At 42.3% G+C, this 60,948-nt stretch overlaps 1 protein-coding gene across 7 annotated transcripts; it reads right to left on the reverse strand.

Annotated features, from left to right (window-relative positions):
* Positions 1–16,476: 16,476 nt before the first annotated feature.
* On the reverse strand, positions 16,477–60,732 carry tfec (transcription factor EC). 7 transcript variants are annotated; one of them, XM_076722378.1, is made up of 9 exons: positions 60,663–60,732; positions 52,621–52,858; positions 24,497–24,751; positions 23,662–23,763; positions 21,385–21,430; positions 20,275–20,331; positions 20,083–20,158; positions 18,999–19,146; positions 16,477–17,597 (listed from the first exon to the last, which is right to left on the reverse strand). In XM_076722378.1, the coding sequence occupies exons 2-9, from the start codon at positions 52,834–52,836 to the stop codon at positions 17,130–17,132; spliced, it is 1,368 nt and encodes a 455-aa protein (XP_076578493.1). In that variant the 5' UTR covers positions 52,837–52,858; positions 60,663–60,732; the 3' UTR covers positions 16,477–17,129. The 7 variants fall into 7 exon arrangements, with proteins under 7 accessions (XP_076578493.1, XP_076578492.1, XP_076578496.1 ...); XM_076722377.1 differs by having other exon boundaries at positions 21,310–21,430; XM_076722381.1 differs by lacking the exon at positions 23,662–23,763.
* Between the last annotated feature and the right edge of the window lie 216 nt (positions 60,733–60,948).

A 60,948-nucleotide genomic window follows, 5' to 3' on the forward strand; every position in this document is an offset into this window, starting at 1 on the left:
TTGGTGTTGGTTTTGAAAGTGACCACAGTGACCCAAAAGAAGAGAGTCTAACCTGTTCATACATGTATCACATGATCACATTAGTGTTACTTTCCAGAGTGCCAGCAGGCTGTGAAAGTTGTACATAATGTTAGCATCCCGCAGGCTGAACAGCGGGTGGTTAATCAAAGGTTATTCAAATTCTGAATCAACCGTTTAATCTGAAAACGATCACTTAAAGATGCTCTCATAATGAGATAAATGAAGTTGCTCCAGTGTTATAACTTCTATTTCCTACAATGACTGCATACAATAGATTTTTTTTTTTTCCCTGCTTTTTCCAGCAAGAAAATGATAATTTTCGGCCTCGGTGTGTTTTGCTCTGCACAGCTCTTCACTCTGCCCGAGGCACTGCCTCTCCTCGGGGAAGGTTTTTATGCAGTGGTTGGCCCTCTGCTTATTGATCACTCCTAATGTCTCAATGATCTCCGCCTCATGTTATTGGTAGGCATCTGTTGGGTCCACATGCTTACTGATTGGTCAGATAACGCGTGATTATGTGGAGAGCGGCATGATTGTGTGTGTGTGTGTGGGTGGCGGATTTGTGTGGATGGGTGCTGTAAATCTCCATGTATCTCTCTCTTTTTGATCTACAACCACTCGTTAATTAGCAGTGATGTTAATTAAAAACCCACTTCCTTTACATTCAGTCTGGTAATAGAGGTTTTATTCACTTACATCTCATGTACGTCTCTCCTCCCCGCCCACCCTCTCTTTTCTTCAAAATCAAACTTTTTTTCCCTTATTTCTCTCTCCCCCCCCCCCCCCCCCTCTTCTCCTTTCTTGATATTAAAACATGTTAGATTGAATTAGGGGTTTTTGATATGACAACTGACAAAGCGTCAGATATCAGATTCATAATCACTGTAATTTCAAACCCGCTCTTGCAGACACACAAATGTAGCACAGGGAGCTAAAGAAAGACAACTGGATGTAGTGTATATGCGGCTACAAAGGCAACACTTTCTTCTCCTCTTCTTCACTTTCCCCGTGCCTATGTATGTTGTAGCATTAATCATTTTCTCCAAGCTGAATGTCAGAGTCTGCCTGCTAGCCCTGAATAAACACCGTCATCCCTCTGCAGGAATAACCTTCACATATTGCTACTGCCATGTGAATGTGTGTGTGTGTGTGCGTGTTTGTGTGTGTGTTTGCCTGTGTATGTACAGAACAGGATGTGTGTGAGCGTGCGTCCTCATGTCTCACTAAAGGTTAGGAGGGCAAGTAAATAAGAGAACAGTACATGGCAGGCTGTGAGAGTTCGCCTCTGTATCTGTACATTCTCACCAGCCTTTTATAGCACCGTGTTGTGTTTGATTAGTCTGAGGCGAGGCAGACTATCACTCGTCACACACACACACACACACACACACACACACACACACACACACACACTACCATTCTCTTTTTTTGGTCTCTCTGCCTGTGTCCCTTCCTCTCTTTCTGCCTCTCCCTCTGACTGTATCCCTCGTTTGTTTTCATTAGTGTGATTGCCCCAATGTCTCCCTGACCTTCAGCCATCTTCAGCGCTCACACACACACACACACACACACACACACACACATACACACACACACAAACATTCCTCTGCATGATCACTTCTGATTTTAGGGCTCATATTTTCTTGCCGTCTCTCATTCGTTCTTTTTTTTTTTTTTTGTCTCGAAGACAGCATGCTGGCATTAGCAAGGCAGTAGATGTTTCCAAGCTGATAACTCTTCCTCTCTTATACGTTCTTGTGGAACAAAGGTCCTAATTATGCCTTCAATCGTTTTTTTTTTTTTTTTACATTAATTTTGATGATTTGTACTGGACAGTTGATTTCAGTGTCTTCCTCTGTGAAGGTAATGTGGCTGCTGAGGAAAGGAGGGGCTGGAGAAGGGAAAAGAGGAGAGATGAGAAGGACAGGGCAGAGGAAGAGAGATGTACTGCTGAGTAGACATGACCTTCAGCAGTGATTAGGGACAATTAAGTCGTGAACGCCAGTTTGAACCATGAAGCTGCTGGGACCGAAAAGATGTAGAGGGAAAGAGAGAGAGGAGCTTTTACCCGTTGCTAAGGTGTGGACATTGACATACATCAGTATACGTCTGTAGTGTTTCTTCGCCGCTTCTCTCTGCATCAGTATTTATCAGCGGCAGCGTGGAGACGAAAGGGTTGTTGTGCGGGGGATGAGGGAGGGGTGATTAATATTAATTCGAGGGCTGATTGAAGGCAGCACTTGAGTGAAGTGGCTCATGATGATGTCTCCTGAGCAACTCCCACGCACCGCTCCCGCCATGTGTGGAGAGGAGGAGAGGAGACTGGAGAGGAGAGAAGAAGACAGGAGAGGAGAGGATGCTAGAAGTGACAGCGCGAGGAAGACGCGAGACGTGCCGCCTTCCTCCCTCTGCCCACCCACTCTCCCTTCACCATTTCGCAAAGACAGATGCGCAGACAATCCAGAGAAAAATGGATCCTCCTAAGCATTCAAAGAGCTTTCAGGTGGAATAATTCATCCTCTGTCTTGTAAGCACTTCTGATTAGCACACTGGCTGTATCAAATTGAAGCTACGGTAATATTGATTGTGGCGAGGCATTGGTGTTCTTGTTTGCTAATGAGACAGTAATAAAAGCATTTTTTCAAGCTGGAACTTTGCATCTGAAGCCAGGTTAAATAGAAAAGAAGGGGAGTTTAAATTAGCAGGTAAGTATTTGAAAGGAGTGCTGACAAAAGTTGATCTGAGTATACGAGTTGATAGCAAGTGTTCAAAACTGAAAGCAGGACCAAAGGCAGGCCTGGTGTGTCCTTCCCTACAGGGACATTTAAGAGGGAGAAATAAGATCCACAAAGTCCAGTTTGAGTAATAGATTTGTACATTTGTAGGCTTATTTTTTTGTCGGCGCCCTCTGCATCTGGACAGGCAGCGATGGAGCGCTCTGGAGAGAAAACTGAACCAAACTCAACATTTGCCGACACGCAGTGTGATGCCAGCTGGCACGGCACCGTGTTGACCAATCATGCACACCGTATTTCTACTGTTTACCTGATTATTTCCACAAAGGAAGATTAAATATTGTCGTTGTTGTAAATTGTTGAATCCAGTCTGATCTTATTATAAACTGCTGTTTTTGGTCTGAATGCCTGATTAGTCTGAAGCTGGTTAAGGTAATTAAATATCAAACGTTCATGTTTTCCTCTAAGCTTTTTTTCATATGTTTATCTGTTGTGACCCTGTGGTCGAGTGCATTACACAACTCATTCTCTCTCTCTGTGGTGACTTCTAAAAGCTGACCAGAGGTGCTGGCTTAAGTTATGCTAATGTTGCAGGGATCATCAGAGTGTACCGAGAGATAACATGTTTTAAACTCCACTTTGCTTAGAGGTTGAATTGGCGTGGAGGCTCGGGGTTGGATTGGTACCAACGGCCTTTCGGGGCATGTGAGTAGCTGTGGCTCAATGATGTCTGAGGGGAGGCCAGGGGGGCTGGATTGGAAGGAAGGGCACCCGTAGGTGCTATGTGAAATTAAGAATGATTAAGAAGCAAGAAGACTGGGGGGCAGTGCTTTGGTACAAGACTTGCTTAATGAGCATAGGTAGGGGAAAGTGAGCGTGGTGGAGACTCAGAGAAACAGATGCAGACGAATTAGCAGGGAGGTGGACAAAAACAGTCAGGAATGTAGACATTTGCAAAGTGGAAATGAGGTTTCTACTTCACGAAGGCCTCCAGAAATAACCCAAAAAATGTGTTCGGCCAATGTTGAAGAACGAAGCAGAAGCAGAGCAACATGCTTATTTTTTCTATCCGGGTCATTGGCACACAGATATCTAAGTTAGAGCTGGTGAAGTGCCTGCTGAGAGGTAAGCGAGAGGCGACGAGGTGTTGCAGCGTCCATCAGGGCCTGACATTTATTTTGGCTCGGACAGCTGATGTTATTAACTTTTAGACCTTCCTGTTCGTGGCTGCTTCTCCAGGCAGGTGCGCCAAGGAAAACAAGCCAAAACTGCCCAGCCTCCCTTTCACCCCTTCAAACACATCCACATTAAGTTGCGCGCACACACACACACACACACACACACACACACACTTGTTCCGTCTCCAGCTCCTATGTTGCTCCTCTTTCCCCTCATTCTTTACCTTCCAGTCTGCCCTTATTCTCTCTTTCTTGTTCTCTCTTGCTTCCTGCCTCCCTCACAGTGCAGCGGGGTGTCTTCAAGCTTCAAGTCCTTGTAACCAACTACAGTGGCTTTCAGTTTCCCTCCATCAACACAAAAGCGCTTCCTTACTTTGTAACAAGTTTGTACTCCAGGGAGAAGTGCTCAGTAGGCCTACAAGTTAACTTCAACCACTGTGACACTCCAAACTTGCTTAACGCAGCACTTTTTTTTCATCAGCCTGGCAGTTTTGCGTCGGAATGACTGACAACATACACCCATTGGCTGCATGTTTGTACGTTGTTATGTGTCAGGGAGACTACAAGAGTTTTCCATAAGTTGGAGTTTTCACAGGTTGTGCTCTTCGTAGACTAACTTTGGCTTTTGTGTTTGAAGACGAGCTGAATAATGGATAAAAATGAATGAATTCCATACGATGTAATTGCATATCTTAAAAACATTTTACCTAATCGCCTTGTCAGTTGCGGCGTGCGGAACCCACCACACCTGCGAGTACTGCTGGGAATCTTCGGGTATGCAGCCTGGGGTCACTGTGGGCGTTGCAGGTGTACTTTGTAAACTGCCCCTGCCTCAGCTATATCATCTTTAATAATGAATAATGATGCCGGATGCCTGTTTTGTTTATTTGCTGGCCTGGAAACAGGGTCTGGCTTATTTTGCAAAGAGGCTGATAGGAGACAGATATTTCAGATATAATGGTTGGCAGATGCACCGGCCTGTGCCGGCTTATGGAGCGAGCGAGGTGTTTGTTTGTACAAGCTGATTTCTCAGACTAAACGGGTATCACGTCCTACCAGCTGCTTTGGATCAAAACAGCCAGCCGGCGGAGGAGGGCGGGAAGGGCCCCCGTCCACCTGGCAAAACAAGATGGGACCTCGGCGTGACAGCGAGCATTAACATCTCCGCTAACAAATGAGCAGTTTACTGAGATGACACATCTGAAAGGCCCACGTTCTGTTGTCTTAGCTGTAAATTTAGGCACAATTCAGTCAGTGGTGGGGAGGGGAGGGGTCACGGAGTTAAAAAAAAGAGACAAGAGGAGAAACAGTGAGCTCCTGCTTTGTCTTCAGATCAGGGTCAGGCTGAAATATGGGATCTAACGGAGGCTACAAAAGCCAGACGCTATATTTAGTCTTTGGGAGTCATGAGCAGAGAGAAAGTGTCTTCACCTCCTCTTCTCTTTACTCTCTGTCTGTCTTTTCCGATACACACACACTAGGTGGTTATGATGACAGCCGCCTTGCCTCACAAATCTACTTTGCAGGGAGATATTTTGTTCAGTTTGAGCTCTCGTGGAGGCATTTGGTTTACATTAAACCATGCTTTCATTGCGCACGTGAATGCATCGCTGTTTTTGCTGTCATGCACTGTTGGTCGCAGTCAGACGCCATCAATTCGGTGTCGCTGGGTCTGAAAGAAACAGTAAATCACATTAGTTATTCAGGTAAACAACGCAGGAATGGCACCCCAGAGAACTGTTGAGTTCACTCAGCAGTTTGCTTGCAATGGCACAACGAGAAAGAAAAACACGGCAAATGTGCTCATTTAATGGCAAGTCATATGTTAATTTTAATGACGGGTTTACCCGGCGCACAGGTGCGTCAAGGCTGGGGTTGCGGTGAGGAGGTTAATGCTCTCAGTCACTCTCACAAACTGTAAGCACAGAGAGCAGGAAAGGGAGGAGAGGAAAGAGAGGAGAAGGGGAAGCGAGGAAGAGGACAGGCAGAAGAGTTTGAATGAGTTCTGTGTTCCAACAGGTTTCTGCATCTCGAGGAAACCTGCTGGTCTCATTGGCCTGCAGGCCGCTGCCTTGGGGAATACTGAGGAAATGTCCTCATTTTCTGTTTTTCGAGGCACACCTTTGTCTATGTGTGAGCATGTGCAAAGTACCCCAGGTGCAGGTGGGGCTTTTCTAGAAAATCGCTCCTTCACGAGAACGTTTTTTGGATCGTCTTGATTAAGTGAGAACAGTAGGGATTTTTATATAGTCTGGCATTTATCGCCTTGTTTTCTGGTAAACATAATTACAATGCCTTTACTCGAATTATTTGGCAGTCAGTAGTGTCAATAACATTACAGCTGATGCCTTCATGAACAAAGCATGCATTAATTACTGCTGTGAAACATGCTGAAGTCTCCTGCTGTTCATTTTATGCGCCCTGCCTTTTCGAGGCATGTTTTGGTCAGCTCATTAGCTCAAACTCCAGACTGTCTCTAAGTTTGAAGAAATCTACAACCGTCTTTTACTGTATGTTGAAACAATTAGTGGATCAAACTAACAACAGAAGAGACTCTTTCAAAAGCCGTGATTTAAGTCCAGAGAGCAAAATTGAAGTTATCAGTAACATTTTACAGCCTTTAAGAACACGAATGCCGTGAAACAATTTACTCTGAAAACTCACAGTAGGTCAACAAATTTCTGCAGAGTGAATTATCACCTCCTCTCCTCCCGGGCAGCAGTGTTTACTTCATCTCTCCTGCCTCCTCACTCACATGGTGAGCTCAGAAACGTCAAATGGTATCAATCCTTTAAAAGCCATCAGGATAGTATGGCTGCAGGCCACGACATGGCACGCAGCTTTGCTCCACTATCCTCCTCCTTTATCGCCTGCCTGTTACTGCTGGTGCCACTTCATAAATAAAGCCATAACACTGGAGAGAGGCGGGGGGACAGGACTGTGTGTTTCACATAGACAGACAACATAAACAGGCTGACACACACTCACACACACACGCACTCTCTGGGCAGGTACTCAGTCTCCCGTCGCTGGGGAGCTTTAACCCTGACCAGCTTAGTTCAGAGGCGAGGGGCTTTATGGGACATTGGGGAGCAGCTTGCATGGAGTAAATAGACTATCCAGTGGTGTCTGTCCCAATCTCAGATTAAGCCACCAAAATCTCAGTGGTTTTTCACTCTGACAGAGGTGTGTGAAGACACATGAATGCGTACGTACGCCTCCACCACACACTTTCAGCAAAAAAGAAAAAACACATACACAGAACAGTGTCTGTGAGTGGGTCCCAGCGCAGCTCAGGGTTTTATGCTGACACTGAAGAATGTGTTCATCTAGGAGTGAAGGGCCCCTCTCTCCCTGTCTGTTACCTGCCTCTGCCTCGCAGACGGACTGAGTTACTGACTGACTGAAGTGTAGTGGAGTGGGGATCTGACAGGGATCTCCATGTGATCCACAGCAGCTCCCAAAGGGTCCGAAGTTAAAACCCAGCTTCTAGGGTGGGCCCTGAGTTTAGAGAGCTTTGTCCCCTACCAGAAAAGTCCAAAGACCGTGTGTGTTTTGTCAAAATGTGCTTCAGCAAAGAAACACCACTTCCCCGACTGTTTCAGTTGTTGGAGGTTGCTCTGGTTGCTGCCCTTTCCTCTGTTTCTGAGCCAACCAGGAGGTGAATGATTCAAAGCCAAAGTTAGGGATCGTTTGACGAAGACTGGCCTTCTACAGATCTGTGGTCGACGCAAAGAATTGGACTTTGTAAGAGATGGAGGGAAAATGAGAGAAATGGAGCGCACCTGATGGTGTCAGAGCAAGCACAAGATTAAATCTGTGCCACTCTCTCTGTGTTTTCTACTGCCCTGTCCTGGAGACAGCAAAGCAGAGAGCGCAAGGCGGAGGAACATAATTCATAATGATTTAACGCAGGCGAAGGGAGTTCATGAAGCGATCTTGCTCGAGAGCGAAAGAATCGCCCACGAGCCACGAGGAGAAGGAGTTCAGAAAAGAGTGGAAAGTTCGGGACAGACGAAGAGCAGTGGTGGTGTTGGGGAGAGGGGAGATGACAGGTGGAGGAGAGGTGGTGTACGTGCACCCCGTGAAAGCTGATTTGGAAAAATTTCAATTTTGTTTGACGCAGTTTAAGATCTAAATATTTATTCTTCTGTCTCTTTGTTAGCTCAGACAGCTCTGGAAATACTTTCACGAGTCACTGATAATATTTACAGTTTTTACATATGGGCTCGCAGCACGTTCAGAAGCGCTTTAGCTTTCTCCGTGACGTGGGTTTTCACACAGCCCGGGCATGATTGAATTCCAGCCTTGCACATAAGTGTTTTTTGATCTACTAGGCTTGATCCTTGCACACCAAAGCACCACCACACACACGCTACACTGTATGCACACACGTGTACACACACACACACACACACACAAGCACACACATCACATTATACGGCATCAGCCCAGGCTCAAAGTGGATCATTATTTACTAAACAGGTTGCCTAACAAGAAAAGACTGATTCCCCTGCAGGCTTGTATAAAAACCCTGGAAGCATGGCAGCGGAGCAATATCCATCATAATTGATGTGTTGCAAAGCAGATTACACACATTAGCGCACACTGTTCTAGCTATGACAGCTCCAACTGAACATGACAAATTCCATAATGTGGAAAAAAAAGCTATTTTACTCTCTCTGGGTATTAAAAGGCACGACAACTAACAAAGAGGCATTTGCATTTGCAGGAGTAAATGTGAGAGTACGTGTTTGTGCGCGCATTTGTTAGTGTGTGTGTGCATCCCTGTCGAGCTACACCTCCTCCACGCTCTCATCTCTCCTTAATTACATTCTATTTGTTCCACTTGGGGCGGAGGGTCCTGTAAACTGTTTGGAGCTTGGCACAGCTTCCCCCTGCTCAGTGACAAGACTTCATTCAACGCGGCTAATCCGAATGTAGCTTTAGCAACGTGGATGATGCGTTCGAGGCCACTGACAGCTGCGGCATTATTTACTGAGCACAGCACAACAGATAAACCCATTGAAATTGCAGCAGGTCGTTCATTGTGGGGAGGCATTAAGAGTGTCTGTAGCTGCCTAATCAGTGGGCTGGATGCTGGAGGAATAAATAAGCTTTGGGAAGAGGGGCGGCTTGACTCGCTCACTCACTCCCTCCTCTCCTCTTACTCGCTCACTCCCTCTCTCAGTCACTCTCCTCTCACTCTTCTAATCAACTCAACAGCATTACGGCAAATCTGCTACTGGAATTCCTGCTGGCTGCCTCTATTTCTGCACGAGTGCTATTAAATTAGAAAAGGCTGTAAATAATGCATCATTGATTTGCACTTGATGCTGTTCTCAAAGACTATCTCTTATTTTCTTTAATTTTCATTGTTGTTGTTATTATTATTATCGTGTTTAAGTTGTTAAAATTTGGTCGTTTTTTCTGGTCCACTCAGTACGAAACTACATTGACATTTCCTATTATTTTGACCAGTAATTTGAATTAACAACACACGTGCTTGATGTTCATTTTTTTGTCAGTAAATAACACTTAATGGAGGCTGAAAAAATAGTGTGTTTCACAAATTTCTTCTTTACATCCATAGCTCCATTTTTATTGATCTGAGCCTGTTCTGTGTGAGATGCTCAAAAGACATAAAAAGGAGGTGATTTCAAATAGAGTCTGAAATGACTATTGTTTTTAAACCTTAATTATTGATAAAAGTAATAATCTAGTAATAAGTTATAGTATCTACAAGTAATAATTTAGATATTATTCCTATAGTGTTCTTTGAACATATCCCCTGATTCTCTGTTTCTGCAGGAATTATTTAATTTTCAGTATCTTCTCTCTTTTTTTTTTTTTTTTTTTTTTTGCCTTTGATTTAACTGAACATATTAAGAGATCACTAATTATACAATTTATGTTAATTGTAAAAGAAGGCCTGGGCTGTGCTGTGTGTGTTTCTGTTTGACCGAGCTGTTCGGAGCCGTGTCGTTAGCCACACACCCACTCCTGCCGACCCACTAATTAACACCCCATGTTAATCACTCTCTGCCCAGCCAATAACCAGTGACATGCCATCATGCAGATCACTACATCATACCACAGCACAGCAGTACACCCAAGCCGAGCGATATTTTCCCTTTCTCCTTGGTGTTGTGTTGTAGAGACACATCAGTGTGTATTTTGACTTATTTGACAGTATGAGAGGGAACAGTTTGAGCTGTTTTCCTGAACAGGAAGTTGCTGTTCAGCAGGGCTGTCATTCACAAAGTGATGCTGAGGTGACACTAATACTTGAATGATGACAAAGAAACCATCACCCTCATGCATCCTCCAAACCTGTGGCTTCAAATTGACCCTGTATGTTTCATCTAGCACTATAATTTCTGATAGCACATTTATTTTTCTCACCATACCGAGTGCCACATGTATTAGATCTAATCCATTAGCCTGATCCTACTTTACATACACTGGTTTAAGTACATGTTGGCTAAATATCTTCCCAGTGAATCTGCCGTTCTGGCTGAAATAATGATTTTGATATAAGTTAAGCTGATTTGCCTAAGCTACCGAGTAATTAACTCAACTTAATCATTTCATTTCAATTCATTTCCATTACCTGAATTATTTTGCAGTCTCTCCTATCTTCTGTAATGTCTGTGTCTGCTTTAAGCTCACTGTTGTCTGGGAGTGAAACAGAGGGGCATCTGAACTCTGTTGCAATACTGACCTCTAGTGTCAGTTTGGCCTGGCTCTGGCTGCTGTGTGAGTTTTAAATGTGACATTTTAGCAGGCTCATTGGTAGTCCTATCTAAGGTAATGAATCCGCTTTGGACAAACTGCCTGGTTTGAAGCTTTAGCCTCCGAACGCCTGGAGCAGGGATTGCCCAGGATAGGGCAGAGGTAGATTAGGAGTCAGTGTAATGAGAGGCAAAGCATCTCTTTAGCTCACCCTTTGTCTTTTCCTCTATCCACCAAGCCTTGGAGGAGAAGGAGAGAGATACTTCTTTGGCCAGTGGCAGCCACACGGGCATTGGCTTTATTTTTCATCATCCTCTTCTCGTCTCCTCCCTGCCGGCTTCCTCCTCTTTTCCTATCGAAACCTATTTTTGCCTTCCTTTTCTCCGTCCTCAGCCGTGGATGCTGACACTTGCTCATGCCAAAGCGGCCTCACGTCCTCAGCGGGGGATTGTCAGATCTTCTAGAATATGGATAAACACAGACGCTTGCCAGCCACACTGGTGTGCAGCACATGGGTAATAGGCATAATAGGGTCAGGCCTGCATTTAATAAACAATTACCCATCTATAATAGATGAGTTCGGCTCCTAAGGCCCAGCGCCTGGCCTGGGTCGAGAGAGGGAACAGGAGAGTGAGAGAGAGGGAAGATGAATGAATAATGCAGACAAGATGCCCATCAGAGCAACCAAACGCAGGGGCCCATGCAGCGCCAATTATCTTCCACTGCTAATGATGATCATCTTGATGCTCTCCCCCAACACCCTCGTCGACACCGCCACCCTACACCCCCATGCCTAAATCTGACATTTACCCAGCTGCCCCTGCACCTCACCAAAGTGTCCCCAACAGGCCAAAACAGAAGCAAGAAGAGCCAAGCTTAAGTAGCGACTTTTTAAATGTGGTTCCTCATTTTGATGCATTTATTTTATTTCGGAGGAGCGGCAGAGGGGTTTCCTGATGGTGGGCTGGCAGGAGCACAGTGGCCATCGCTCCTCTTTTGAATTACAAATCAATCAGGTACCTCTCTCCGGCAGCTTCCATTCAGTCCAAGGTCACCCAGATTACACAAGGTTAAAGTGTGTGTTTGAGTGCGTGTGCATGCAGAGAGACCTGAGGTGGCATAGGGGTGGGCGGGGGGGGGGGGGGGGGGGGGGGGGCTGTCGCTAGTTGGATTAGCATACAACTCTGACAGAGCAAGGGAATTAAAGGCAGCACAGAGGTACGATGGCCAAACCAAGTGGTCCCCGCTCTCTGCTGTATTTGAATAGACAGCCTAAGATACGTGAAAACAGAGAGGCAGCGAGGAGAAGCTCTTTGGCCCCCAGGATCACAGGGGGAGGGGGGGGGGGGTCCGCTAGTTAAGTAGATAGGGCCTCAGTAGACTGCTTCAGTATGGGCTCTGGGAAAAATACACAGCCATTTTGGCTCCCTCAGGGCCAAAGTCTCTGGTAATAATGGAATCAGAGCCATGACCCTCCCAGGACACCGTACCACTGTTGGATATTCTATTAGTTTCCTCTGCAGTGAAAAGAAGTCCGTGCTCAGCTACTTTTCTCACTCAGAATCACATTTGTTTTACTTTTATGTAGCTTTAACAGTGACTAATCAAATTATTTAAAGTTTCCAGGAAGAGACTTCATTAACAATTGAACAGAGTGCGGTGCTTCTTATGACTACTGTAAAACCTTCCAGTATATGAAGCTGTGTGTTGTGGATATCTTCTAATCATATCTAATGTACTTAATGCATGCAAGGATATTGTAAGCTATTAACATATGCACAAAAAAAGCGAGCCCCATAATTGTTCCTTTTTACCATTTAATCCCAGCACTGGAAGATACAGCAGAGATCACATTAACATTTACATTTCTGAATCCTCCACCTCCTTGATACAGCTCCAGCTTTCAGCCCCAGCATCTCATCTGCCTTTACATAATATCAGGCTGTATTAATGCTACATATGGAGCTCCACTGTCTGGTGCTGTGTAGATTTACATTTTCCTAATGATGTGCTTTCATTTTTCCTCCGCTATCCCCCTTGTCCTTCCCTTCACCTCCAGCCCACAGCCCAGGGTGATTTAAAACACATACAACTGTACTGCCGTTTTACTGCAGAATAACACAAAGCGCGGGTTGAGACACCTTTGGTCGCCCCGGCCCCATCTGTTGCACATCTGGAAGTGGTGCGCCGCACCAATAATTGGAAGTCAATTTGTTTGAAGTTATGTATTTGGCATCTGGCTCGATTCATAAAAACTCTGGAAATCGCATTAATTTTATAGCATCTCGAGAAGGCCCAGCCACTTTTTTTTTTTTCATCTCTCTTGCGTTCCATCGTTAATGCACGCGGGGCCTTGCTAGTCTAGTGACGTGGGAGTTTGCAGAGCACTGGTCAGGGTGTGGTCCTTAATAAAAGCAGCATGAAGGCTAATGCCCTAAAGACTCATGGGATGAATTGCTACAGTGCACTGGAGAGACAACATTAAACTTAATGCTTGAATTTTGGCGAACTTTTATAATTTTGCCTTTAACTCTGACCTTAATCTCAGATCATTTCTTATTTTTCCTGAAGGGAAAAACTCATCCAGGGCCTAGTTTGCCACATTTCAAGTCGACGGGGTGACTGATTGAGAAGCAGCATGGTATTGTTTGTCACACAGCTCTGAGTCATGGCTGAAAATAGATATGACACTTGATGTTTGGTGCCTCTCTGCCGGCTGTCATATTGTTATTCCCACTCAAATTTCACCTAATTTGTGCACAAGTCTTGTCACAGTCCAGATCCTGATGAGGGCTTTTAGGTGGTTATTTTTTTCCCCCCTAGCTTCCTCGTACGTGTGGCAACGAGGTGCAATGAGATACACACCTGTGCGTGTGTGTGTAGTATGCATATCTGTGTGTGTTTGTGCCTGCGTGTGCACATTTGTGTTTGCACACAAGCACGTTTGATTAGGCTTGTTTGTGAGCGCGAGTGTGTGCGGGCCTGTGCTGGTGCTTGTGTACGTGTGTATGTGTGTGTGCATTGCAGTGCTCCAAAGTGAGTCTCCTCAGCGGGAGGTGATTAAGAGTTGCCAATGGCAGGCTCGACAGGTGAGTGCATTGTAGCACGCTGGCAGCTGTGGCATCTGCACAGGTGACAGCTTCTCCTGCTCAGTGGTGGTGTCAGTGTTGGTGGGTGGCAGGAGGTCTGACAACGTTGTTTTGGTGACAGAACGACTCCGCTGTGAGGTTCACGACATCACTTGCCTTCTTTAGATTTGTCAGTTTATACTGGGAAGTATAGGTAGTACCAGGGACTTAAGCATATACTGCCAAGGCCCTATTCCATATGTGAAAGCACTGTTAACCAACTATGTTTATCTGCTAAAAGGCATTTTACTTCATTGCCTTTTTAAAATAATTCACTACAAATGTGCTCTGTTGTACCACACTCCAGCCTTGGTGTCTTTTTATTAACATGCCGCACAGTGTCAGGACAAAACGCAGCCCACTGCTGCCACCTGCTGTTGGAAATACAGCACAGCAGCAGCCCTTTCATCCCCACGGTGAGGTAATTCTTTGAGGGAGGCCACTTTGCTGTGCATGCAGTAGTAACACAAAAAAAAAGGAATGGAAAGATTATTTTACAAGGTGTGCAGCTTTTGGCAGATATTGTAACTAGCTAGAAATCTGTTTCTTATGAGGGAGATTAGGAAGAGGAAATGAGAGAGCGATGGGGAGGTGTGTGGGATCACAAACTTTCTCAAATTAGTTTTACATGTTCAGATTCATGCTCCCTTCTTGACATGTGCGGCTAATGTTTCTAACATGACGGCGTTATCGGACGCCTGCGCTGTTCTGTCGGTCCGCCGTAGACACTTTCGGTTCCTGTGAGTTTCCAAACCGTGGGTTGATGAGCTGTGATATTCCAAATAAAAAGTCGCTTGTTCTGATGTCACCGTTGCCTCATCCGACCACGTTTCCTTTTGAAGCCTGTGCATAACTGGCCTTGAACTTTGTCCATGATAGCCTTTGATATGGAGAGAAATGAATTAATTAGGAAGTTTAATCTGACTTTCTTTTCCTTGCTTGAATGCTTTGTCTCTTGAGGTAGCCTCAAAAGAGTGGTATGTGAATGTGTATCTGTATTATTTTTTTCTTTTTTTATGTTCTGTCAATACTTTCATTAAGGTAAAGGGTATTATTCTGCCCCTGACTTTGGCTTTCATCAATTCCTGTGCTACACTAATTAGATTTGTGCATTTTTCCCAAGTTTGGTAAGACCAGAAAGGAGAAAAAAAAATCATTGAAAATCAAAATGTAAATTGAGCCTTTTGAAATTTCAGTCATGCTGACTTTTTCTTAGAAACTCTTCATGTTTTTTTAGCATAGTGAAAATCTATATTTACCTTCCATAACTGCTTTGGCCAATTACCCATAAACATCACTCACCACTTTGTAGTTGGAGTGACTGTACTCCGAAATGATTGATTGGTTCAGTCTTGTTTGCGGCCAAAGAGGAGATGCGAGCGAGGGACGTTTCGATTTCATTACAGAGAAACACGCGCCAATAACACTCTGAAACATTAATTGAGAGAGGCTTTGATGAGAGATCCATTTGGGAAGTATTGGTATGTTTTTTTAGACTGCTCTGTTTGCTCTATTATTAATGCATGACTTCAAGATGAGCAAACTACATGTAAATGATTTTTGAATGATACAGCTGTAGAAAACAGCAAGTTTGTGCTCATAATGAGGTCAAAGTTTTCGATGACTGTGTTCCAAACAAACTTTCCTCAGCAGTACTTCATCGTCGTGTTCCTACAGTATGAAAGGGTGCGTCTTCTCATCATGCTTACCTCAGAGAGAACTTTCTTAGCTCTCAGCTAACAGCTCTGATAGCAACTCCTTATCCCTCGCCATTACTCATCCTCAAGGGCTCATCAGCTCACAGTAGGCTCATCAGAATTATTACTCCTCCTCTACTTGTCTTTATTATCCAATTTCCCTCCTCTCTCCTCCTTTCTGCCACTCATTGCCAATCAGCCACCTTGTACGCCGGCCCTTCACCTTCCCTTATGAAACTTTTCAGGCTTTGTTCCCTCTTTTAGCCCCGTGGTCATCCAGCAAGAGTGTTTTGCACTACTTTTACCGCTGGTCACTTTGTATCATGTTTCTATCGTTGTGTTGAGCTGATGTGTACAGATCAGAGCGATGAGTGAGAGATTTGATGCCAGATGTTGCTCAATAACCGAACTAAATTGTAATAAATTCAGATCTTTTGTCAAAGATTGTGGGTAACGCACATAGGTCTGTCACTGAAAGTCTCATTTTTAAAGGACCAGTGTGTGGATTTAGTGGCACCTAGTGGTGAGGTTGCAGATTGCAACCAAATGAATGCCCCTCGCCTCACCCTCCATTTCCAAGCGTGACAGCATGAAAGTTTTGCGTGAGACAAACGGCCCTCCTTAGAGTCAGTGTTTGGTTTGTCCTTTCTGAGCTACAGTAGAAACATCGCAGTGCGGTTAGACAATGGTCCTTCAATTAAGTTAATGTAGAACTGTAGTAAAGTTTTTTTTTTTTTGTATTGTCTGTGGGTGTTTGAAGGCAGATGTTGAGCAAACATCTTCTTTGAGACGACAACAAGAAGCCAAAATCAGGTATATCAAAAAGAGGGGGTTTATTATATTTTTCCCACCCCGACTAAGAATAAAAAAGGTAACATGTTAGATAATATATATCTTTTTCATGAATACATGGATTAAAACATATATAAATACATGAACACTTATTTAACAATGACATATAAAAGACACAGACAAGACCAAAGACGTGTTAGGCATTGCGGTGAGTACATCAGTTACGTGTTCATATCTTTTTTAAGACCAAACTGGGAGATCGAATAAGGCACATCACACAATAACAATCCTGACTGCAGCCATTAAAAAATCCTTTTGTGAAGCAGTAGTATTTTCATGATAAAAGGACTGTTTTCGCAGGTTTTCAGTGATTATTTTGCATATGTTACAGTGTCCAGCTACCACAGTGTTTACTCACAAAAAAAAACATTTACATTATGTACTTGAAGTCTGCTAAATGTCTCCCTTTTTTCTTGTGAGTCTGTTTCTGCTCTGTCTGGGAGGCAGAGAAGCATTTTGATTGTCTATAGTTAAAAAGAGCAGATGGAGGAGCAGGAGGTCCTTGAGCTGTTCCTGGTCCTCCTGACTTTGGAGTTTTTTGAGCCAGTCAAGCTCTGACGCCCACCTGATCAACAAGAACTACACATGTTATATACTTCAATACAGGTGGCACATTGAAGGGCACTGCAGGTGTGTTACTTGCAGTCCTGTCAGTGGCCATTATTGTGCGCCCAGAGCCATCAGCCAGTCTTTTAAAGGCTCTGTGTACGCCTTATACCTCCGGGGATTACAAACGTGTTGTCATGAGGAGATAACAAAAGTGTGTAACTAAAGAGAGCACCCTTATAGGTCGTCTCCCTCGGCAGAGCTGAAGCTGCTCCTGCGGCTGCTGTCCTTGGACGCGGCTCCGGGCGAGCCCGCCGAGAGGAGCGGGTCGGTGCCAAAGGGCGAGAGCGGGTCGTCCATCAGGATCTCGTCCAGCCGATGCTCCTCCTTGAGCGTGGCGCTGAAGAAGTCTGTGAAGTGGGACAGCGGGTCGGAGAATGTGGTGCAGCCGTCGGCGCCGGGGATGTGATCTTGCGGGCCGCTGGCAGTGGGAATGGATGACACGCCAGTCACCACTATCCTCTGCAGGTAGTCGCTGTTGGGGTCCTCCTGGTAGAGGGGAGGCTGCTGGGGTTGCTGGGCCTGGGGAGACGACTGCTGCTGCTGCTGCTGTTGCTGCTTGAGGAGATGGGAGGATAGCTCAACTGACCCCAAAGCTGTAGCCATGTTTGGGAGGCCATGTGCTCGTGCTTGGATCTCAAGCTCCTGGAGAACAAAGGAAGAAAAACTATGAGTTAAAGATCTATTTCTGAGGTGTTAGGTAAAGTAAAATACCTCCACACCCATTACATGTTAGTCCAGATAAGGCCTGAATAAATACTCAAAAATGTGCGAATGCTGAACAAAGTTAATATCCTTAAATATGAGCCGATTGGGGCAGTCGCCACCACACCTTTTCCACATCTCCTCCACATACTGAGGTCAGTTTGGAGTGAGCTGCACTTGGGGAATTTTGGTGATGACACAGACTCTTCCCACACACACACACACTTATCACAGAGTATATGATCAGCACTCATCATCACAAAGCCTGTTTGACCTTTGATAGCTGTCCTTTATCGTCAGTGACGGTCAGTGTTTCCTGGATAGTTTTGTCACCTTGGAAGATGATTACCGTTCTTGTGTTCTTCCCATCATTGGAGTAAACTCAGAGAAACCACAATGTGTACATGCGGTCCTCTGTGCATGCATACGTCATTAAGTATATCTTCAGGTGGTGCTGATATTCTATTTCTGAGCTGCACTGAAAGCTGCAGTCATTGTCCTTCGTTCAGCAGATAATTGATGGGGGGAAGTGGAAGGACCTCGTGTAAACAACAGTAGGGGAGGAGTGTGGGGGTGGGTGTCTAATTTAGGTTTTGGGTTTGGAAAGCTTTGGAGGTGGAAATTAGTTTACGTTGTTGGGTCGTAAAGCTTTGGAGGTGGAAATTAGCGGAGGTGTAAAGCACCCTGGGATGATTGTGTCAGCTCTGTCTTGAACCAAGCGATCTTTGGCACAATGAAACAGGTCCGTTAGAGGCCTGGAGGAGGCTTTTAAATAACACACTGGTGTGAAAATGTTTACCTGAAGTGCGAAAACATTAGTGGAACATTAGTGAGTTGAATGGCCAACCCTTTGTGTTAAGGAGTAAACTAAAATTTATGAGGAACAACTCTGGTTTTGTGTTAAATACTGTTTAAGAACACCATACACTGCATGTTCAGTTGGTCTAAAATAGTCGGTTAATTTAATATGGAGAATTAAAATGTTAAGTTTGTCTAAAATAGTCGTTCAATTTAATATGGAGAATTAAAATGTGAAATAATACAGTTTTTGCACAGAATAAATGTCACAATAATAACATTTTACTTGTTTTAACAGATAAAGATTTCTGAGTTTAGAAACTCCTCACTCACTTTTTTTTGAGACAAAATAATTCTTCATAAATCCCACAATGGGGAAATTTGCAGTGTTACAGCAGCAAGGCAATAGTGCAATAGTAAGAAGCTATAGATTAGATAAGATATGATAAATATCTCTTAGTATTACTCTGATTTCTGAGTGTGCTATCACTGTGTGTACTACCGAAACACATTAAACCCGTTCAGACTCTTGGGCTTTATTACCTGGATCCTCAGCAGCAGTCTCCTGTTGGCTTGCTCCAGCTTCTTCTGACGGCTCTCCAGCTCCCGAGCGTGCTGCTGCTCCTTCTGCAGCCACCGTATGTACTCCACCGAGGCCTTCAGGATAGTGCCTTTGTTCCAGCGCATGTCACTGCAGAAAGAGGAAATGTTAAAGATAATCTTTTACACAGAACTACCTGATGTCGGCAGAATATCCTCTGCAATAAAAAAAAGGGGGGGTGGGGAGGGTGAAAGTTTTAACGCAGAGGTTTTTCCCCCTTTTATGATATGAATAAGAAATGGTGATTTACATGGGCCAATTATTCATCCTTGGACATTACATGGGGACACTGAATGGAAATTTTAATAGAATAGTTAAGTAGCTATGTGGAAAGTCCATTCTCGTACCTCCTTGTTCGGTAAAATTAATCCTCGAGTAAAAATAGGTGAGGGGAAAATGAGCTAAGTAGGAGTACAGGGGGAAAAAATGGAGCATTGGACTCCGGGTGCCAGAGTGCAAGTCATTCTTTTGCAGATATTATTGCTTTTTTAAAAAGGAAAGGGGAGCTGCAGTAAAATTGTCCTTTTCCACACGAGTGAGACGTTGGTCCGATCGGCGCTAATAATCTCTTTTATCCCGTGTTAATGGCACGACGACAACTCTAACCCCCCATTTAAATTTGAAGCAAAGTTCAATTGCAAAAGATGGCCGCCGGATTTCAATTCAGCGCCATGCTCCATCTCTATGTTCCAATTGTGCTTCAAACTTTGATTCAAATGGTGTGGCCTGCTTCTTTGCATTTGACCCTTTCCTCATCATTCATGCTTTGAGCTGAACTGCTGGGACCCAGCGAGAGGATGTACAGCTCTTGGAGCGTAGACTACAATGGAAGTTCAAGTGCACCCTTGAAATATGACTGAAATGTGAGTACTCATTTGAATTCAATGAACAACGTTTAGAGTGTCTTTGTGCTTCGAATTTAATTCGCTCCCAAGCCAGACAAGGTCTTGGAGCTGTTTCAGTGACATAAAGTGAAGTGAGGCGGGGGCATTGTTTCAATAAATACATTTAGATTTTGCAACTTACGGATCATTCGACTTTGGTATGAGTGTCCCCAGCTCTTTAATCCTGTAGTTGATGTTGTATCTTCTTCTTCTTTCAACTAAGTAAGACCAAAAAAAAAAAAAGCATGAGATGATTAGGGCCTTGTCAGCTGCTGTGCTAAAGGCTAGCAGTTTTTCCACATGAGGGGGTTGAAAGGCAGTGGGAGACACTTACTTAGATTATGGTTGTCTTTTTTCTGCCTCTCTTTGGCCATCACTCTTGTGTCGTGTTCTGTCAAAGAAACAAATCACAGAGGGGAACAGATTGATTAGCAACGCACACTAATTTTGGAACTGAAAGACAACGAACACAACACCACAAAAGGTCCAGTCAGGATACACACAGTCAGTTGTTTTGAGGGAGTTCAGTGCCGGGGTCAGCCAGAATCTGGAGTTTCCGTGCATCAGCCCAAACAGACACACATTTGACGTCCTCACACACACACACAAACACACGCTCACACTGAAAGAGCCCAATTTATCCCCCTCTAGCATGTGTGAAGCTCATTGTGGGGGGAAAAATGGTGATCACTTTTAAACTACTTACTCTGTAATTAAGACAGTTTAGCAAATTCACTAATCTGTCCGGGAGAGGGACAAAAATGCCAGTGCATCCATATTTGTATTCACATTCTTCCAAATTACATAATTGGGGACCTGAGATTGGATTTCCCAATTTGTCTCTGTTGATTCAATCAAGACAATTTAAACTCTGTGTAACAGCCCATTGTCCTCTCCACCCACACTCAAATGAAACAGATGGCAATTTACTTATTTGCCCGTCGAGAGTGAAGGGTTCTTCAGGCATACTTTCTATTTCCTAAATCAATTAGGCATCTTTGCTTGATGCATGACATTAATAAGAAATGTGTTAAAGGGCCCTTTGTTTTCGTTTTTCTTTTTTTTTTTGCACTGAGTCTACACGTTTCTCCGGCCTATTAACAGAACCGATGACAAGCCGGATAGTGTTTGTCAAACACTGGACGCAAATCAGCTTTTGTTGTTGTCGAACACACATAATTGGACTCAGTTTTAGCAGACACACACAGCACATCGTCTTGTTGAGCTAACACAGGTACACCGTTCTTCTAAGTACCCACCCAGAGCTTCATTTTTCGAGAAATATGCCATGTTTCTTATTCAAATGCGAGCATGTAAGAATTCATTAATTGGTTAGTTGTTTGATCATCGCTATGGTATGAGTTCATACCTGTGTATTCCCTTTTTACAGTGAGCTTTGTGGGGTTAGATGTGGGACTCATTCCACCATTAGGGGCGTTCATACCTTGTTCGCCCCCATAGACGTCCAGCATGCTGCCACTGAGGGACACCTGGGAAGGAGAGAGAGGACGGGGAGAGAAAGAACGAGAAAGGGTCAGTCACAGGGGAAGCACGCATAAACATTTGCATTTCACACACATCTCTCTCACACTTAAACACAAGCCACAACACAAATAGTAGTTTTTGGCTGCTGTGTGGCTTTGTTTAGCATTGACAAAAATGACAAAAGACAAGCGGAGTGATCAGAGCCTCGCAGAGAAGGTTGTCAGCCGGCAGGCCTCTGGCTGTGGACTTCCCAGCAGGGAGTTGTTGTGTCCACATGTCTCTCTCTGCAGGACAGGGCAAACCCAGTGCTATGTCTCGCATTGCTGCCATGTTGCCTTCTCACCTCGTATCACAAAGAGTGAAAAGAACTTAACGAGACCTTAACCTTGCTGAGACCAGGTCAAAAAACAGTCGCCCTCCAGCCGTACACCATTTAACCCTGACCTCCAACCCAGGCTTGCAGCCGTCTGAGGTTTGGTGTGACCAGATGTAGTGGCTTGATCTGCCAGTGCCACCGTTTTCAAGACCTCTCCTCTTGAAAGTGCTCCTCACACAGAGACGTGCTCTGTGTTGAAAATAGCATCCCATTAGATGAAAAGGCTAGCTAGGTCAACTGCTTGAACAGAGGCAAAACTGTTTTCCTACGGGTCTCTTCTCGTCTGGGAAAGCATGCATCAGTTCTGCGATAAGACGTCTTTTCACGGACTGGGGAGATGTCAAGATCTAGCGTGCTGACACACATGTGTGTCTAATTCGCATTTGTGCATTTATGGGAAAATGCTACAGAAGCCACCATGCATTCCAAGATGCGCACAGCCAATTTTGTCCATGACATGTGTGTCAAATCCAACTGCGAGACTGGTGAGTGCGATAAGGCTGCATGTCAAGTCAAGAGACGGGAAGGAATGGAAAGCAGGAGGGAAAAAAGAGGAGAAGAAACAAAACAGAAGAAACTGCAGACATTTCAGATATCTGCAGTCAGTTTGGTTTGCATGTGCGTTTTTTTTTCTCATTATCTCAACAAGATGGGAGAAGAGGAGGAGGAGGAGGGGACAAAAGTGCTTATCAAAATGAAAGATTGCAACAATCCCCCTACTACTCCTATTGTAATCACTTCAATCCCTCTCCCATCTGTGTTCCTGGATGTGTTGACACGGCGAAACGACGTGATGCATCGCACTGTATGACTAATTAGGATGAATTGATCCATTTAAGCATGGTATCATTTCTGAACAAGCCCATGGGGAGTGTATGCATTAGTCCAATCCAATGGCTCAGTAACTCTCTCCAACAAAATCTCCAACTCTTCGCTCCTCTGTCACGCCTCTCATTTGAAACCTACTTTCTCTCCCACTCCTCCTCCTCTTCCCCCCCTCACGCCTTATCTCTCCCTTCCTCTCATTCCTGCTCTTTCACAGTGTCCGCAGTGTTTCGCTCCGTTATCTGTGTGTATGATTCTTTGTCTGCCAATCTGGCTCTCTTTGTATTTAAGGAGTTAGACCAGATTCCCAGTCTTCCCATCCCACAATCCTTCTCTGTATCTGGTTCAGGTGTTGCTATGTTCTCTGGCCAGAAGGACCCCTTGTCCCAAATTTCTGCTCAGAGTTTTTGAATTCCTTCTTGGCTATGAATCCTACTGATAGTGCTTGTCTGTGGTGCCATTTCTAGTAGGTTGTCTTTCCAAGAATGGACCTTAAACTTTGGTTTAGACAGTTATTATAAATTCAGCTTGTTCTATTCTTATTTGTCCAAATAGTTCCCTCTTTTTTCACTTAATCTGTGTTGTTGATCTTCTTGAGCAATCTGAGAAATGTTGCTAAGCCCCAATGAACTTTGACTCATCTCTAGACTTAAGCTGACCTCAACCTAAGACAGGTCCCCCTTTTCCCAAGCTGGTCAAGCCTGCACCTAAATGTTTGGGTGGAGGAGCCCCATTTTCAAGTCCCCATTCATTATAAAACAGAAGAAGTCATCAGTTCAGGAACTCCATACAAACCTCCTTCATACTTGCATATAATCCTTCCACAACTTTGTCATAAAGACTTCTAGTCCTAATCAACTCATTTTAGCGCAGCACATTTCTAACATGCATAAACCTCACTGCAATAATGTGAGCAGGTTAACAAACAAAGGATATGTTGCAGAAATCAATAGAAAAGACCTTCAGACTGTTGATAGTCTGTCACAGTTTAAACAGTGTAAGGATGCAGCTGTAGTTAATGTGATTCATACTTACATTGTTTTGCATTATGATGTTAGGCTCCATGCAATCCAAGCCTCCATCATTGAAACCGGATTCAAGACTAATTAGGTCATCAATAACTTCATCCATTGGAAACTAAAAGAAAACAGTAATTTCAGTGTACTGATGGACAGACTGACCATGTTTGTACCAGAATTTCAATGCTGTCCAAGTCTGATCTTTTGAAATCCCAACATTCAAACCAAAATAGACAGGAGAAAGGAGAGGGACTGTCCAGAGACTAATCCAATAACAGACAAGCTCTCCACCGCCATGTCATTCATAAATTAGTTAGCGGCATGGCGGGAGAAACACGCATCTGTTATCAAAATAGTTTCCTCCTTTGAAAGGCTTCTCTCATCAGAGACTGCATGTCTGAAGTTATTGATGAGCACATCAGAGAGAGGGGAGATCAATAATGGCATCACTTTGTTTAGATGATTAGCTTGAACTGCTCTCTGAGATTCAAACCCAATCCAGATAGAAATTTTACAGGTTTGTCATACTTGGGAATTATATTACATGTTAACTGTCTATCCAAATAAAGTGTAAGCCATGATGTATCTCTCCATGACAGAAGTTAGAGGAACTAAGACATTATTCCTACGAATGGCACAAAAAGTGAGCACAGAACAAATTATTTCTTTTGCCAGGAATGTGAAGCGTTGACAAGAATATTGTGAAATCTACAAAAATTATGACCCACAGTTCCCAAAGTGACCCAGTCTGTGGCTCAAATTGTTTGCTGCAATTTCAGTTCTTTCAATTTCAGTTCCATGTATTCAACAACATCTTAATTCGTGTTCAGGTGCGTTCTTTTTCCACTCACCTCACTGTCATGATTGGCCATAGTGAGCAGGGTGACAGGGCTGTTGGGGTTGCTGCTGTCGCTGACGGAGGCCATGTGTCCATTCCTCATGACTGGCACGGTGGCCAGTGGCTGGCCAGGGGTGTGTGGATGTGTTACGGCGTGGCCCTGCCCGGCCGATGAGGCTAGCTTGGAACCCAGCGTCAGGTACTGCTTGACCTGCTGATTCTGGGTCTGGTGGAGGTGGAACTTGGAGTTCTCCAGGTGGCTGTGTACCTGCAGCGAAAACAAACCACGCACAGGTTTGGATTGTTGACTGAACATAAAATCAGTCTGAGGTTGGAGAGTGTACATGTTTTTTCCTCATACCACTGAAACAGTGCTGACTAACAACATGTACACAAGAAGTGTCCACAGCAGCTGTCGTTTTTGAGAAAAGACGATCTGATTCAACAGGCAGAAATAGTTGTGAGTCAGAATTTTCCTATTATTAGTCACGGAGCAAACCTACAGACTTTTGTACAGCTGAAACTAACACTCACAAAAAAGTGAGTCATTTATGAAGCAAGTGTCTTTATGAGAATTCGGACTAATTTTTAAGGCCGTTCCTCAAGGAAAGCATTGTTATGTTCTGTAAATTTAGTACCAGAAGCTAACTGAAAAATGTCATCAATAGCAAAGGTTTTTCCCCAGAACTGAACTTGAGTAGACAAACAAAACGCACAATTTTTGGTTACTTTCATAATCTATTAATATGCAGCATTACATATATATGCATACAGCCAGCAGTCAAGACAGCCAAACCAGTAATAAAAGCAATACAAGTGTGTTAATATAAAAAAAAATTCTAAATTTCCACATGCTTACATTTGAAGCTCTGGTTGCGTCCCGCATCGTGTAGTAACTGCAGTCAGTTAAGTGTGGCATTCTCAGAAAAGCAGATAATCTTCAGATTGGTTTGTTTTGGTGTAGCAGCAGGTCAACTTTAGGCATCCAAGTCTGCTGCTGCTATCCTGTTGATCTGCTGACTTCTCAGTGAGTGTCTGTACTTTCCTGTCCCCTACCAATGTCTTATAAAGGGCCCTAAGTGAGCTAATTAGGCCCAAAGCTGGGGGTAAGCCTTTATGTTGCGTAGCATGATAATCACTTCAAACACTGGACTGTCAGATCACCCAGGGTTTGATCACTGCAGGATATCTGCCTTTAGTGTCTATCACTAATTCATTTGGACCGCCCTTTTCTGTCTGACTAGCCAATCAGCGGTCAGCTCCCAAAGTCCTCTGCTGCCTGCTCCAGGGGCTGTGGCAGCACAATTGACCCTTGTGCCCCAATGGGGGTTTTAAATAACTCCTCTCATGCCATTTTTAACATAGCCTTTTCATTCATTCACTGGCTTCAATGTAGACACTTCAGTATTACAGTTTTCCAAACAATAACTGCAACAACAGCTATTTTGAGGTCTTTATTGCCGCAGTTTGAAGGCTATGTTTAGAGGGAATGTCTCATCTAAAAACATCTAGTTTACTTACTGGTCGAGAGCTCACAGAGAAGCTCACTGTTGTTATTTGTGTTCTTAGTTCATGGCTCGGGGAGTACTCGATGATAATAAATGTATTGCTAAGAATGGTATTATAATATTAGTCATGTTGATGGTCATCTTGTCTGTGTCTTTTACCCATATTCACTGCTCAAAAAAGTGGTCTGTGGGCTTCCACATGAATATTTTTTCCATGACCTCAGCTAATCAATTGGAAGTAGAAGTCAGATAAGCAGCACAGCTGGTGCAATACTTAGCAGATATAGTAGACTATGTAACGTCACTTAACTTAATACGTGCAACTGATCAGGAAAGGGTAATAATGTCATATTAAAAAATAAAAATGTAATTCTCCTGATCATCTCTGTCCCCATATTAATAATGTCACTGTTTGAGTGTATTCCCATAGTCCAGAATATATCTTACAGAGCAAGGCTATGTATGCTACATGCTAAACACTAGCTTTACTAAAAGCTAATTGTGATTGTAATTGTTCTACTACTTTAGCTAACATGCTTAGCTACACTAACAGTAGGACAAGTCAGCTAGCTCACTCATGTCAATTATACAGCTATATTGACCATAAGTGTACTGAAATTAGTGAACATTAGTCACATTTAGCTACATTAGCCCCATTTAGCTACATATAGCACTTGTGGGATCAAAATTGAGCAATAGTGTGTTTTGTTGCCGATAAGTTCAACTTTAAATGTTCAAGAGGAAGAATCAGTCATTTCCTCTCTCAGAGGTTTGTCACCCAGAAAGAATTGTTGGGTTATGGGTTAAATGTCAACTAGCATAACACTGCTAAACCATAAGGACTTCATACTAAAACTCAGCATTAAATTCTCCTTGTCAGCTAGACGAGCTGCTCTTATTCACCTAACTAAGAACAGGCTCATCACAATACTCAACTTGTCAGTAGCGACTGAGAGCTCTTATCTGACTTCTCCAGCCCAAACAAGATGCCAGTTGTTAGCCAATCAACATTTTTTTCCACTATGGCTACCAGGAGGGATGCCAAGACTGCTACACACTACATCTGCTTTGTGTGACAACAGTTTGTCCTGGTTTCACTTCAGCTTTCTCACTACTGTAAATGCCGGAGACACGCTTGTTATCCACTTAAGGGAATCTGATTAGATTTGAGAGGTAATGTTACTTCAGTCGCCAAGGCCAACCTTGACAATGGCAGGCCTGTGCATGTGTGAAGAGGACATGCTGAAAATTATCAATGCCTGCCATACACATGGGACAGGAATGGGATAAGAATCTAATGATTCAAGGCTCAAGTTTGGGATTGTAGTGACTATTCTGATGTTTGAGACAATTTAGTTTTTCTCAGTACGGCTACGAGCACCTGCTACAACAACTGAGGCAGTGTTCGCAGTTACTGGCAGAGAGGAGGTCACAGGTTCACTTTCCATTTAAACACATTTGCACAGTTATTCCTGACATGCAAACCTGCAGCAGATCATGTCGGGCTAAAATCCCCTATTTACTGACATCAAAGCACTGATATCAGTTCATTTGAATTTTGCCTCTCTAGACAGCTCCTGATAGTTTGGCTTTTTGGCCACTATTTGATGCAACAAAATGTTAATACACCCCTTCACTTTATTTCAGCACAGCTTGCACTATGTTCCATACCTTTTGACTAATAAAATATTATTTGTCTGGTTTGCAGTGGTGCTTCCTGCCTCCAGTTAGAAGGACATTAGGAGATCAGCTGCATCTCTCTAACTTCATTATCTTCATTGGAGACATTTAAAACACTGAAACAAAGACGTCAGAACCAGATAACATTCTCATTCCACACACTCAGCCTATTTATCTTTGCTTCTCAATGAAACTTCTCCTGTCTCACTAACACAATTTGAGTACTTACAGTGATCGTAACCACACATTAATGCAGCACATTACTCAAGTCCAACAAATACTCTGCTATGCTCTCTTATGAAGCCACATCACACATGTTTTTTCCAGCAGTTATGTAGAATATGTGTCTGGTTCATGCAGGCAAGTGCACAGAATTGCAACCATAAAGCATGTCACAGCAGTGCTCTAATAACTCTCCAGTGAAGTAACATGCATATCCCCCATTACAAGAAATATATTCCCAATCATGTTTATGATTAAAATAACAAATTCTCCACCAGAAGAACAACTTTAGATTAGACACACTGACTCAATGCTAAATCTTAGAGTCCAGTATAATATGTTCTTTCAAATCAAGATGTCTTCAGCTTCTATTTATTGCATGCATTTAAGAGTGGTGTGATTTACCTCTGAGTTAAAAGGTGTATTTCCTCAGTCCCACTGAAATGCTGAACCCACGAGGCCATTGTAACAGACAAACTCCCAGGTGTTTCTTCTAAATGAAAAGCTGTTGCCTAACTCAGTTTCAGTCTTGCCCAAGTTCTCCTTTCACTTCAGAAAAATCCAACAACTTATGAAACACTGGATGATGGTGACATTGACGAGCTGTACAAATCATGGACAAACCTCCGTTGGAGGTTTGGATTCATTTCTGCAAAATGCTGTATTTTCATAACGTATTGACACGGTTAGGGAATGCAGCAATGTTCAATTATCATTTTCCCATCATAAATTTACAGAGATAAGACGAAAGTGGAACAAAACGCCTTCTCAGACATGCTTACTGTATTTTTGCTGAGCCTGCTGACCAGTAAATAGCTGCAACCGCACACCCTTGATTGTGAAATGTGAGGGAAGATAAGACGAGGTTCGCAAAGTGATCGCAAAGTTTGCGTTTCACTGTGGCTATTCAGTTATTCTGGTTCGTAGGTGCCTGACTTTTAGAAAGCACAGACAATTTCTCTTGCATGCATACACAAACAAATGCACACATAGTTACACACATACATGTTTCCATATCTTATCTTGTCCTGATTTCCCTGGCCTGTAGTTGAGTCGCTCCTCCTACCTGTAGAAGCTGGATCTCTGTCAGGGTTATCACTTTGACCACACAGCGACTCATGGCTCCCAGGAGCTGCAGATTCTTACAAAAGAACAAGAACTGTCAGGGCGACAGCTGTGTGTCACTGAGACAGGGGGAGAAGATGAGGAAGAAGAAGAGAGGTGCTGCAGCCTCCTTCCTGAGCTTTTGCAGAAATATCGGAAGGGAAGGCATGACACATCAGCTTATTTGGGAGACGCACGGGCCGTTTCCTGCGTGTGTGTTTTCGGTCAGGGAAAGACCTGACAGAGGCAGAAATACAGATGGCAGTTAGGGGGGTTGGGTGGTGCGTGTGTGCAGGGGTGTAATAAGTTGACAGAGTGTGAGTTCCTGCTTGTGGATCACCACACTTTCCTTCCTGCAGAACATCCAGCCCAGCTCAGCACATTCTCCCAGGTTATCTCCGTGACACCCACTTCCCTTGGAAAGCTTTTTAACCATCAAACTACAGCCACACATTCAGCCAGGGCAACGGACAAAAACGTAATCTGCGTATGTGTGCAAATGTGCTAAAACACACAGATGTACGCTCAAAAAAAGTTGTTATCATGTCCCAGTCACTGTCAGGCCACAACAAAGGCCAACACAGGCCTTCCCAGAATGGCTCTCAGAGAATTCCTAGACACAGCAAAACTGAACGAGGTCATTGAAAATCCTCCCTGTAGTCCCAACCTTCAGATAATAAAAACAATCAGCTGAATCAGAAGCCAAGAACTTAGTAAATACAGGAAAGTCCATTCTTTAAAATCCTGAACAGGGTTAGCAAAAAATTTTTTCAGTTATTCTGCCTTTTTTATGTTTTGTTTTGCTTGCACCACGCTCACTTGCAAAATATTAGCACTAGAAGCTAACAGTGTTAGCCAGCATTGTGCATGAACACACCAAAAGAGGAGAACTGAACGTAGCTGACGAATGGCGTGACCCGCCCTACTCTGCCTGTGATTGGCTGATATTCCGACCTGCAATCATTCTCACTCCTCACACCTAAACCTAACCAACAAAGGCAACAAGTATGAGGCAGTCAGCAACAGAACTGACTGTCGTGACTTTGCCATCCTTGGAAAAAAAAAAAGTTAGCATGCCAGCATGGCTCATGTAACTGACAAGTCAGAAGCAGAACTTGCGTAACACTGATGCTAACACAGAATACTGCTGGTTCTTAGTGAAATCTATGGTAGTCCTTTGTCCTGAAACATTGAGAACCACAGTTTTGTATTCAGGGTTGATTCAGTGATCATTACACATTAACTGAGGGCTTTGCACATTTTGATATACTTAATAATAAACACATCAGAAGTTAAATTGAGGACATTGAGTCGAATAAGGCAAATCGAATCACAGTGATTCAGTTGAATCAAGCCGCTACAGATAATGTTTTCAAAGAATCGTTTTAACGCTGTAATGTACAATAAGCTAATGTCTCCTCTCAGCTGTTAAATTGCAGTTTGTCCCACACGTGCCCACGGCAGATGATTTGATTAAACAGAGGATGCCAGTCTTGATAGTATCTGTACGAAAGTTATTCTCATTAGAACCGAGCAGTTTAATAGCCTGCACGGTCTCAGTCAGTTGGACGGGTGAGCATTACTTATGCTGCTGTGTCCAAGTCATTTTTGCTGCTTTGTGAAGGTCAAAAAGACTCTTTGTGTCTGCTGTGTCTTCATGCCTGTGTCCATGTGTCTGTTGGTACATGCACAGCACTGTGCTTTTTACTCTCTCTGCTTCACCATTACCCACGTGTACATTTGTCTGCTTCTTGTTTACCTGATGACTGCTTTGTGTACGCATTCTATCAGATCTAGCCAAATTCCTGCATGGCCATTTTTGGCTCATCTCGGGGCAAGCCACAAGTGCTCACCTTTGTTAGTCCCCCTGCATGGCATGTTTTAAACATCAGGGACTTCCTGTAAGAGTTGGCCTGCTTCTGAGACAACACTTCAAAGTGCAGCTCCCACATCTGAGGACTGTTTTATCCTGCTAGAAAAGGAATGCATAATGGACACAGCACCACTGCACTTTAATGATTCTCATATGAATTAAATATTACGGCCATTTTAACTGGATTACACGTGAAACTATGTGTGTGCATGTGTGCTTGTTACCTTGATGAAATATTGAATTTATGAAAATGGTCTGCCTCCACAGCGGTGTAAAAAATAATTAAAGCTCATACTTACAGTAAAGACGGAAAACACGGCTCAGGCACCAGCGGAGACTTGATCGCAAACATGATTTTACCGATTAACATTTCTCACCTAAACACATTGGGTGTATCTTTAAGGCCCAACAGAGATTTAAATGCATTTCCTTCATAATAATAAACAACTACAAAGCTTTTTTTTTTCAGTATCAGTGCCAAAGTTTAAGTAAACATACCTTAAATGACAAACTAAAGTGGCTAAAAACGTATTTCTAGTTTGTTGTTGACTCATTTATTTCCAGTTTTACAAATAGCAAATATTACAAGAGTTTCAGTCAACCGAAAGACTTCATAAAGTGAGAGGAGGGAGAACGATGAAGAGGAGGATGCAGTGCAGCCTGTCCTCCCCGTCAGTACAGAGATGTAATTAGTCGAAAATTGGAATAATACAATTTTTGCCGCTAAATTAGTTAGAGCACATTATTCTCTGTGAGCAGTGAGAAGGAGCTTGTTCACAGGAACACCTGTGAGACCGTAGACCCTCTACACACACGCACACTCAGTCCTTCACTGAGACGCATACGCAAACACTGCGGTTAACTCCTTTCGTATATACTTGGATGTCCTGTTGTCAGATTAGCTTGTGGAATGTATGTACAGAGTGGTTTGTGTGCGTTCAGTATCGACACTAATGGTTTATACTCTAACCTCTTTAGTTCTTTGGCATTCGATGCTGTAACACTGGTGAAGGCTACCGTGGTTCTTCACTATTATCAGTTAGAAATGCCAAACAAGAAGCATTCTTATTAAATGTTCCAGTGGAAATCAAGAGCAGCCTTCCAAGGAAATGGTGAATGGTAATAAAACAGGGGGGGTTTCAGACCGAGCTTTGTGTTGTTGGGATTAATAGGGAGTTTACTTGGAGCTGGTGTACTTTGTGATGGCCTTGGTGCCCTCAGACAGGGAGTGTTTTGGGCAGCTCAGCCTCACTGGGCAGCAGCAGGTGGATAACGGTCCAGATCTCCCTGGAGGCGTTGATGGAGTGCTTGTTGTAATGTGCCAGATGGGAGGCCACATTGGCTATATGCTGAAACTTTGCTCGCAAAGGAGTTCATGATGCCCATGGCTGTGGAGGAGGTACCGTTGGCGGAGTGAACCTGCTTCAGCACCATGTACATGTACAGTCGATGGTGTAGCACTTCTTCCTGGTTCACTTCCTCTTGTTGGCTTTAGATACAACTTTCTTTTAGCCATTTAAACCATCTTAGAGAAAGGTTGCAGCTGCGTAAAGTCCCCCGTCTCAGCTGTAGTCATGCCGGCTGATAGCACTGCTGTGACTCAGTTTGTCAGGTGCTTTAAAGTAGTGTTATAGAGTTTGTCTGGATGCAAGATGCTAAGTTGCGTCCACTGGAAGTCGCACTGCGGAATATCCCTCCTGTAAATTTGTTATGTCATCGATAACACAACTTTTAGGGTGTATCCTAAGGAGAAATTCAAGAGGAAGAAACTATTTTCTCCATAAGGAAGAGTGTCCATGTTCCTGAACTGACACGACATATTGGGGAATTTTTCTAGATGACACTTTGACGTCCTATTCCCATCAAGGCAGCGTGGAACTGATCTTTAGAAAGCTGACAGAAACACTGAAGTAAAAAGTCATTGTGATGGAAACGATACACCTCGTCTAGTCACATTGGTGTAAACTGGCAGGTTTGTTGCAGACCATACTCTTTTGCAAGCTTCAAGGTTTTATGGTGCATGTAATTCTTCAACTGAGTTTCAAAGATTAAATCACCAAATTTGGATTCACACTGCTAAAAGGAGTTATAACCAAAGGAAAACGGGGTCTAATCTTCACCGTTCAAAGGCAGGTCAAAGCCACTGAGCACTACAGAGCAGAGGAGTGTGGATAAACTGCTGTGTCGTAGTTGTGTTCCTGAAAGGGGCACCTCATCCTTGACCCTCACTGTCCAGTGAGCTAGAACAGGATAGACCGGTTGTTAGCGTTGCCACTCTGAATGATGTCAGAAAGCTGTACTGCAGACAAGTTTAATCTCTCACTTTGGCAGACAGTGAAAAGAAGCCCCAGTGGGTTCCAGCTGTAACTATGAAGATGAAGTCTTATTAAAATTATGCACATGATTGATTGTGAGACAGTCCTGGCTCACCAAAGTAAAGGTCTTTCAGGCCTGGGCAACAGCCTCAAGACAAAATCCACGTTACACTCCCAGAAGAAGCTTATAAAACTCAATCATTTGAGACTCAGTTTACCTTACTGTTTTATGCTTTCATAACCAGTAAAGAATGCATGTCAAATGCACTCTAAACACACTTAATGTTAACTCCTGCTGAATCTTTGTCGGCTTGTTTATGTCTCTAACATTCAGAGCAGTTTTGCCTTTGCGGTCAAAAAAATTGGGTCTGACTGCACTTCACTCAATTACGAAACATTTCTCATAATTATTGTTCCATAACATAATGTCACACACAGTAAAAACTTATGATAAAAGCTGTTTGGCATATGGGCTGTTGGTAAAAAAAAAAATATCAGTTCTGACTTCAAATACAATAATGTTACTGTCTTATTTCAGTGTATAAGTCCACAGCAATGCAGTGCAAAGTGTGGTCAGAAGTCATTTTTATAAAATCATTCCAATCCAATTTTTGCTTGTTGTATTTTTGTTGTACAAAGTTATCTCAAGATGAGCTCAGGAGAAAGAAGCCTTTGATTGCAAAGTAAATATGATCAGAAGGAATCGTCCATATGGAAGCAGAAAACATGACAAGAAAGAATGATCAAGATTCGATAGAGATGAATTGGAGATATTCTGATTACACACTCGCCCTCCCCATCCCTTAACTTGATTGTGGAAAATTAAATAATGCAAGAGCTGTTCAATGAGAAGTAAGCAAATTAAATCAACTTTGACCTTACAAGAACCAACAATACAGTATGAGGTTTGTGCTGTGGACAAAGAGCTGTTTGTTTGCTTTGTTCACCTTGGAGGCCGGAGGCTTCAAGCTTCAGTGTCACACTTGGGCTAACTTGCATATTGTAGCATGACTGGCTTCTGGCTGAGATTTGAAGTGAGCAGAGAGAAACTTTCCTCAGTGAGGAGATGAGTATAGTTTGAAGATATTGTCTAAAATTGATCAAGAATTGATGGTCAGGACTCACTCAATGGAAGAGATGACATGGACGACAATATGCAGTAATGTAAAAAAGAAAAGAAAGAGACATGGAGATAGTAAGTTTGACGCTAGTCTTTGAGCTCAGTGTGAATATATTAGACATCATGTAACGAATGAGTTGGTTGTTAGGCATCTATTATTGATGATGTCTTAATATATCTAAAATAATGGGCTGGAAAAATTGCTAGAAGCAGTTGCTTCAATTTTTTTACAAGGCTGTCCACATGTCAAAACACTCTTCCTGGTACATTTTCAGTGTGTTTTACTATCAAAGAAACTTTTCTCGACATGAGTCACTGTCAGTAATACCTGGAGTGCTTCCACTTATTTTTGTTGACATTGATATTGACATTGAATGACTGAAGCTGTATCTGAAATTGATTATTTCACTTCTCACTACTCAACATGCAGGGGATTCTATGGAAAGTACCGCATCGTCTTATTGTGTTTAACTTGTTTCATTTCGCCTGTTTGCCCTTTTTGCAAAAGCTCTGACTAAGTAATTGTTAATTGCCTACTCTTTACAATGCATTGTGGGTTAAACCTCTCTGCTTGCTTGCTAACTAGTTGACATGCACTCACAATCGCAACATGTGGTGTTCAGGTGTTACAGCTGACTCAGTAGGAGGAAATGTTTTAGCATCGTGTCATAATTTCACATTTTTTTCAAATTAACTGAGCCACAGCACAATCACTGGAGAATCATGGGAATCAATAAACAACAGTTTACAGTGAATAGTGAGCGACTCTGAACACTTAGAGTGTTTCTATTTTTTAGAACTTACTTATCTTTGCACAAATCTTTAATCCTTAATCTCTTGGAACTGGACGGAGTGAAGTAGTCATACTTATGTTCATGCCATGCTCATGAGTCGGCTCTGTGAGCAGTTCTTCAAGTAAACGATGGGAGTCGTCTCTGTCTGAGAGCCGATATCCTATTTTTGATCATTTAATACAAGACAGAACAATAGGATTATCTTATAACACATTGCTTAAATAGGATCCAGAAATGTCTCACTTTGGTAATATCATGAAGCATGGTGAGACCTTTGTATATTGTGCTGGCATGCACATATACTGGATTTTATATTATTTAAGACTTCTGTACCAAGCGCAGAGTAAAATGTTGGTATTCTGGAAGTTAGACAGTTCAGTTTAATGACTGAATAATATATTAACATGCCATCTTAGGTCAAAACATTGCTAAATTTGGCTGACTGAAGCCACATGTGGTGAAATGATGAGCCATTCGGGAGCCAAAAGAGCCGGCTCTCATTGCTGAGCTGAGCCAAATGATCTGATACCCTGAACAGAGCCGGAGTTCCCAGATCAAAATCAGAATTCAGTGCATCTCCACTGACCTTTGAAGCTTAACATGGCATCAACAAGAGGATCCTGCACTCCCTAACCAACATAAAGTGCATTTGTGGGCTAAATTTGCCAGGCAGTGTTCAAAAGCTTCTGGTGGAGATTTATTGATCCCCCCCCCCCCCCGCCGGCCCCACCCTTTAACTTGATTGTGGGAAATTAAATAATGCAATAGCTGTTTAATGAGAACTAAGCAGAAAATTAAATCAACTCTGACCTTGCCAGAAATAATAATATGGTTTGTGTTGCGGACAAAGAGCTGTTTGTTTGCTCTGTTCGGCTGTCTTTGTGCCCCTGCCGTTTGAAGGAGCGGGCTCCTGTGACGAGGCAGCGCTCCCCTTCCCAGCAGTGCATGAGAGGAAGACGAGGAAAGTGAGTGAAAGATGGTGCTCTGGCTTTTATCACGTGCAGGTCTGTTAAGTTTTTATACTGACCCGCATCCAGATCATGTCATCATTCTTCTGTTTAAGTTTGAATCTCTCTCTCAGGCATGTTTGGACCTCTAAATCCAAAGTGCAGCTGGTAGCTTTTCACTGGTGACCATGGTGAAAAATCCCAATTCTGAACCAAAACAGTGTTGCACATATAACTCCCATTTTCTTTTTTCTTAATATAATCAATACATTTTTTTTTTTTAATTTATTTTCCGGTTGTTTTATTGGATCATGCTACTCCACCAGTCACCCTCTCTCATCATTCCAATTGCCAGTCTCTGGTAAATTGGGTAATTAACTGTGCCTGAGTTCAATTTATTTTCTCTATCGTTCACTCACTGCCAGTTCCAAGTGGGCTACAGAGTTTTCTCCAATTTCTCCGTTGTAGACGACCATGTGCCTCCTCCAGTGCACATGCCAGCCACTTCTATTCGCTAATCGGATTCACTGAAACAGCTGCACCAATCAAATCAGAGGCTTTACACAAAGGACCGGCTGAACATCACCTACACATACTACTCATAAAGGATTCTTGCCTACATCTGACAAGTCTATTTTGTTTGGACCTGTGAAGCCTAAGCGGAACACCATATGAGATGCCAGACATATCATATTTAGTCAATGTCATCAAAGTTTTAGTTGACTAAAAAGTCTGGGTGTTTTAGTTTTTTCTTAATTTAACTCAAACTTATCTCACAAAATATTTCGTCTTATTATCTGATAAAAACATAGAGTAAATGATGACGAATGCAGCTTTGCTTAAAGTGTCTCATCTCGCCGTCTGACGCTGTCAGTTTAAGGAATATATCCAGACTCATTTTGAAGCCAAATCAAGTCAAACTAATTTTGTGAGGCACACAAATAAACACAGCATTTTTATGGCACTAAGTAGCCCACATGCCAAAATACATCAATTATTAAGTTAGCTACTCAGATGTTAGGTACACGCTGCTGGTTGTGATTGCAAGGCGGATGGCTTTTGATCAAATGTGTTGCTAGTTTTACACTGAAGCTCTGCCTGCTGCATTAAATAAACGTGCAGCATTTCCCATACAGTACATACCCGCTACAGTTTCACAACGACATTCCACCCCATTCCATGTGTACACACACACACACACACACACACACACACACTCACTCACCGAGTCCGGCCTGTGCTCACATGTGCTGCCAGTGTAGACCTGATACGGTGCACGCAGCACCGGACACATAACTGCTGCATTGAGAAACATTACGTATCGTCTTTTTGTTAAGGAAAATAGAGAGATATTTTGCTGAACTTTCTATTTTTTAAACTATGTTTTAGCCTCCTCTTTTCTCGTCAACAGCATTGCATGTTGGTATAGTCAGAGTTAGTGTTAAACAACAACAGTGCCACCTCGACGTCATGGGAAAAAAAATCATTGACGATCAATTTAGGCACAGTTTTCATTAATGAAGTAAACTACTCAGCACCTCATGATTTATAGCCTTTGCCAGTGTGCAGAACCAGTCCAGGAATCAGTGTGTCTTACATGTGTGAACAAAGTTAGGGTGTGGAGGTCAGGGTGGTGGATGTAGTCTTTGTAGCCTTTCATGCAGGACACTGTAGTTTGTTTCCCAGAGAAGCACTTCAGTTGCTTAACCCTAACCATAACTTAACCACAGTTTATTTGCCATAACTACAACCTGTTCCTAACCATAACCCAAGTGAGGATGTTAAAAACATTGGCGATGGACATGGACCATCCAGCCATCCATCAGCTGCTCTGTACCCTATTCCATCCATCTGAACCTTGGCTACCAGTCGCTAATTGGATAATGATTTACCGGCATTGTGACCTTGTTGTTTCTGCTAGCAGCTGTTTATCAAGCTACTACTGCCTGCATGGGCAGCAGGACAATCACCGGCATGCGCATGTCCAGTGTTTGTGAATCGTCATGTGATAGGCGTGCTCAGGCATGCTCATCTGGACGGAGATCATTTTAACAGAGCGTGCACATGCATCTGTACAGAGGTCAAACGTCCAAGTGAAGTTTCAACTTTGAATATTTAGGGGTTCTTTAACTTAAATATGCTCATTTCAGTTCACTTAATTACAGTTAAGAACTAAAAAGTATAGAAAAGTATTATTTTTAAAGCTATGCAGTGCAAATGTTTTCGACTGAACCCAAATGAAGCGACTCAGTGCCCTCTGCTCCCACCAGTGTTCATCTTCAAGCATGCGTTGCATTTATACTGCGTATGTGTAGAAAATGCATGCATGAACTAAAACGAATATTGCTTCGCTGCTTGTTTTCCCTGCTGTTTGTGAAGTTTTCACGACAGATCTCACCAGTGCACCAGAAATTACCGTGCAACTTTGCTGTAATTCTGCAATTAATATTTATGTCTGATCACTTTCATCTCAGTGTATTTGAGCGACACAAGTGTGTGCACAGTTTGCAACAGTGCAAAATGCATTAGGGATTAAAGGACCTTGCTGATGGGTGTGCATGTCCATTTCAGACAAACTGTATACACTTCACATGTCAGCTAAGCATTTTCTGAAGCATATTAGAAGTTTTTAGATTGATTTCCTAGCTTGGAAACAGCCATTGGTCAGCATGTTATAGAAATAAGCACACAAATAAGCTTGGCCTGACATGATGACATGATGGCCTTTGTGATAATCATCACACAGAACAGCTATCTACAGTATCTGTACATTTACATCAACATTATCTTTATGGGGCAATGCGGTTGTGCATTTATTAATGCAAAAAATACAATTTAAATTAAGTTTATCTTGTACTTTCTCATAAAAAGTCTTGGATTTCCATCCTTTCATCAGCCATACAACATGACTATTATGTAACTTTGACAAAAAGCTGTTGATGCGGAAAACAATGGTGACCAATTTTGGGATTTTTTGCAGTTGCTGGGGTAAAATGTTCGTTTTCATCGTCATTTTTTGTGTGTGCATCTGAACTATCCAGAGGTCATGCGTGCATTCGGCACTTAGGAGTCCCAACAAGTAATCTTGATGCATCCTTCCACCTTTTTCCCCTCTCTCTCCTTTGCTCTTTCCCTCCCTCTTTCCTGTCTTTATCTGTCTCTCCATCTCTGGTTATGTTAATGATCTGATGTGCAGGCAGAGAGGGCACCTGTGCGAGGCTAACGTGAGACGACACCAATCGTTTCATCACAATGGGGAGCCCCAGAGACCAAAAGACTCACTTAAAAGGCGTATTTCATGGTATTAATTGCTTGACATGGCTCAGCCAGGTATTGGAAGCCTTTCGTATGGCAATTAAAGAGGAAGAGCGGTGCCGTGGTCGTCCGAGAGGATGGCTGAAATGTTTCAGGGAGTGTGACAAGCGGTGAGGTGTTTCTCACAAAATCACGTGTCGCGAGCAGACAAAGTTGCGGTGATGGAGTTAGCCACCCCTCCTTCCCCTCGCTCTGTCATGTTGTGTCTGGCTCTGTTCGTGAGTGGGAGTAATTCACATGATCTGGGATTTTTAATCCTGCTACCTTGTATCATAGCTGGTATCACAGGTAGTAGGATTACATGGGTTAATAGAGAGAACTTAGTTGACCTTGAGTACGTAAATCCTCATTTTAAACATTTCCACATGCTAGTCCAAAGAGCATCGGAGAATGCTGGATTGTCTAATACAGTATTTTGCCATAAATTCTTTGAATTACACCAATCAAATCAGTCCAGTAAAACAGTGAATCTCCAAGAAAGCCCTGTTTCCACCTGTGTGATAATGCGTCAAATTATCCATTTTTAAATGGTTTATGTCACTTTTCACAAAAGTAGACATTTTACAGCCATGATCAACAGATATGGAGAGACTCGTTTTTTTTTCTGGACAACAAAATGTTATCTGACACAAGCATAATGAAATTACAATGATGCAAATAAATTAGCGGTCTTATAGAGAACTTAATGCTTCATTTTCCAGTGTCTGTCCTCATACGGATAGTCGGCGACTACTGTAATAACTCCAGTAACCTTTTATCTGCTCTTTACGTCATCAGTCTCAGCACCTCAACCACGTTTCAATCAAGTTGTGCTCTCCACAGATTAGCAGTACAGTGCTGTGCTTTGATTCCGTTTAGTCTGATATGATCGTTCTGAAAGAGATTTCAGGGCTGAATAATTTCAGTACATAAAAAGAAGGAATAAAATTGATTGAGTGTAATGCGCTTTAAATCCATATTATTCAGCACTAATGTTAACGTGGGTGCCTCTTTCATTTTATTTCCGCACGTAAAACAGTCGTCACAGCTCTCCGAAACAAGGGCGCCCTTCATATGAAGCACACGAATACATGACACAGACATATTGTTTGGAAATTTGATTTGAAGTCACGGAAATATAGTTGCTAAGCTTTAAGATTAGAAGATGGTTTGATTATTTTCTGCCATGGATCATATAACGGTCATCTTGCTGTGATCGTATACACTTCTGAAAGCATCATCACAGGAGTAGGTGTGTCAGTTTCACTTACCTGTCCGTACCAGTTATATTCCAGCATCGTGGCGAAACGTGTGGCATTCACAGACACCCACGATAAAAACTGTGCTTTTAAATTCTTGAGCAGCTAAAAAAAAAACAAAAAAAACTTGATAATTGCGGCCTGTTGCTCTCCTCTCAACCCAACAACACAACTCTTAGTTTTCCCTGTGTGGAACTGATGTCGTCAGGACTTTGGGGGGCCAGGCGAAAGCTAAGCCATTACACACACACACACACATTTTTTGTACACATGCACTGCCAAAGCTTACACACACTCACTCACACACACCCCCGGCTCTCCTGTTGAATTTTGGCACTCCCAGGGCTTACGACCTGTTGATAATGAACCTGAACCCATTATTTTGAGTCAATGAATTGAAAGAAATAGGGCAAAGAATGAAAGCCACAGGGCCAATTAACGGCATTCTTTGATGTATTACCCTCGCTCGCCACTCAACCAGACCGCTCTGCGCCTTTTGTCTTTATCCCCTCTGTTATTCATTAATTATTCTGAGCGGGGTCAGAGTTCGTGTGGCTAATTGTGCAGACCGTCTCTCTTTGAGGATGGCAAAAGATTCGCCCAACACTGACACTCCCCCTGACTGTGCCCAGCCACCTTGAATTATGCCAATTATTCCAATTCTTTGATTTTTTTTTTTTAACTTAGCAGTGTCTCTTTTTCCCCCCCTCCCTCTTGACTTTTCACTCTTCACTCTTCAGTCTCTCTCTTTCTCTCTCTCTCACATGCACACAAGCAAATAAGTAATATTTTGGCGAGGGATCAGTTGAGGTCATCTGAGGTTAAACTCCAAATCAGATTTTCACAGACCTCAGGTGACTTCTTTGCAGTATTTCATTCATGGTTCTACACTGTGACATACTGTGCGTCACTCAGCACACACATTTTGTCATCAAAGTACACTAAAGACATTTAAATAGCCTGATTAGAACGTAGTAATTACTGACACGTAGCTGGCCTTCAGTGACAGCTTGTTGAGCTGCTGACCTCCAAGCCTTGATGCCACCACCCCAGTCTGGGCCTTCAGTTCCTCTCACAGTCCGCCACAAGCTCACTGGTTTTGCTGATGCTGAGCTTGAGGTGATGCAGCTCTCTATCAGTCCTCTGTGCTCCTCTGTAAAAATAGTCTCTAAGTGAAGACAGCATGTGTCTCACTGGAAATTATTCCTGGAATCATTAATACCACCTACCACACCTTTGATTAAATTCCTTCAAATAGACACGGTTGTAAAGTGCAACTTGACTGGTCGGTCACGAGGCAGTAATTCTAGTTTTACCTTTAGACAGAGCCAAGATAGCTGTTTCCCCTGTTTTCAGTTTTTATGCTAAGTTAGCTGGCTGTAGCTTCATATTTAGTGGACAGACATGAGAGTGATGTCAATCTTCTCATCCAACTTGCGTCAAGAAAGCAGTGTCAAACTGCACCTTTAACAAAAAAGTTTGATATTTAAAAAACGTGGATGATTAACACACTATTATTTTGCTAATCACAACAAAGATTGGCATCATTTCTCACTCAGTCTCCTCCATTTAAAGTATTGGCCTTCAAACTGAATGAAGTCTTTCTAAAGTTCCCACAAGTGATGAAAGGGTTTGTGCCTCTTGATTTTTCACAGTCTCAGCCAGTTTTAACGGGCAATTTGAAACGCATTTCTTAGTTTAGGATCAAATTGAGCTGTTGAGAGTCTACAAGAGTTTACAAAATATCTTGCACTTGTCTTTAACATGTGAATAGTTGCAGGACAGACTGTACAAATGTACAGCTGTTTACTTTAGGCATACACTGGGCATACTGTTGTTTGAATCTTGTCTTCTTTGCTTTCTGTGGAAAAGAAGTGGCAGTGCAGATTCTTTCATGAGGACACCAATTCGACATTTATGCAGGATTTCATGAAAAAAAAAAAAAAACAGGAAACAAAGGCAATGCCATTCTGCAACTGCATCAGAAGAGAAGGAGAAATGTAATCAGATTAGGAAATGTCTATTAGGGCAACCCATCTTTGACATAATTAGGAGAATAGACAGCGTATAAATGGTTTAATTATCTGTCGGGCAGTTTATAATTCCCTTCATCTGAACCATGAATGTGGAGTGTTGTATCAGAAATTTATTGTTTTCAAAAGGTCACTTCAGGCTGACTCCATAGCAAACGTCACTTTAAAACCAGGAAAAAAACACTGACTATTGGAATTGGTGCAGAATCTCACTGGTTTGTGGTCCAAATCAACATTATTTGATTTAGGGCTCATTTTCTTGATTGAAAATCAGTGAAATCAGTCCTGTCAGTCCTGTCCTTTTATCATTCAAGAATAGGACTTCCTCTTAACATTTTAATACTGAGCACAATAACTCATCAGAGTGAACATTTTTTGTAGTATTTAATTTGTAGATTTGTGCTCTATACAGTATGGCTCTCAATCAGCTGTCCTACCAAGAAGTTGTTTTTAATGTAATGTAAAACTCAGAGTGATTTCTCTTAGTAACTGGCCATATTTGTCAGATGTCTTCATGTTTTCATTATTATTTTTGTGTTTTTAATGATAAACATACAGCCAATGAAAAGTGATGATCGCGAATAATGAGACTAACTAATGATAAGGAATTCTTGATAAACTGCAGGCTAAACATATGTCAGCTGACATGTATGTACAAAGCTTGTTGTTATGCAATACACCGATACGGAACAGCACACTCTGTGGTTCTCATTTGTATCTGTGAACCTTTCATTTCATCAATAAACACTGTGATGAAAAAATATTTATTGATGGCCAAAACTAAATTTAAAAAAACAAAACAAAACAAAACATTTTATCATAAAAATTATGAGGACATGTACATTTTTCACAAAGTAAAAGTAAGTGGTGGAGAATGGAAGAATGGACAAATTAAATTATTGCTGTTTTCATACAAAGACGTCAACGACCAGCATGGACCTGCAGTATCACACATTGTATGTTGTAGCTGGAGTGACCTATTTCAGTGGGCTGCTTTGGCTTCTATTTAATTATAAAACCCATAATGGCAACATGCCATCAGACATAAATTCCTTGTTAAACTGGTCCCATAGTCATTATTTGACCCATTCTGCTTTTACTGTGCTCTTGACGTCATTTGAAATGAGGTCATTGCCCTCAATGACTCGAGATTTAAATAAACGAATGGATGAAACGGAAGTGAACGCTGCCTTGTGATCGAAGGCAGAATGCTTGGGAGACATAAAAATGTGAGAATAAAACACAAAGTTTTCGTTGAGTAAAAAAATCTCTGAAGCGAGTAAGAAATCAGCATCATGTAACAATGAAACAAACTGACATAATAATAATAATCTCTCATTAACATCTTTTAACTCAGTGCTATTACTTTATAAAACCTATTGCATCTGCTTTATCACTTCTTTTTAGATGTCAACTACCTCTTCAGTCCCTTTGTCGCCTGTTTATCCCTGAAGGCCATGTAGGATCACTGAAAGCCTATGCTAACCTTTTGTCTTTTAAGTCCTTTTGGATATGTTGTCTTCAAAGGGAGTCCCATGTTGCACCTCTGGCCATGGGCAACCTTGAAAGGTTAGGCCTTCAGGCCATGTCTGTGTCATTGACGCCACTGGCTAAACGCTGTGTCCCACTCTGACCTCCTTAATTTGGTGTGTGTGTGTGTGTGAGAGAGCGAGAGAGAGAGAGAGAGAGAGAGAGAGTGTGTTTGTGTGTATGAAACTTTGCTATCACAACTGCTCATCTTGTCTTTCAACAGGGAACAAAGGGGGAGAGATGTTAACAAAGGGCCCAGATAAGATCATGTAGTAGCCACAAGCCAAAAACAGGAAGGATTCATTGAGGCGACGCGCTCTTTAATCTTTTTAAGGCCTAGTCTGGCATTTCTTACTGTCTTTTGGCTTGAGGTCCACTTGTAGATCATATCCTGTGGTTGCTTTCTTACCAGGAAGTTTTTGATGTGTCTATAGATAAAAGGAAATTCTAAGAAGGTTTGATCAGCTGCAGTGCACGCTATTTTTATGTGCTTACTGTATAAATATACCAACTTTTTGCAAACATAGTTTAAGCCTATTCCTGCGCTGCATTCCTTGTTTGCAAATGACTTCATTGAAAAAAATCACATTACCCTTGTGATTCGGTTAATGTGGTGTAATACAATATGCTTGTTTATTGTAATTTGACCTTTCATTTGAAAAACAAATTCTAAACATTCATTCAAGTTTTTATCGATTAAGGAGCATATCGACTTTTCTCTTTTAGCCTGAACTCGAGAAGGTCATCCATGCTTTTATTTCATCTCAGATTACTGTCAATTAAGCCTTTTTCACACTGGACAAAAAACCTACGAACATCTGGCTTTGTCTTGAGTGGGAAACGGTGCAATCAGCATTCATTCCCAGGTCAAATGGCTTTGCAGTCACAGGTATTTTTCGTGTCGCCAGTGGAGGAAACATCATCCAGGTGGAAATGCTAATTTTTGCTCTGTTTCACATGCTATTATGATGCATGTTGAAATTCTGGACGTTGCCATGTAAATATTGCCTGATATCAGACAGATTTGTCAACTCATTACGCTGTATTTCCATCACCATTGAATAAAAAAAAAAATAAAAAAAACAGAAAAGCAAGTACATCTACGGGTGATGGGAAAGAAGCCAATTATCAATTTTTAGTGGGTTTCTCCATGTTTAAAAAACCTGCATATGCACTAATTTTGGTGTAAAAATGGTATCACTGTATTCAGAGATAAGACAAAAAACAATGTTGCCCCTTCGCAAAATGCACCTGTTCGGCTGACAGACGACAGCCCAGACTACAACGCAGTGCCAGAGTTTTTAAACTCTTCAAAATGTAGTAGTGTGGACACTGGGCATAAAAATAGCAAAAGATATTTAAAACGAAAACGTATGAGTATGGATGTTGCGTAAAGCCCCTCAGCTCTGGAATTCCCTCCCCGAAAATCTGAGGCGAGCAGTCTTTTATTAATCTAACGTGTCATTTCCAGCAAGTCTAATCTGTTTTATTATGACTGTTGTTGTCTTTTTTACATTTTCTGTCTGTATTGTTGGGGATTGTTCTATTACTCACACACACACACTTAAATATGACACTTAACGCCCCAATGTCTTCATAAAGTATTGAAGGATACATCGCACAGTTTGTTACAAATGGATCATGAACACAAACAGACAAGGGGTTTCCAAATACCAATTATGTTGTTCTTGTCCCCCCTTCTGAGCTTATCTAGCCTCTGGGGAGACCTCCAGCCCACTCCCTCCCTCCTTAAACACAGATCCCTAAGCCCAGCGGGAAGCCTGTGCTGGTCCCAACACACAATCCCTGCTTACTTGCTCCCTGATGCACATTGTCCACTTCCCCAGCTACACACTAACACTACTACTCCCTACACATTATACCTTTTTTTCCCCCCTTTTGAATCTTATTAGTGCGTGAACTTAGTTTAACTGAAAAAGACTGTCGATTTCACTCAATTAGGCCTAATAGGATTAGGTTGCTGGTATGGGCTTGGAGGTTTAAATAGGAATGGAATTTTGGCAGACACCTGCTCCATCTATTGCATTAATCGTATAAAGGCTATGGAGTATGCAGGGGCCCTGGTGACACCCAAGGTTGAATGTTTGGATGAGTGGATGTATATGTTGTAGCACTGATGGCGTGAGTACCAGAGGAAGTGTGGCCCAGTGGTGAAAAGAGGGCATCGGTGAATCAAATGTAGGTAGCTACAGCGGCCAAAAAAGAAAGTTGTTGTCCAAGGTAGTAGATTGACTTTAACGGCCAATACAAGAAGTATTATGGTTGCAATATTGCTGTTTATCAGGTTTCAGTAAAATTATATCATGACAGTCTTTATTTACAGATACAAAATCTCCTCTGCCAGAGTGTCCTGGTCAAGATGGCAGCAGAAAAAAAGTAAAAAGGTTTCATCTAAAGTACAAACAAGGACACTCACTGATGACCTTCCATCATTCTCCCAGTCACATTTTGACTCACATCCTATCAACATTTTAATCCCATCAATTTAATAGTTGTAAATCAGGACCTGCAGTATTTGGAAAAAGTGGCTGGTGAAGTACAGCAGAGTACAACTGGTAATTGAACGTGTCAGATACATTCAATGAACATTTCATGTATTCTGCTGCTCCTTTCATTTTCAGGTTGGAGCTACAAGTTGTGAAAGTTAATTAGGCTTCCACTGAGAACTGTAGTGTTTCTGCCTTCTCGGCCAACAAAAGCTGATTAAAACATCTCTGCACTGGCCTCATTTTAGTATTTAGTGACTTGCAAATGGCAAAAGGTAAGCTAATATGATTCACTGAGGAATTTGAAAGGATTCAGATTTGATAAAATTCTACCGAACCCCATAATGTGGGGGTGTAACAATGTTGGAATAACGTTGGAATTAATGGGTCATTTCCCTGTTCTTCCAAAACTTTTCATTTTTCAGATTTTTAACACAAGCAGTTGTAGCCACACTGTCACATTCAAAATGCCGCTCGAATATAATAAACTATCGTGACAAAGGAAACGTGACTGAAGGACTGCAGCCAAACACACCGACACAGGACACTAACCCATTCTGGTCATGTTTGGGATGGTGGTCAAGGGGAAGGAAGGCATGCATGTGAAAGAGATGTGGATAGATAACAGTGGCGGTAGAGACTAGAGGGCTTGATGAGGCCTGTGCTGTTAAGATAATTACTAACAGCCATTGTCTCTTAGTACTTAGGACTTTTACCATGTCACTGATCACTTCATTGCTTAATCTTATCCACACAAAACCTAATCACTTGCAGACTTGTCACCCAGACACCCACCCCCCTATGTGAGGTAGAAAGAAACTTTTTTGAATTGTTATTTTAGGCTTTTATATTTGTAAAGCAGTAAAGCAAAATAATCAAATATATGGAGGTGGACTCTGGAGGCTGGGGCTCACTCCCAGAGTGCTGTGTGTGGTTTAGACAATGAAAGCACACTGATGAAGGTTCGGCAAAGATCATGGTTTGGGTTGATGGTTAATAAACACTTTGTGTCTCAAGTTGCTGCTGACTTTTTCTGTATTAAATGAGACCGTGACCTTTCCTAAGTACTACATAAAGAAGGTAAATAATGTTGTAGTTACAAGCAGATACCGTATTGCAATGTCAAAAGCTGTATGTAGTGTGTTGGAGTCCGAAATGTGGACTGTGTTATTAAGAAAGCCATCCTCATGATCTTTCCTCAGTACTCCCATTCTGTTCCACCTGCACGGCAGCCATGCACAGGTGATATTCAAAGATTTTCCTTCTGTACAAATTCAGGGATATGACATCAACATGTCAGATTTGAACCTACTTCCTGACAGATAGTTGGATCAACCAAGTATAATTCCGGCTGAAGTGGCAGCAAGAGCAAGAACAAGCTTGTTCAAAAAAAGCACCATCTTTACTTGCTGGCTATTTTACACATTAGTAGCATTAAGCAAGCATTAGTCAATGCCATGTGTCTGTTTCCATGTGTATTAACGATGGTAACAAATGCCCTTGAGAGTGGTCTATCCTCTTCGTTACTAATCACCATTCTTCCCAGGGGTGTCATACCAAGTCTCATACCAACACCTCACAATGTCTTTCCCGGAGGTCTCTCCATGTCTCTGGATGCTGTGAATAGCTATCTTGGTGGCCTTGAAACCCCCCCACCACCCCACCTTGGGGGATTATGATATGTTTTATCCAGAAGTGGCCTGTGTTTTTGTTCTGCATGTCAATTATCGGGACAGTTCAATGGCTTGATCTTGGCTGTGGTAAGAACAATCGGCGTAGGAGGAGGTCAAGGGTGAGCTGGAGGGGTGGTGATGTGTGTGTGTATGTGTATGTTGTTAGGATGGAGTTACGTCCAGTGTGAGACACTAAAGAACTGAACATGAAACATTTGGAGGGCCATTCTGTCTAATCCTATTAGTGTCTTAGATAACCCTGCCATATCAGAAGGGGTCAAGAGAAAGACCTCCGTGAAAAATCTCTCCAAAACAAAGCAATTTCATTGCCCACTTGTGTAAAAAACATGGAATTTGTATCATAGGCAACATCAAAAGGTGTTTGCAATGATGTCTAAGAGTTATTTTGTTGAGGAAAGGAATGATATGTCCATTGCTGCTGATCTAAAATAAGATCTGTAAGTATGCATCAGGCCAGGCTCCAGACTTAAACTGGATAATGACACAGAAAGCGTTCATGTTAATCTCTCCTTTAGAGTAATGACAGCATCAACTGTCCCTACTTGGAACGCTGACTTGTTTCCTTTTTTGTATAAAATGTATGTTTCACCTTGTTCTTTGAGAACTTCTGTAATTGTTGATTTTTCAACTGGGAGACAAGCTTTTCATCTAATTCATGCTCATAAAAACATGGTTGTTGGAGCACTATGGGGTTTCATAGCCATTAGCAATTTATTAGTGAATATAAGATGTTTAGAAAAGCAAACAATGTTTCCTTTACACGTTAATGACAGTTTCATGGCAACAACTAAAAAAAGCCTTCCTCATTAGCTTCCTAACTACCATACACTATATAATTCTGCTTTTTACGGGTAAAAACAGTGAGACCGTTGTCCCGTTTGGGCTAATTGTTTCAGGTCCTACAGCAAACACAATTTGCGTCTGAGTCTTCATTTGATTAGCTAATTCCATTTACAGTATGCTGCGTAAATCAAACTGCTAATTGAGAATGAAGAAGGGGTCAAAAACTCAGTCTGTAAAAAACGTACCAAAACTATTCACTGCTATTTAATAATGGTCATTTTTACCTGCTTTAAAAAAATATCTGTGACAGTTGGCAGTGTGTGACTTAAAGTGTCACGCACTTCCCATGGGGATTGTACCCAGCAAACCAAGTTACATAGTGCAAGACCAGGCACTGGGGGCACCTATTACAAGTCAGTGTACCATTGAAATGATTCTGAAGCTGTTATTTTCAGGTAAATAGTGACATCGTGTTGCATTCATTTAATTATTATTCAATATGTAGAACTTATAATCTAATTTATATATAATACAAGGGGCTCTATGCTGTCACCTCCCAGCATTTCAGGGTAACTGGGTTCAGTATGGTTGACATGCCTTCAAATTTTCAAGGGACATGAACAACACACAATGATCCACTTGAACCTTGCTGAACTTTTATAGCGTATATGGAACAAACCTTAATTGCGTGCAGTTGCTGGTGATTGCATGTGTATTTTCCATTGACATATTTAATGTTTCCAGCACATTGTTCCATCCATCTGAATCGTTACACGGGACTCCTGTCTGTCTCTAACCCTCCATTCATTCATCCATGCATCCAGTCCAGTGAGCAAACCGCAGTCCAGCCGGCTCCGGCGCTCAGCCAGTCCAGATGGGTGGTCCAAACCAATCACTGCTACTCTCCCATGCTTTACCTCGCTAGTGTCCCTGCTGCCCTGACACCCTCCTCTTTTTCTGTGCTCTCTCACTGTCTCACGCATTCCTCTGATTTCTTCTCCTCTCTTCCTTCGCAACAGTCTTGGCTATATCTTGGTTCTCCCCCTTTTCCTTGGGCTGACTTCTCTGCTATCTCTCTGTTTCGACTTTTCCTGCTGTTTTCTTTACACCATTCCCTTCAGTATCTCCTTCTTTCCTTTTCCATCTTTGCCTTAGCTCCTCTTTCTCACTGCTTTTCAACCATTTTCTTCTTTACACACATTCTCACTTCTCTCCCTGTCTGTCATTGGTACAGCAAGGTGGCATAATCTAAAACCTGACCTCAGTGCTCAGGTGTCAGTTCCTGTTGTTGGCCAACATCTGCTCCACTGGAGTGTTCTTAAGCAAATCCCTGAATGTCTTACTATTCGTAATGGAGCTGTAGCTGACCTTGTGCAGGGACCGAGGAAGGGTTTTCCAGTGTGGATCGTCATGGTCATTTGATCACGCTTTGAAATCTACAACCAAACATTCCACTGTGCAAAACCAAGATTTTTCTCAGTTAATGGTTCCAGATGATGTTGTGCTGTAAGGTTAAATTGAGCATGTTTGCACAGACAAAATGACAGTTTAAAACAAACAGCAGCATACGCCTTTGATTGCCGTAGTGTGTACAAGTTGGCCAGCTGAATATGTGGAAATGTTTGCATGGCTTCATTCACCACTGAAAACACACTGAAGTTATGTGTCTGTTTCCACTGTGACTCACAGGCTCTGCCATGGATGTTAGTCCAATGAGCCTTGAGTTGTTGTGTTACTCACAGTGTTGTATGTGACAGCAGTTTCGGAACACACCAGATTTGGATTTGGGAGTAGTCCATCTACCTAACCTCTCTGTCTCGTACGTTACGGCAGTAGTCAACTCACAAACACCCCTATGCATTTCTGCATGCACACAAACACACACACCACACACCAGAGCAGCGTTAGCACATGAAAGGCTTCCTACAGACGTGAGAAACATACTGCAACAATGCTTTGAAGTCTATCAGTCATCCATCTAATGTAGGGATGTTTTCTGTTCCTCCTTCTCGAATAGTCTGATTCATATCTCCCTTCCACAAATTCCCTCCCTAAAGCCGAAGAGACAGCTCCAGTCGATGTGGGAGTCATTTGGCTCCTTTCACAATAGCCCAAACGTATCCCTAACATCCAAAATTCAGTCTCACTTTTGCATCAAAGCAAAGCAGGAAAATAGATCCAATTTTTTGAAATCCCACTTGACGCTTGCAATCTTTGTGCAATCTAAAAAAAATGCACATATATGCAAGAGCACATGAATACACACAGTATGCATACATTGAATGGCATACAGTAATTGCAGTGGCCAGTCATGGCTCAGTGATCTGTCAGCACATTGTGTGGGGTTCTTAGTTGGCTGGACAATGGTGCTACAATCCCCAGAGACAGAATTCCAAAGAAATGACCCCTAAAACACAGAGTTCATTCAAATGGTTCCGGACGTGTGTGAACAACAGCAATATGGTCACAATTAGGCCACTATGTATCAGCGGCAGATGGTTACACACATACTGTAAGCACACTTATGTACTGTCACTGAAAGCAGCATTTGAGGAGAGTAATGTCTCTAAAATCAGGAGCCTGCAAATGAGCAGCGCTCACCTTTTGTTTCTCAAAGGCCTCTAAAACAATGTGTCACTGATGTTGTTTACATGCAGCAGGCAGGAGGAGGTTCATCAGAGGAAGCCCGCTGTGTTTATGACCTGGCTGGGTTTCATATTTATGACAACTGATCCATTTGCTGGAGCTCTGTAATTACATGTGTGATAAAACTGTAACCTGACAGCTCAGTAATTGTAGGCTGCTGGTGATGGGTTAGTAGGGGAGGTGTGTGGATGAGAACAACTCACACTGATGGTGGATCTCTTAAACTGGAGGTGGTCGTTGTTTGCATTGTGATCAGTTCTCTGTCTAGACACCATACGTGAAAATGTAAAGAGATTGACAAGGCAGCTATTTGGAGACCAGTTGATGTATAGAGAAGAGCGAGGTACGGATAGAGAGTGATCTTTACAACAGCAGAACTGCATCACTGTGCTTTTTTAAGCCTTGGATTTTAACACATTAATATTAATGCACACGGCCCAAAGTAAACTAAAAGACAAGACCCACCCCAGCAACAGTCTGTTCATCCTGCTCCCATCTGGCCAGCAATACAGAAGAATCTACTGCTGCACCACTAGACTATAGAGCAGCCTCTTTAGTCAGACCGTGAGACTCCTCAACTCATCCTCCACACCCCACCATGAAAACAAAAATTTTTGTTTTGTGAGTACCATAAAGGAACTACAGTTTGCACTTTGTTGTATGACACTGTTACTAGTAACGGCTGCTGACGTTCACATTTAGCTCAATGCATAAGTACACCCCGAACTGCTAGCATGGCTGTAGAGTCGTGTTGATATGTAACTCATGAAAAATGCTTTGGTTTTGATTTATACAGTGTTACCATAACACTCTGTGGCAGCTCCCTACCTTCCATGTGTTTTGGGGTTGGTGCCAAACAGGAGTTTGAACTCTGGTGTAGGCTTTGCCGTAGGGATACTGAGAGCGGGGATGGTGAACGGTGCCGCTGGGCCGAGGGTGGTAGAACTGAGGCCAGCTATGTGGATGTGGTCCAGAGTCATAGAAACCCTGCCCGTCGTCTCCCTGACCAGTCATCCACTGGTTGTCCGAGCACGACTGGAACATTTCTGACAGCCCAAAACTGGATCTAAGCAACAACAGCAACAAAAAGGAAATAACAATTAGTCAGTAAGTTAACCAGTCATGTAATGAAATAATTCTATTATCCTTATAAAATCTTGACTTGTACTTGGATTCCTCACTGAATATATCTTAAAAGAGAGGGAAACAAGAGGGCGCAAGGGAGACGCACAGGTGGATGTGGTTTTGTGTGTGTGTGTGTGTGTGTGTGTGTGTGTGTGTGTGTGTGTGTGTGTATCTAAAGTTCATCAGTAAAAAATTATGTCACCACCAGTTCCTTTAGACGGCTTTAGACAGGAGCAGATTACAAGGGTTTCTACAGCTTGAGAGGTTGCTAATCTTGAAAGCTGGACAGTTTGTTACGAAGACATTAAAGGAGCATTTTTCAACCACATTAGCACATGTTAGTCACAGCATGGTATGTCTGCCACGTCCACACAACTTATGTTCTCTGTATCCTTCACTTATGCCTTCAACTGACGTAGGTACCATCAATGGACACCCAACATTAACCCTATTCTTTTTTTTTTTATTAAACTTTCTCCCTGGGAGCCTCAGTGTCTGCCTTCAGAGCTGATAGATAGAGTTTCTGATAGCATTGTTTCTGTTTAAACTATTTCAGGAAATTAGCCTTTTTTCCCAGAGGATTCCCTCAGATCTATTCAGGCACAGCAGTATCTTCCCGGGGTTTATTTGTGCAATTAATAAATGGCCCCTCATTGAATTTGTCATGAGTTTAATTCTATGAAATTTTTGTATTTCCATCATGGAGTGAATGGATGGACAAACTTGATTATTGGCATGACTGAAGTAACAACAAGCAGCATGCTTCAGATCAAGCGTCTTGGAGGCTGTGGCTTAACCGGAATCAGTTGATACATGTATATGACCAAAAGCCAGTTTGATCGGAAAAACATTGCTGCCAAACATCCTTCTTCTCTGAATAATTTATACCACCATTTCAGCTAAATATGGCAAAAAAAATGCATTCTTTTCTTGTGACATCAATATTGAGGTGTGAATCAGAGATTAGGAGAAATAAAAATGGAAAATCATACAGTTGCATCGTTTTTATTGCAGTTCAGTTCTTTCTTGAGCCCACATAAGATGCATGAAAAGTTCTTGCATTGAGAATCGCTGGTGCTATCACACAAATTAAAACACACCACTTAATTCTCTTTTGTTGAAGGCTGAAATAAAGGTCGTGGGCCACAGTTGGAACGCACTGGAGAAACAATCCCAGAAGTGGGTACGATGGGGACAAGGCGTCACTAGCTGAAGATCCCAGGGGGAGCCAAGGGCGCCAGTATGAAAGTAAGTACTTCATATCTAAATTACAATATTTGAGTGCAAATTAGCTGTCACTGCCACTGGAGTCCTAATGGAGGACACATGCAAAATACGAGACTCTTACATTTGCTACAATGCAGAGCTGATTGAACACAAAGAGAAGGAAGGTAGGAAAGTGGTGGAATGTGTGCGATTCTAATCTCAGCGTCTCTGCCTCTCTCCTCGTTCTCCTTCTCTCTCCTTATATGTGGGAGGTTAATTGGCAAGACGTACGGCTGCCTGCCTGTCCAAGCATGGTGCTAACAGCGTTTAATTGCCTTTATTCTGTCGCCAACATTGCAGAATACCTTTGCTGCAGAATTTGCCAGGCAGTTCTAGGCACTGCGTAGAAATGTGTGGATGACGTGGAGCAGGCATGAGAAAACAGGTTTTTGTAACTGTAGAGAAAGGGTTTTGTCCACCTCGCTGCATTCCTGCAAGAATGGTCATCTGGAACAACTGGTTTGTTTGTGTGGGTTTAGTCGGACTCTTTGTCTGCGGTTTGTGAGCTCCTCTGTTTGCCCATGAGCAAGGCATCTTTCTTAAATAACAATTAACTGGCTTAACACACGAAGAGTGTTTTACGGGTATGGGAATGTCACTCAACTAGGCTTTTGTCACCCAGTCACTCCTGCTTCATCGCAAACCCAGAAAGTGTGTATTTAGGTAAAGAGATGAAATACGTACCTGCAGGGATTGTTTTTGAATTTACGTACATTTAAATTTGCCTGCCCACACTGAACCGCTGACTGTAAAATGATTATTTTATAAAATGCATCAAAGTCAGGAGTGTATTTGTTTGACTGCAGTGGCTGAAAGTAGAATGGGATCATTGCTAAATCCTTTTTTTTTTTTTTTTTTGCTTTAATTTCCAGAGATGATATAAGGGATTTAGATGGGAATAAGACCACCGGCTGAGAAGAGGAGAAAACCTCATTAGCATACGGCATGTTGCTCCATTAACATTGCCTAATTATTTCTTATACAGGTTTGAAAAAAATGCGCCTCAATTATCCTTATTTATCTTTTATTTTGTGCCACCATTATATTTACGGGAGGCATTTTGGATTAAACCAAATAAAAATCACAGCCTTTATGATTTTCATGCTATCAGCTCATCACCCTCAGGCCAGGGCTGCATTCTCACACTCTCACTATTAACCACGAACATAGTGCGGGACCCCAAAGCCAAGAAATCAAAATTCAGGATGTGTTTCAGAAATCCGCTTTTTAGACAATAATTAACTGATTTAGACGAGGCCTGCGCCTGGTTTAGTGTAAACCTTGACCAGGAAGCTGGCCCTGAGGCTCTCAGGTGTCCTTTCCTCCAGCTCACCTCAGCTAACGTGGCTCATTATCAATTGTCTGTTAAATGGCCTCGTAATGCTATAAACAGTGTGACTGTGATGTCCTGAACTCATGACACCACCACTGTGTGATTCCCTGGTTGTTCCTGGTTCTTTATATTGTTATTTGAGTTTGTTTGACTTCCTTTCAATCCAACAGAGAGCTGATAGTAGAGCTAAAGGCCCCCTGCTGCTCTGATGATAGGGTTTACAGATACACAAAGCCTTGGAGCCGTTGGAAGACAACAGGTAGCAGTGCTGCGGTGCTCTGCTCACGCTTCTTTACATCCAGCTGCAGGCCTGATTCACAGTCTGTGATCTGACTTTGAAATCAGTGACAAAATCCAATCTAGATGGGTGACATATTAAAATAACAACCAGTATAAATTGCTATACTGAGGATTTGGGGTGTGCAAGCCAACCTCGGCCTACTGTTGTGGTCACTGCTCCTTTAAAAATATTGTGGTCACTGCCCTTTAAGAAAATGATTGTTACTCCCCGTCATCACAATCTTGTATTCCTGAGGTAAAAGTTAAGGTCAATTTTCATGATATTTTTATCATTTTATGTTTCTATTTCCTTAACATTCCCCCCCCCAGTTAGTCAGAAATAAAGGGAAAATTGAATCATATTTCACTATCTTAAATTATATCTGTTCAAAAAGGCTAATCAAATTTCATATTTACTAGCTTCATCCCAATCACCACCAGTTGTTATGTAGGAGGCTGTGGAGTTTAGCTACATATCCGGAGACGTGACAGGATATGTATGCTCCTGTCCCACCTGAGCAGGTGTTTTAGCAGCTGGACTAGCTACAGAGAAAAAAAAAAACCTGATCATGCTGCTAAGATGCGCTTGTTGTCTTCAGTCAAACCAGTGAGACTGAAGTCTGTTGTCAAGAGATCAATGTAACCTTTTTATGTTTACTTGGCAACAGTATTTCCTGTTGAGCCCTTTTTGTCGATACAAGAGTCATGGATTAGGCTTTGTTTGACTGCTCGGTCAGTTTAATCTAACCCTGAAAGTCTGTCTCTCTGTCTCTCTGTCTGTGTCGAGCAGTCTGTCTGTCTGCCTGCCTGCCAGTCAGTCAGTTAGTCAATCATCTGTCTGTCTGTCTGGTTGACTGGCTAGCTGTCTGTCTGGTTGTGTATGTGTCTCTCTGTCTTCCTGTCTGTCTGTCTGTCTGTCTGTCTGTCTGCCTGTCCATGGTGCACACTTACACAAGTCCTCACCCACCCACATGGAGACAGGAAGTATCATTGCTGAGGATATTCTAAGTGCCTATGTCACAGATGAGAAAACACACACACACACACACACACACACACACACACGCACACACACTCACTCACCGACGTCTGCCTCATTAAAACCTTTCCCATAGATGTGCTACTTTGTGCGGCTCTCCACTCATCATCACCTCCAATCCGCTCAACCCTTGCCTCCCTTTGAGCTCCACTATTTATTTTCATCAAGGCTCCTCTCTCTCTCTCTCTCTCCCTCTCTCTCTCTCTCTCTCTCTCTCTCTCTCTCTCTCTGTCTTCTTTCTCTCTATCTCTCTCGCTCCCCCTCTCATCCACAGTGGGCTTTGTTGCTGGGCTGTCAAGTATTGAAGCACCTATTTATTTGCTTTTTTCACTGCTAATTCTCTCTTATTGTCCCTCCTGGCGTCCCGTTGCGTCTGGAACAAGGCCACCGCCAGAGTTTTGTTCCCTGTGTTCAAGACATGAGTCAGCGAGCCAAGATAATGATGAAGAGCTCAGACACGCAGGAGATCCAGCCTCTATCACTGATCACACCGGCAAAGTCTTCTTAACATACACCCCTCACAAAATCTCATTATTACAGAGCGCATTCAGTCTGGACGAAGGGCAGAGATCACCATATAGGGTTGTGTTTTAAGCCTGTGTGGCTTAGCTGTTCTTCGACTGTTCACATTTTTTTCTGTATATAAAAAAAAAGTTCTTTTATATTTCATCATGTCACTTTAATTTTACTTTTCTTCACTTCCATAAAATTGTAACCAGCTGCACTGGCTGCTGAAGTCAGGAGAGGTGCAGGGATCTGGCACTTCTATCATCTCCACATATATATGTACATGATTATGTAGTACAGTAACTATAATGCATATTCAGATTTCAAATTTAAGCTTTCATCTCAGTTGCTGCCTCTGAAAAAACATAACTGCATTTCTATTTTGAGAAATGAAGGAACTAAAACTCATAACTTCCACTACCTCTGAGTGTCCCTCTGAGTGTGTTATAATGATGTTACAGAATCTGATCTCATGTCTGTGTCAGCTTAAACAAGTACAAGGGGCTATAAAGACGCCATACATATATATTACTGCAAACTAGAAGATAGACAAATTGGTTAAACACACAGATATGTTAGATATGCTTACAGTAAGACTGAGTCACACTCAAAAGGGGGTTGGTGCAGAGACAAGACAGTCAAATGTTGTAACGCCTGCATGTGGATGTATTTTAATTGTACTTACAGTTCAGATTGATTCAGTGGATTTGGAACATTTTTAAGGTGATTAATGTGTTAGAAAGCAGGTTTCCAATGATAGTTTGTCCAGTATACTAGTAAGGAAATTGTAGTTGTCCCAAAACTCTTTAAGTCCTCACACTGCTGTCTAATAATTTTTTTTTTTTCAGCGCAAATAGTATAAATATACATTTTTGAGTTGGATCCCTTAAACGTTGTTTAGATGACTTGTCGGTGCTCCCAAGACAATCTTCCATCTTAATTCTGAGCTTTTTATAGTATGAAAGTATGAAATTAAATTCCAACATGCTGATTTTATATGACATTTACAGTATTTTCAGAGCAGATATTATCTGTATTAACAGTACAGATATTTGGTTTAAATTCAGTTATTTACCTTGTGTTGAGTAATTAACATCTTTGCTTGCTTCCATGCATATAACTTGAAATTTGAGTGTCCGGGATCTGTATGGTACAACTCTGTATGATCACAAACTGCCTCTCATGAAGCACCTTGCCCTCTCACCTGTCACATAGATTTGCTAACTGCTAAAATAGCCAGCATGACCAGAGATGATGTATTGTAGTCTTTCTGGCATTGTGGGAACCCGAACTTAGTAAGGCAGCGCTCAGGGGAGCTTCGATATGCTTCTGTACAATGTCATTACGCTTAAACTGTGGAGGAAACACGGACTGCATGTGCATTGTCAAACACTGTTCGATTCTATTCTGTATATGTGTCTCCTTCACGAGTCAATCATATCCATTTTGTGACTTCAAAGACTGGTTTCAGGAAGAGGCTGTAGACCGTGGATGAACATTCACTTTCGCTTTTCATCGGTCAAGGGTGTGCGCCACCGCTGAGAGGAGGTTACCACAGCCTCACTTTGAAGTCAGCCCTCAGAGCAGACAGTGTTTACATTCTTCCAGCAAATTACTCCCCCCAGCCCACCGCTTCTCACACACATCTCTCCATCACACTGCTCAAGTGCCAGCCAAACCTTAGACTACTGATACAACTCCTAATAGTTTTCATGGTTGACATTGATATTATTGTATTTGTCGTTGTTGTTTTTGTGGAAAGCTTAGGTAATTAATGCAAATGGAAAGCTAAAACAGACTTAGATAGACAGGGCCTGAATGAATGCACAACGCCACTTCCTTGAAAATCATATCCAAGTTGTCATTTCCAGATTGACCACAAGATGGTGTCGTATGCACCCATTCAACTTCTCCAAAAACACATTGTTCACACTTGCATTTCCCCCTTGAAACTGTACCATATCATTAAAAACAAAACAAAAAAAAGTCCTAAAGTGTTTGAGAAAGGGTGTGTGTGTCATGAACTGCTCCTGTTTCCATTTGACTTTACTGGTAAGGCATGACTCCGATGAGAATGAGCTGTCCGATTGCAAAACTGCTGGAGTACCCTGTGCAGAAAATTTAATGTCAAAGTAACACTGCACACTTCCATTATGCTGTTTGCACCCCATCCTCTGAACACACACCTGCTCTGTGGCACAGCACACAGCACACCTGCCTTCATCTTTGATAAAAAAAAAAAAAAGTTTTAATAATACCTTAAAATTCTTTATTCACTCCAAAATTAATCATTATCATATACTTCTTGCTCTCTAGGATTATTTGTGACATTTTGTTCAGCAGTCTTGACGAAAAAAAAAATACTACTGAGTCATCTTGGTTGTGACTCATCGTCCCATGAGGCCTTTACACACGTCCACCCTCTTTGCCATGTTGCTCATCCTGTCACAGTTTTCCCCCCTGCTCAGCCCCCAACCCCCAAACTCAGAGCGTTCCCGTGATGCAAGATAAGAGAAGTTCACTGGGTTTTTCTTCATATATTGTAAATAATATCAGGTGACTAAAAATGAGGAAGTAGCCCATGAGGAACTTTAAAGATTTTCCCGCTGTGTCACTGTGATGTCTCAAAGCTGCACTCAAACGAATATGTAACACGCCCACGCTAGAACAAGATGTTGTCAAAGGGACACCAGGGAACAACGGATGCTATGAGACTGAGCTATGAGCAGCACGGTAATCCTTTACAATTTCATGAAATAATATCAGCAGAGAGAGGAGCCTGTTTTTACGTCTAAGCACAGTGGATAACAGTGCACTCAGGAGTTTAGTGTAATGACGGTATTGATAGTGAAAACTCTTTCATTTGAACACAACTATAACCAGGAACAGACATTCGCGATCATCTCTGAAATCATCTCATGGAAGAGTTTTTGTCTCCTAACATGGGTTCACATGAAACTTTAATTTGATGATTTATATCTTTAAGTGTCTTGATAACTGATACTTTGCTTGTCCTTAGCTCCAAAATTCTACTCATCTTAAATTTGGTGTTCCAGCTAAATTTCTATGAACAAGACATATATGCACCAGAGATTTGATCCTTATATCCAATACCACTCCGACCTGCTGCTAACGAACTTCCTGTTAAACAGGATGTTGCTTGCGGAGAAGTGCAGGTGATGTGCTTCTTTCCCCCTTCATTATAAATGTCAGCATGGGCAGGTTTAATAAAATTAACATTAAGTCACATTACAGCAAACCTCAAATTGCAGGAAAATATTCTTTGCATTTCTGTGTATTTGGAAAAGAATCTTAAATTACCTGAAGTTTGCCGGCTATGGAAGACAGGTCCTGTTGGTGTACTGTATGTCTGCTTATCAACGTCAAAGTCCAACTTCAAATTGTGCAAATCCTGCAAAAACTTTCCTCGTATTCTACCTCCTATTGTTGTTAAATCATTACTGGAAGCATGGACTAGTGAAAGGGCCCCAGATTTAAACCAAATTGTGTTTCCTCTTTTCGAGCACCCAGGAGCGGGGTGCAAAGGGAAGCTTTTACGTCAACCGTCCCAAATCTGAGACCGAAATAATCGCAGATTCTGGCAAGT

Source organism: Chaetodon auriga, chromosome 22, assembly GCF_051107435.1.
Source record: "Chaetodon auriga isolate fChaAug3 chromosome 22, fChaAug3.hap1, whole genome shotgun sequence".
Lineage (NCBI taxonomy): Eukaryota > Metazoa > Chordata > Actinopteri > Chaetodontiformes > Chaetodontidae > Chaetodon > Chaetodon auriga.

Coding starts and splice junctions, on each gene's coding strand:
- tfec (XM_076722377.1), bottom strand. CDS start 52,836: ATGTTCCAGTCGTGCTCGGACAACCAGTGGATGACTGGTCAGGGAGAC. Junction 24,752..52,620: donor AACCCCAAAACACATGGAAG/GTAGGGAGCTGC, acceptor TTTTCGCTGCAG/GTACACAGCCACCTGGAGAA. Junction 23,764..24,496: donor TGGCCAATCATGACAGTGAG/GTGAGTGGAAAA, acceptor GTTTTCTTTTAG/TTTCCAATGGATGAAGTTAT.